Genomic DNA, 72,089 nt, shown 5'->3' with positions numbered 1-72,089 from the left:
TAATTAATTGAAGCACTTTCAGTTTATCTACTTCTCTATAAAGATATATGTTTAGGATGTTTTGTTATCATCAAGTATCTCTTAATTTATGGCTACAATTCCAGTAGACATAAATTGGGGGAGATTGTTGTGCATATGTTGTGTACTTGATGATTTCATAAACAAAACATCTAAGTAGATTTTACTTAGTGAAATTATGTAGCACTCGACGGATAAGAATTATAGTCCCGACGGATAACTCATTATAGTCCCGACGGATGATTAACTTATTATCCATTAAGTGAGTAGCTTATGTAATAATAAGTTTGTAGCACGGTTATGTATGCACCTTTGTATAGAATCTGTAGTAGCATATAAGTCATGTTGACTTTAACTAGATATGCAGAATAGGTTGATTAATTGTACATAATTGATGTCTTGTAAGTCTGTATAAGTGATATAGAGTCAAGTGCCAAAATAGCTACCGACGGATGATTAACAAAGCCATCGACGGATGATCAAATGACTATCAACGGATGTTTAATATAGCAGTCGACGGATGATCAATTAAATCATCAACGGATATTCTGAAAGTCTACAGATGATCATATGAAGATTTCAAACAGCAGTTGAACAGTGAAAGCTGACACACAGCCGTCGAGATGTATACAAACACACTGTGGAAGCCCATTAACTAGGTAATAGAGGACGAAAAGCAGCAAAGCTTAAGACTGTTAGATTTTATATTTGTTCAGTCTTTTTGACTTTGTAATCTTGGTATTATATAAACCAAGAGAGTAGCAAATAGAAAAATAATTGAGATAGCTGAGAAACACAAAAACAGAGAAATCTTTGTAAGCAGAATCATTAGCATTTCCTGTATTCTCAGTAGTTCTATTTTGTAAGCAGCTGTGAGCATTTCTGCAAACAGAGTCCTCTCGATATATTATATATATCTCTGGTGGAATTGTTTAAATCCACCAGAAAGTTTTTAAAGACTCTTGTTTTTAATTACTTATGTTTTGATTCAATTAAGTTTACATTCCACATTGTGCTAATCAAAACAAATATATCTATAATCGAGTTGAACATTTTTATTTCAAGAAAAAGGTTCAAGAATTCCATTCAACCCCCCTTCTGTAATTCTTGCTACATTGTTAAGGGACTAACACAAAGATTAGGATGAATAGTGTTTTCTAGATATAATTTTATGTTTCTTGATTTCGTTTGAAAGATCAAGGTTTTATAAGGATAGATCAAGGTTCTTTAAGGCTTCCTAGTGACTTTCCACTCTCCAAGGAAGGTATAAGGCTTCTAAACCCTTAATAATAGGCTTAGTTTATTGAGTTTTAAGGGTGTTTAGATTATGGGTTAGTGAAAAGGGTGTGTAAGCATGTTTAGATCTTTATTTAGTAAGTTGTTTTTTTAATTATGGAGATATGAATGATAGTTGTTGGATGTGAGGTTCTTGAGCATATTTTGACTTAACTTAGATATAAAAGTTGAGATATTGAGTCGTGGTTGGATTGGTGATGTATTGGTGTCGGTGGTTGAATTGGTGTATATTAGTATGGATAAATCTTGAAAATCATGCATGTATAGCGATCGTAATGCCCATGTTTCTTTAAACTATTTTGTGCATGACTTTTGTACCCGAACACCCACTGCCAAGAACTAACCACTTCCATTCTTAGATAGTTAATCATTTAAGTTTTTTTTATTTGTGGTTCGTTTGATCCGATTTATGGTTGGGAGAAACGATCATTTTAAGTAACGACATTTCGTGAACGAACCCCTACCCCTCAAGTAACTTTGATACCATGTTTAAGGCCCCGAAAAGACTTATCGAAATACGAAACAATTATGTAAAGTTGATCAGGAAATTAGTAAATTCCTTGCAAAGTATTCGCCTTAAAATTTCTAACGATCGATTTTATATAAATGGTGGAGCTGAGGGTACTCGAGCGACTAATGTAAATCCTTTAGCATATAAGCGAACGTTAGGGTATGCATAAGTAAAGTTTAGTTTCTTAAGCGACCGAGGATTAATTCTGGTTAATGTTGTTGTTCATAGGTTACCGGACCCACTCTAAGCCTAAATCAACCCCGGAACACTCAGGCAAGTTTTCTACCCGTATTATTAGTATTATTATGATGATATATATATATACACACATATATACGTTATCTTGAGATAATTGCATGATTATTGTAATAAAATCTTGCGATATATATATACCAAAAGGACGTTATAAGACCAACAAATATTAATATAAACAGTAGGGAGAGTAATATAGTAAGACTAAGACATGGTATGCATATTATATATAACTAAGTCATGGCAAAACATAAGAATTAATACAAAATATTAAAACATGATATGAACAAGAATATGATTTGAAATTACTTGGAAACGCTTTTGATTATATAACTGAAAGCAATCTGCTAGTCTTTGTGTTACAATTTGAGAAAACTTGAGAATAAACTTCGGAAATATGAACTGCTATCACTGGTACAAGATGTGTATATTATATATATATATATATATGCATGCATGTTTTGAAATCGTGATATTTCATTGTCAAATACAATTGCTTTAAATTTGAGCATATGAGCTCCATAACACCTATGCTAGAGATAAACAGTATTTGTGTAAACTCTTAGTATAAGGGACTCAAAGTTGAATATTTTTTCTAAACTGGGAGGCAATGTTCCCGAGTATATTATATATAGTTTCCTAAAACTATTAACCAAATAAGGTTTATTCAATAGTTTGAATAATAAACAAACAGTATTTTGATTATTCAAATAAAGATTTTACTTTTGTATAAGCATATCTTTTGTTAATTATTATTCGTTTCAAGTATTATTTTCAAAACTTTTTACTTCAATTATTTTATAAGAGCTATTCTTTATTGGAATATTATTTAAAGAATAATATTCAGATATTCTTCTAATATTTTGAAATTGATTTATTTTATGAAATCATTTTTACCTCAAATGTTTTCAAAATATTTTCAAATCTTCAAAATGATTTTAAAGTTAAAGCGGACCCCAAAACCGTTTTTAAATTTAAATCTTTCCTTTTAATGGGGATTTGAATTCTCGCTCAAAATATAGGGGATCCGGCTCAAGAATAAGGGGATATCTTTATCTTTGCAATGCAGTTGCTAGGTGGAAAAAAAGAGAGTCCCGATTACTTACCCAACATTCGGGAAGTAATACATGGAGTAAGTTTAATCTATTAACAAGCATCGCTTGGAAAATATTGGTGAGTTTCCCCCTTCCAACTAGATAGGACTTCTTTGTGAAGTCTGGTCAACAAGTTTCTACTTTGGGAAAGGGGAGACGAGCTTTAAGTTTCATATTCATGGATTTCATTTGAACTAGGAGTGGCGTAAGTGGCCTAGTGATGCGAGCGCAACCTTATTTTATTTTTGGTCCTAATGCTCTCGGAAGTTTGGCTACGGTGGTTCATTCCTTAGGAGTCCAAGGCCGGTAGATGCTAAATTTCGGCGGATCTCCTCTACATGTAGATATTTGTGGGTTGTTCGACATCGACTAATCATCGTTGGTCGACTTCCTGGCGTAGCAAACTCTAGTATTGGTTCATCATTCAGTTTGGATATTTTCTGTAACTTTAATCGAGAGCACCCCGATCGGAAAGCTACGGGTTGGGTGACCGATGAATGTTGGCAGGGTCAAGCATTCAAAATGATGTTTCGAAAATGAAGTATCTCGTAACTTCATCTTTTAAATGATGATATTTTATTACATATTGGAGATCATATTGTGGATCCGATGGAGTACCCCAACAAGGGACCGAATTAGATTCATATTGAGAATGTAGCGGTTGAAGATGTTATCCCAGAAGGGATTTTTGCTGAGGAGGATCCCATGGAGGATCCTGACAAGACTAAAGAGATGATCGCTGAGGAATTGATGACCGTAGTCAAGGAGACTACCAGAGCTAGGATGGCCGCAAGGGCGGTACTAGAGGATGGAGAGTTACCAAGGGCACAACCGATAGTGAGGGTAGATGGAGTGGGGCCTTTCATGACACCGATTAAACCAATATCAGACCCTCTCCGGGTTATTCCTGTAGACATCCATGAGGTTCCACCAGTTCTTGTTCCCTCCCCTATATCGATCCCAATGCCTACTAAGTAGATGCCACCTTTATCTCATACACCATTGTCACCTGATACTGTGCTTGGTTATCCTGTTGGATCTCCTGGATCTTCGCCACCTGCACCCCATGGAATGCTAAATATAACCGTTCAGGTTTCTCTTATCGCTGATTTTCATATGACTTTAGGTGGCCTGTCTGAGGCCCGTAATGTTAAGAGCGAGTTGTTGGATCGACTTACGGCACCGAGGAGTGAGGGAGAAGTACTTCCGGCAGGCTTAGTCTATAGCATGGATAGGATTGAGGCTACCACCCAAATTTTAGCTAGAGGCCATCTTGAAGGTCAGATTGATCCAGCTCTATTTGTGACTATCCTAGACCTCATCAACTATTTGAGGGAGCAGGTTAGGAATATCGTTCATGCCCGCATTCCTTGATCCAGAGTAGTGTGCAGAGTCAAAGCGATTAGACAAGGATTTTCATTGAGCACCACTTTTGGAGGATTAACCTAGTTATGAATGATTAGTCTAGATTGACTAGTTGATTATCTACAGTAGTACTTTTGGGGTAGATTAGATCTGATGATGTAATTATCTTCCCTGTTTTTAGTTGTTGTACTCTCAAACAAATGGTTATGTATATATTTGTTTCTTTCTATTCAGATCAGTTCTTTCATGATAAGATCGCAAGTTTATTCATATTGTTAATTGCACTATTAACACTTAAGAGTGTCGTGAAGTGTATAGAAACTGAAGAATTCATATTTTCCGACCATGTAAGAACTATACGAAAGAAATACTTAAGCAAAGTAAGTGAAACCAATATAAAGAGATTCTTAAAATTTTCCAAGCATTATGCCCCACAAGGAATAAGATTAGAGCGAACCCTGAGTTTGATGATCAGGGAAGTCACAGTCAAGATATAAGAAACCCAGAATATTATGAAGGGGACCCAAGACGGTACCCCTACGGGGCAATTCACGGACCTGCCTAAACAGAACTTAGACTATTATCCCCAACCACCACTCTAAGGAATCAATGCGGTGGGAAATATTTTCAGGACCCTTTTGTCGCTTAAGCTCTTAGAGTTCAACGGAACAGCTGACCCAACCAAGGAAAGAGCCTGGCTAAAGGAAATAGAGGAAATATTTTAAATTTTACATGATTGATAAAGCGCAAAAGACTGTTTTACCACTTACTTCCTAAAAAGGGAGAGGCTAACCACTGGTGGGAGGCCAAGAAAGATATAGAGAAAGATGTTTTAATAAACTGGTTAAGGTCCAGTCAATTGTTTTGAGGAAAGTACTTCCCAAGGTATAAGAGAGAAATGTGAGAACAGCTTCTAAGAACTGAAGAAAATATTGGCGACGACCCCTGTGTTGGCGTTGCCAGATGGAAAAGGAAATTTTGTGATTTATGGTGACGCCTCACACAAGGAATTAGGGAATGTGCTTATGTAGCACAACAAGGTAATCACGTACGTGTTCAGAAAATTAAAGGAATATGAAATTCGATATCCTAACCATGATCTTGAGCTCGCACCAATAGCTTTTTCCTTAAGGATTTGGAGGCACTACTCGTATGGAGAGAAGTGCGAGAATTATGCCGATCATAAGAGCCTCAAGTACATTTTCATGTGGAAGGAGCTTAACATGTGCCGGAGGAGATGGTTAGAGCTAATAAAGGATTATGATTGTGAGATTTTTTATCATCCAGGGAAGGCCAATGTGGTGGATGATGCCCTTAGTAGGAAAGAGAGGCTCAAGATGATAATGACTTTGGAAGAGCTGATAAGAGATTTTGAGAAGATAGAGAAGTGTGTCATCAGCAGGGTGATGGTGACTAATCATGAAATAAAATCGAGGTTTGAAGGCATAAGCGATACATATAATTAATCCCCTTTAAGTTGGGAGTATTCGATGAAACTTCGAGATATATCGATGGATTAATAAGGAAACACGGATGGACTAAGGAGACATGAAAGCAAGAAATTAGTAAATTGTATAAAGGAAGTGACCTTCAAGGATATAAAGTGTATATAACACATGTGACTGGATACCCAAAAGGAAGATGCCAGGTATAAAAGGTATCCCAACATTGAGATGACTGTTGAGATAAATAACAAAGGTAAATGAGTAATTAGAACTAAAAGGTTCACATTGAACACGACCAATTTCTTTCAGAACATCCCTGTTATGATTACTAAATCAAGCAAGAAAAGCGGATAATCGTTGATATCTTTCGGAGGCCATATGGATTGACCTCAGTTTGAATGAGGATGTTATTGTGAAACTAGGTATAGACTATCAAGGTGAGAATGATTGAATAAGATACCCTTATCAGGGATATGACTTGATTTATCCATGGGAAGTGTGTAAGTACCTTTTTAAAGGTAGAATTAAGGATACAACCTTGATAACTTGAGATGAACCATGAGGGAACGCGTAAAGGTTGGCATTTTACCATTAATAGGGATATTATGAGTTTTGATAGTATGAATTGGAAGGATTAAGTTAACGACAACCTTTAAAGATCAGTGTAGAAGGTTTTCGGAACTATATAGACAATGGTTCTAGTATTAGTAAATGGTATATTGATATGCCATTTGAGGATAACCTTGGAGAGGTTACAAGAAGGGAGGTAATATTTAAGTTTTCCAAATAGAAATTTTGGTAAAGGGAATATGACATAATAATAATGATGTCAGGCGGGGCACGTGTTAAACCATGAGAAAGTATGGATCGAACCAGTGAAGGTCGAAATTATTTAAGGCAAGATGGACCCAAGATAAGAGACATCATGAGTATGATCGATAGTCATCCGTGATGATGTTCACATTTAAAGATTAAGGCATTAGCTTATGGAAAAATGGTGATATTTTTTTACCAGAATTTAAAAAGAGAATTTTCACATAAGTAGTGACTGAAAATGAGGCAGAAAATTTAGTTGAAGATGTGATAGGGATAGATAAATCCTGATTGTGTAATTAAATATTACATTGATTATACAAGATGTAGGCTGTTAGGCCCAATAAGAAGATGTATGGTATTCAGACTAAAAGGTTAACGCATTGATCAGGCCTGATGGACCAGATCAGGCCTGATGGAACAAAAAAGGCCCAAAACCTTGATTATTAATTAATTTCATAATTAATTAATAAGGGAGAAAAATAGTTATTAAGATAAGTCCTAGTGGGGATATAAATCCTTGTAGATTGGCCTCCAAGGAACCTCATAGGATAAGAAATCAGCTTCCTACTTCCTGGGACTCCTAAGTCCATCCTAATTCAGAGACTTGACCACCAAGTCTCCTATACCAAGTCCAATTCAAGGACTCCCACATCTATATAAGGGGCCTCGCCCCACAGATCAGAACTACGCTTTTGGCTTGATTCTCTAATTCACAGAGATACGTAGGCATCTCGTAAAGGCAGAGTTAAGCTACGAAACACGAGAGCAGCCATTAAAGGCCTTGAGCTCACGTTCTTTAGTAATAAATACAACAAATAATAACCTTAGTTTTTTATCCATAACATTTGGCGCCGTCTGTGGGAAGGCACAACAATAACCATGGCGAGAACACGGAGAACAGTTAGAGCCCTTGAAGGAGGAACACCAACGGGGACAACCCAAGTGATTTCTTCAACTGTGGAGGTGCCTCCTCACTCAACCTATGCAACCATGCAAGGAGAAGCCCAGATAGGGGCAACTGAACTTCAGCAACAAGGGACGATCCCCTCGGCTACTCAAGGTACGAATCCTCAAGTTCAACAAGTACATGCACATGTGAATTCTCGACCTGTCGGGTATGAATATTCAACTGTTGTTACTACTAACCCCCCTTATGGGATGCCCCTTTACCCCGAGGTTGGAGGAAGCGGACATGCTGGGCGGAGTGAAGCACGAGGGCAATCGCCCCCCTACATACGAGGTTTGGCTCCTATCCCTGAGGATCGGGAATTTTCTGGTCCTTACACTGAAAGAGACTCCGAGTCTTCGGATGATGAAGTAGCCCCAAGAAGGAGGCGTGTTGGCAAAGAGTCGATGGCTGATGAAAGCCAACGTCCTCAAAGCACCCAAGGGAAGAATATCCAGGAAGTGCAGGAAAGGATTAGGGCTCACGAGGCTGAGATTCAAAGGATGAGGCACGATTTGGAGGCGCACCAGACCACCAGACCCCAAGCACCTCCTAGGGGGAGAAATCCTCCTCCTGTCATAGACCTGGATGGTCCAGTGCGGAGAAGGGTTGTTGTCCCAAGGGCTGATCCAAGCAATCTTCTTCCCCTTGGAGATCCCGATGATGGCAACTATCAAAGCTTATAATGGCACGAGAGATCCCGCTAATCATGTTAGAACATTCTCTAATACACTGCCGTTGCAGCCCGTGAATGATGCTATTAAGTGTCAGGCCTTTCCTCAAACCATGTCGGGTATGGCTCAAAGGTGGAATAGTCGCTTGCCCCCAAACTCTATTAGGTCGTTCAGAGAATTAAGTCAGGCTTTTCTTAAGCAATTCATCAGTGGGAGAGTTCATGAGAAAAGTTGTAATAACCCCAATTTTTGGAATTTTTGAAATTTTTGAAACCCTGATGAATAGTAACTTTTGCTGATGATGCTGATTAAGGAAAATTATCAGACCACACTATATAGGAGTACTGTTATGGAAATTCTAAGATCGTATTAGTATTCCATAAAGTAAATAAGAGTATGTAAAGATCGTCAGAATCCAAATTCGAACACTTTGATTTTTCCCGAAAATCTACCAGATACCGAAAGAATTGAGTATAAGGTAACATGATAAAAAGGATTTAAATTCAAGGATTTTTAGAGAGGATCATAAAAGGAATATAAAATATTGAGAAAGGTTTAAGGGAACCTAAGTAATGAGATCCCGGGTATGATCCTCAAACGATAAACGAGAACGAAAATTAAGCGAACCCTATAACAGATAAGCGGTCATTAGCCAAATAATTAGGGGTTAATCAAAGAGGTTAGTGGGTGATGATGTCATCATACCAATAAGAAGAAAACAAGTGTAAGAAAATGACATAAGAAAGATGACATATGCATGGTGACATAAGCATGACAAATAGAAAGGTTAGTTGGTTGATTGTGAGCCATGTAATTTTTACCATGGTAAATTTAATTAGCAAACAAGAGAAGCAACCAAGCCAAAAGAAATCATAACACAAAAATTGAGAAGTTGACTTTGTTTTTCCACAAGAAGCTCTCGGCCAAAACCAGAGCAGCAACTTCAAACTACCATATCTCCTTCAATAATCACTCAAATAGTATGTTCTATAGCTCTTTGGAAAGGTATTGAGATGACCTATAACTCTTGTTCACAAGTCTCGTCAAAATAAGCATGGTAAGACCCTCTTTTTGACAGTTCTTTCAATCTGACTTTTAGAAACTTCAAAACTTAACTTTGTGTTCTTGATTTCTTTGGAAAGATCAAGCTTGTAGGAGGCTCCCTAAGACTTCCTAGCTACTCTAATCACTCCAAGGAAGGTATAACACCTCCAAACCCTAACTTTACTTTGAGTATTAATATGGTTTTGATGGTTATAGTAAATGAGAAGCATGATGCTTGTGTGTTTAGAGTTTGGATTGGATTTGTAGTGATTTGGATGTTGAAATCTTATTTATAGTTAATGAAACTTAAGTATAGCTAGTAGTTCATGTGTGGGGTTGTATAAATTAGAAAATCTTGAGGTTTGGGGACTGATGTAGTAAGGTTTGGATGAGGGTTGGTTGTATTATTGGTTGTGAGTTGAATGGTGGTTGTTTGGAGTGGTTTAAAACTTGGTAATCGCGTAAACATAGCCGTCGTAATGCCCAATTTCATACAACTGCTTGTTCTTAGTGTTCGGGACAGAGAGCTAACTATTGAATCTGTGACTTTTCCATGTTTAGTTAGATTATCTCGTAAGCTTCGTTGTGATATGTGGTTCGCTTGAATCCGATGTACGGGTTAGGAGAAACGATCGTTTTAAGTAATGGCGTTTCGCGAACGAACCATTACCCCTCACCTTACTTTGAAATCTTGGTTAAGGCCCTTAAATGACTAATTGGAGTATGAATCAATTATGTAAAGTGGATTAGGCAGTTGGTAGGGTACTCACGAAAGAATTGCCTTAAAATTCTTAATGGTTAATTTATTAAAAATGGTGGAGCCGAGGGTACTCGAACGACTTATGTGATTTGTTAAGCGTAGAAATGACCATAAGCAAACGTTAGGGTTCAATTGGTTAAAGTCTAGTTTCTTAAGCGACCGTGGTTTAATTCCGGCTTATGTTGTTATTCATAGGTTACCGGACCCACTCTAAGCTTAAGTCTACCCTGGAGCACTCAGGCAAGTTTTCTACCCGTTATACTGTTGTTGTGATGTAAATATATGTATATGCATTATCTTGTGATAAGTGCATGATTGTTATTAGCAAATTTTGCGATATATTGGAGCATGCTGATATGGTATATATGCATGTCTGTTTCGTAATCTTGATATCTAATTGTTGCTTCAAATGTTTATAAGTTGCATAATACATATGCTAGAGATAAGCAGTAGTTGCGTATACCCTTAGTATAGGGGACCCAAAGGTGAACATTTTCTAAACCGGGATTCGGTGTTCCTAAGTATAATATATATATATTTATTTATATATATATATAGATATAGTTTTCAAAACTATTAATCGAATAATGTTTATTCGATACCTTTATTTTATTTAATGAATATTATTTTGAATATTCATTCGAGGACTTATGACTCCGCTTATTTTATTAAATGAATATTATTTTGAATATTCATTCGAGGACTTATGACTCCGCTTATTTTATTAAATAAATATTATTTTAAATATTCATTCGAGGACTTATGACTTCGCTTCTTTTATTAAATAATATTCTTTATTTTATTAAAGAATAATGTTTCGATAATCAAACTTATTTTCGATTATTCAAATCAAGATCGTACTTTCGTATAAGTATATCTTTGGTTATTTATTATTCATTTCAAGTATAAGTTTTAAAACTTCTACTTCAATTATTTTTATAAGGATTATCCTTGTGGGAATATTATTTAAATAATAATATTCAGATATTTTCTAATATATCGGGACTGATTTATTTTATTAAATCAGCATTACTCCAAACATTCTTAAAAATGTTTTCGAGTCTTTAAAATGATTTTAAAAGTTAGAGCGGATCCCAAAACTCGTTTTCAAATTTAAGATCTTCCTTTCGAAGGGGATTTAAATACTCGCTCAAAAATCTAAGGGATCCGGCTCCGTGATGTATTCTTATATTCGCAAAAAAGGTTGATGTTTTGATAAAAGAGTTTTTGATTACTTACCCAACACTCGGGAAGTAAAATTCTTGGAATAAGTTAATCAATTAACAGGCATCGCCTGGGAAATATCGGTGAGTTTTTCTTTCCAACTAGATGCGACTTCTTGGTGGAGTCGTATCAAGAAGTTCCTACTTGGGGAAAGGGGATACGAGCTTTACGTTTTAGAGTTATGGATTTCATCTGAACTAGGAGTGGCGTAAGTGGTCGAGTGGCGTCGGCCCAGCCTTATTATATTGGCCCAAATGGCCTGGAAGTTCCGCTAAGACGGTCCATTCCTTAGGAGTCCAGTGTTCGATTGACAAGTAAATCCGACAGGTTCTCCTCTACATGTAGAAAATGGTGGGGTTGTACTACTGCGACTGATCATCGTAAGTGGTCTTCCTGGCGCGGCAAACTCCCGTAATGAGTTCATCATCCAGTTTGGATATTTCTGCAACACTACCCGGAGCATTCGATCCAAAGGCTACGGATGGGTGATTGCTGAGGCATTGACAGGGTCAAACGGTTATAATGATGTTTCCCTCAAATGAAGTATCTCGTAACTTCATTTCTTTTAAACAACATTTCAAGGATTGAATCTATTCAAGTCTTATCTTGTAGTCTCATCTATGTGATGAACTTTTGAAACTGTTTATATCTTGAACGGTGGTGGTTCAAGTAGTATTCGGAAAAGATATAAGTATATTGGAGTATCTTGTAACTTCATCTTTTCAACTTATATCCAGTTAATGATTATCTTATGAATGACAAAGATTTTCAGAAAAAACGTTAAGAAAAGGTTAGATATATGAGATCACCTTGCAACGATATTTTTATACAGTTATAAACTGGAACTCTGTGTATATTATAGATGTCAGAGGATTTCAAAGATTGTGAAAAGTATATATGTAAATATATATATACTGAATATTTTACGACTTGGTCGCGTTAAAATATCAGCTTGGTTCATTTCTTCTTGACCAAGACTTTCATGAGTACTATGAGAATGCTCATATATTGTTAATTATTATACATATTATTTCGGTGGGCTTATTGCTCACCCTTGCTTTCTTCTTTCATCACATAACAACAGATAGAAAAGATGAACAGGACCAAGCTTCCAATTCGCAAGCGGTTAGGAAACGTTCCGCAGTTTTCTGGAAGCGTTGATGCCGCCATAGCTGAGGTAGGAACTACCAATAGGCTAGGCTTTCAACTATTGATGAACCAGACTTATGTATATTATGAATTGTAATAATGGCAAAGAATATGTAAATTATTCAGAAACCCTTTTGAGGTGAAATGGTTTATAATTGTGGAGTAAAATGACTTGTGTTATTTTTGGTATTCATCTCTGAGACTATAACTTGTGGTGTGTGTGTGTATATTATGGGGTCACAGTATGCAGCAGTTGGTTGATTGTTAAGGTTAAGTATTATTAAGGGAAATGAAACTCGTGACAACCCGAATCCCCGACCCCGGATTTGGGGGTGTTACAGAAATGGTATCGGAGCCAAGCGTTATAAACCTCAGAGATGATGTGACGTTAAGATAATAAGTTCACTAAGATAATAAGAACTCTTTCCAAGTTCATAGTCGGACTACCTAATGTAGTACTGACAGTTAAAACCCTTATGGGAACCCGTATAAATAACGTGATAGAAGTGTAGTTCGTTATCGTATATGGTAGCGGGACTCTGAACCCTGAGGTTGAGGAGCAATAACGCGATGATGTTTTATTACTTATTGGAGATCAGATTGTGGATCCAATAGAGCGTCCTAACGCGGGACCGGATAATGTTAATATTGAGGATGTAGCGTTGAGGATGTTGTCCCAAAAGGGATTGTTGCTGAGAAGGATCTCGTGGAGGATCCTAACAAGACTGAAGAGATGGTCGCTGAGGAATTGATAACCATGGTTAGAGCGACTACCAGAGGTAGGATTGGCCGGTCACTATCGGAGGTTCGTTCAAGTTTGTAAAGATAGTAGCCCCTTTAACGCGGCTTACTCGTAAGACTGAGAAGTTCGAATGGACAGAGAAATGTGAGAACAACTTTTAAGAACTGAAGCAAAGGTTGGTGACGGCCCCTATGATGGCGTTGCCGGGTGGAAAAGGAGATTTTGTGATGTGTAGTGACGCTTCGCATAAGGAATTAGGGTGCTTCTTATACAACACAACAAGGTAATCGCGTACGCGTCAAGACAATTAAGGGAATATAAAATTCGATATCCCCACCCATGAGCTTGGGCTCATGGCAATAGTTTTGCCCTAAAGATTTGAGGCACTACTTTTATGGAGAGAAGTGTGAGATTTACATAAGCCATAAGTGCTCTAGTACATTTTCACGCAGGAAGAGCTCAACATGCGCCAGAGGAGGTGATTAGAGCTAATCAAGGATTACGATTATGAGATTCTTTATCATCCAGGGAAAGCCAAAATGGTGGCGAATGCCCTTAGTATAAAGGAGAGACTCAAGATGAAAATGTCTTTGGGAGAGTTGATAAGAGATTTTGAGAAAATGGAAATAGAAGTGAAGGTAACCGGAGCCGGTACCGAAACGATGTTTGAGATTGCAATACAGCCCGAATTATCGAAAAAGATCATATTGTGCCAAGAAAAAGTGATGAATGGAGGCAGAGAACCAATGATCGGAGAAGAGATTAATACCTAGAAAGATGATGAGGGAATAATGAGGTATCCCTACAGAATTTGGGTTCCAAATGTTCAAGAGCTTAAGGACTGGATTCTAGATGAAAGTCATAGTTCGAGGAATAAGATTTAGGCAAACCCTGAATGTGATAGTCAGGGAGGATGCCATCAAGATAGAAGGAACCCATAACATAATGAAGTGGAAAATGAAAATATAAAATATGAAGGATGACCCCGATTATGGGGAGGAGGAGGGAATGTTCAGACTAAGGAAACAGAAGTCGAGTAAGGAAAGGAGATCCGAGACGGTACTCCTATACGACAATTTATGGACCTTTCTAGACAGAACTTAGACTATTATCCCCAACCACCACCCTGAGGAAACAATGCGATGAGATATTCTTTCAGGACCTTTAAGTCGCTAAGCTCTCAGAGTTCCAAGGAACAAGCTGAGCTAGCCGAGGCAAGAGCCTGGCTAAAGGAAATAGAGGAATGATTTTATATTCTAAATGATTGATGAAGCGCAAAAGACTGTTTTTGTCACTTACCCTCCTAAGAGAGAGGCCACCCGCTGGTGAAAGGCTAAGGAAGGCACGGAGCAAGAGATTATAATAAACTGATTTAAGCTTAGTCAATTGTTTTCAGGAAAGTACTTCCCAAGGTTATGGAGATAGTGTAAAAGCTTTAGAGCCAGAACAAAGGCAGACGAGTATGATGAATTATGAATCTAAGTTGTAAAAGTTGTCAAGATTCGTTCTGAGGACACGAATCCAGAATGACGGGATATTTGAAATCAATGCTTATGTTGTGTTGGTTCATGAAATAATGATAAGAGAAAGGAAAATAAAAAGAAACTGAAGTGGAAAGGAATATAAAGGCAATAGAGTTTGAGGAATGATAAGGGAGTTGGGTATGAGGAAACCCTAAAGACTCGTATCAATAGAAATAGAAAAGTATGTAATCGTCAGGATGAGGGTGATTCACCATGAGTTAAAATTGATGGTTGAAGGCATAAGAGATACGTATATTTTATCCCCTGTAAGTTGGGAGGATTCGAGGAAACCTTGAGATAGTTCGAAGGATAAATAATGAGACGCGGATAGGCCGAGGAGACAAGGAAGTAAGAAATTAGGAAAATTGGATGAAGGAAGTGACCTTCAAGAATGTGAAGTGTAAGACCGGTGGCTTGATACCCAAAAAGGGAGACGCCAGGTATGAAAGATATCCCAACATTGAGATGACTGTTGAGATAAACAACAAAAGTAAATAAGGAATTATTAAGAAGAAGTTCACGTTGAACACGACCAATATCTTCCAAAACATCCATGTTATCATTACCAAAGCAGGAAAGAAAAGCGGATAACCGTTGTTATCTTTTGGAGGCCATATGGATTGACCTCAGTTTGAATAAGGATGCTATTGTGAAATTAAGTATAGACTATCGAAGTGAGAATGATTGAATAAGGTAATCTATCAAGTATATATGACTTGATTTATCTATGGAATAGTGTAAGTATCTTTTAAAGGTGGAATTAAGGATAAAACCCTGATAACTTGAAATGAATCCTACGGGAATGCATAAAGGTTGGCATTTCACCCTTAATAGGGACAGCATGAGTTTTGACAGTATGAATTGGAAAGGATTAAGGTAACAACAACCTTTAAGGATCAGTGGAGAAATTTTTCAGAAGTATATAGACAATGATTCTGGTATTAGTAAATGGTATCTTGATATGCCCTGTGCCTAGGGTGTACCTGATGAAGGATTTAAGGATAACCTTAGAGGTTTTACAAGGAGAAAGGTAATATTCAAAGTTCTCAAGAATAGAAATTTTGATGAAGGAAATATGACGTAATTATAATAATGCCAGGTGGGGCACGTGTTGAACCATAAGAAAGTATAGATCGATCCAATGAGGGTCGAGATTGGTGAAAACAAGAAGTACCCAAGATAAGAGACGTCCTAATTATGATCGAGGGTCAGTTGTGGCAATGTTCACATCTAAAGACTAAGGCAATGACTTATGGAAAAATGGTGATTTTTTTCTCACTAGGACTTAAGAGAAGCATTCTCACATAAGCAGTGATTGAAATGAGGTAGAAAATTTAGTTGGAGGTGGTTAAAATGACATTGATTGTAAGGAAATTTTACTATCAGGAAAGGCCAAAGAGGTGGCCAACACTTTAAGTGTAAGAGGACAAATATCGGCGCTCGTGCCAGAGGAATACAGTGATAATGGTTAATTCCGTGAAGGTTGTATTATGGTGTAAAAGATTGACATTCCTTCTGATGACTGTGCGGTACTCAACCGTAATAGTATTTTGGTAAAGATTTAATTCATGTAATCACCGTGAGCGGGCTTTCTATCTTAGAAGGTCCTATCTTGAGATAAGTCAGGAGCATGTTACGAAAGGACTAAATGAACCTTTGAGCTTCATGTCTCCCAGTAAAGAAATATGGTTAATAATGGTATTAGCCTGCTATCGTTGCTTTGATTGAAACTCTTCTACAATTTTATCTGCTTCATGTCATGTATGTACGTCAGGATCAGGAATGTTCTTCACGAATCATGAATGGTGATTATGTTACCTCCTTAGAAGGATTTGATATGATATGAATGGACTCCGTATGGTTAGCTATTAAGACTTCATGGAAAACAAATGACTATAGGAGGTCAACGGTGGACCATAGTAATGCAGGAATGATTCTACGAGTAATGAGCCGATTACTTACAACCGTGAGAGTTGTATTGGAATGGATGTTAAGATTGAGTACCACTAATCGGGTCATGGTGGTGTATAAGTTATCATTGAATAGACTAATTAAGTAGATTATCTACCTATTGAATACCTATTCCTTCTTATCAATAGAGAGTCGTATTACTATACGAGGAAGGTTGCGGTGCAACCATCGAATTCTAGTAACGATGACGTCTAGAATGAAATCCCAGATTCGATTTTCGATGTCGAGGGAGTTTCAAAGGTGATTGTTTATAAGCTCGAGCAAGAGCATGGGTCCATAGAATGATGGACGGAATAGTAAATATTCAGACACGTGAAATACGATGCTATAATATTTGATGTTGATATATATACGTATATATTTTGTTCTCATATGACAAACCTCTATAGTTCAGAGGTAGATTCCAAGCCAGATATTTTGTGGCAGTATATTTTATATATATATATACAATTCTCTTCAATTCGTTATTTTCTCTCCTTTTCATTTCATATAAGCTGAGAAGAACAACCCTTCCAGAAGGGGAGGTATTTCCGAATGACTATCTATCTGTGTGATAGAAGCCTAGTAGGATACCACATGTTGTTTAATTGCTTGTCAAGTACTAAAGGCTGGCCACCTTCTGTACTAACTATGCAATAGAACAAGTGTTCATGATCATAGTGATCTCTCAACAAATTCCTTTACTTCTATATGATGGATCAAGCTTTCAAAGATAGAAGCAGCTAGAAAGGAAGTAGTATAAGTACGGTGGTATTCTGATTCTAACACGTTCGTGATACTAAGGTTGACGTGGTTATTAAAAGGTTATAGAACGCTAACGAGCAAAAGTGTAACCAGTATAGTATTATGTACGGAAGATAGTAACGACTACGAACTGGAAAAGAATGGGTATTGAGAAGCAAAAGCTATAATGCTAGAAGCTATGATGAGAGTCTGTGCAATAGACTTGAAAGAATTTGAAATGGTCACTTAGCACGGATTGAGTTTTCTTACGACAATAGCTCATATGTCAGTATCGGGATATCGCCTTATGAGATCCTTGAGGGAAGACAATGTCGATCTCCCTTATGTTAGAATGATGTTGCAGAGCGCAAGATGCTCGGACCAGCAGTGGTCCAAAGGACCAAGGATATAATAGATCTAATCAGAGGACGGCTGGTAGTAGCCCAAGATGGACATAAGAAGTATGTTGATTTGACACGAAAGGACAAAGAATAGGAAGTAGGGGACCTAGTGCGGTTATAGGTATTCCCTTGGAAAGGATGGATGTGGTTCGGAAAGAAAAGAAAGCTAAGCCCACGAATTGTTGGACCTTTGGATATATTAAGTCGTATTGGGAAGTTAACATATGAGCTAGCCTTACCCCGAACCTTAGCAAGTTCATAACGTGTTCCATGTATCAATGTTAAGGAAGTGTAATCCGGATGCCAGACAAATAAGGGCATATGAGTGCATAGACATGCAACCAGACGTAACCTATATGGAGCAACCAAGAAGGGTTATAGATCAAAAAGGGACAAGTGCTTAGAAGAAGGGTTATCAAACTAGTCAGAGTTGGTGGTAGAACCACAGTGTGGGAAAATTGACTTGAGAGTTAGAAAGTGCAATGCTAAGAAAGTATCCCTATTCATTTATATCTGATTCCGGGACGGAATCCTTTTAGGGAGGGGAGACTGTAATAACCCCAATTTTTGGAATTTTTGAAATTTTTGAAACCCTGATGAATAGTAACTTTTGCTGATGATGCTGATTAAGGAAAATTATCAGACCACACTATATAGGAGTACTGTTACGGAAATTCTAAGATCGTATTAGTATTCCATAAAGTAAATAAGTGTATGTAAAGATCGTCAGAATCCAAATTCGAATACTTTGATTTTTCCCGAAAATCTACCAGATACCGAAAGAATTGAGTATAAGGTAACAAGATAAAAAGGATTTAAATTCAAGGATTTTTAGAGAGGATCATAAAAGGAATATAAAATATTGAGAAAGGTTTAAGGGAACCTAAGTAATGAGATCCCGGGTATGATCCCTCAAATGATAAACGAGAACGAAAGTTAAGCGAACCGTATAACAGATAAGCGGTCATTAGCCAAGTAATTAGGGGTTAATCAAAGAGGTTAGTGGGTGATGATGTCATCATACCAATAAGAAGAAAACAAGTGTAAGAAAATGACATAAGAAAGATGATATATGCATTGTGACATAAGCATGACAAATAGAAAGGTTAGTTGGTTGATTGTGAGCCATGTAATTTTTACCATGGTAAATTTAATTAGCAAACAAGAGAAGCAACCAAGCCAAAAGAAATCATAACACAAAAATTGAGAAGTTGACTTTGTTTTTCCACAAGAAGCTCTCGGCCAAAACCAGAGCAGCAATTTCAAACTACCATATCTCCTTCAATAATCACTCAAATAGTATGTTTAATATCTCTTTGGAAAGGTATTGAGATGGCCTACGACTCTTGTTCACAAGTCTCGTCAAAATAAGCATGGTAAGACCCTCATTTTGACAGTTCTTTCAATCTGACTTTTAGAAACTTCAAAACCTAACTTTGTATTCTTGATTTCTTTGGAAAGATCAAGCTTGTAGGAGGCTCCTTAAGACTTCCTAGCTACTCTAATCACTCTAAGGAAGGTATAACACCTCCAAACCCTAACTTTACTTTGAGTATTAATATGGTTTTGATGGTTATAGTAAATGAGAAGCATGATGCTTGTGTGTTTAGAGTTTGGATTAGATTTGTAGTGATTTGGATGTTGAAATCTTGTTTATAGTTAATGAAACTTAAGTATAGCTAGTACTTCATGTGTGGGGTTGTATAAATTGGAAAATCTTGAGGTTTGGGGACTGATGTAGTAAGGTTTGGATGAGGGTTGGTTGTATTGTTGGTTGTGAGTTGAATGGTGGTTGTTTGGAGTGGTTTAAAACTTGGTAATCGCGTAAATATAGCCGTCGTAATGCCCAATTTCATACAACTGCTTGTTCTTAGTGTTCGGGACAGAGAGCTAACTATTGAATCTGTGACTTTTCCATGTTTAGTTAGCTTATGTCGTAAGCTTCGTTTTGATATGTGGTTCGCTTGAATCCGATATACGGTTTAGGAGAGACGACCGTTTTAAGTAACGGCATTACGCGAACGAACCATTACCCCTCGCCTTACTTTAAAACCTTGGTTAAGGCCCTTAAATGACTAATTGGAGTATGAATCAATTATGTAAAGTGGATTAGGCAGTTGGTAGGGTACTCACGAAAGAATTGCCATAAAATTCTTAATGGTTAATTTATTAAAAATGGTGGAGTCGAGGGTACTCGAACGACTTATGTGATTTGTTAAGCGTAGAAATGACCATAAGCAAACGTTAGGGTTCAATTGGTTAAAGTCTAGTTTCTTAAGCGACCGTGGTTTATTTTCGGCTTATGTTGTTGTTCATAGGTTACCGGACACACTCTAAGCTTAAGTCTACCCTGGAGCACTCAGGCAAGTTTTCAACCCGTTATACTGTTGTTGTGATGTAAATATATGTATATGCATTATCTTGTGATAAGTGCATGATTGTTATTAGCAAATTTTGCGATATATTGGAGCATGCTGATATGGTATATATGCATGTTTGTTTCGTAATCTTGATATCTAATTGTTGCTTCAAATGCTTATAAGTTGCATAATGCCTGTGCTAGAGATAAGCAGTAGTTGCGTATACCCTTAGTATAGGGGACCCGAAGGTGAACATTTTTTAAACCGGGAGTCGATGTTCCCAAGTATAATATATATATATTTATTTATATATATATAGATATAGTTTTCAAAACTATTAATCGAATAAGGTTTATTCGATACCTTTATTTATTTAATGAATATTATTTTGAATATTCATTCGAGGACTTATGGCTCCGCTTATTTTATTAAATGAATATTATTTTGAATATCCATTCGAGGACTTATGACTCCGCTTATTTTATTAAATGAATATTATTTTGAATATTCATTCGAGGACTTATGACTCCGCTTCTTTTAATAAATAATATTCTTTATTTTTTTAAAGAATAATGTTTCCATAATCAAACTTATTTTCGATTATTCCAATAAAGATCGTACTTTCGTATAAGTATATCTTTGGTTATTTATTATTCATTTCAAGTATAAGTTTTAAAACTTCTACTTCAATTATTTTTATAAGGATTATCCTTGTGGGAATATTATTTAAATAATAATATTCAGATATTTTCTAATATATCGGGACTGATTTATTTTATTAAATCAGCATTACTCCAAACATTCTTAAAAATGTTTTCGAGTCTTCAAAATGATTTTAAAAGTTAGTGCGGATCCCAAAACTCGTTTTCAAATTTAAGATCTTCCTTTCGAAGGAGATTTAAATACTCGCTCAAAAATCTGAGGGATCCGGCTCTGTGATGTATTCTTGTATTCGCAAAAAAGGTTTTTGTTTTGATAAAAGAGTTTTTGATTACTTACCCAACACTGGGGAAGTAAAATTCTTGGAATAAGTTAATCAATTAATAGGCATCGCCTGGGAAATATCGGTGAGTTTTTCTTTCCAACTAGATGCGACTTCTTGGTGGAGTCGTATCAAGAAGTTCCTACTTGGGGAAAGGGGATACGAGCTTTACGTTTCAGAGTCATGGATTTCATCTGAACTAGGAGTGGCGTAAGTGGTCGAGTGGCGCCTGCCCAGCCTTATTATATTGGCCCAAATGGCCTGGAAGTTTCGCTAAGACGGTCCATTCCTTAGGAGTCCAGTGTTCGGTTGACAAGTAAATCCGACAGGTTCTCCTCTACATGTAGAAAATGGTGGGGTTGTACTACTGCGACTGATCATCGTAAGTGGTCTTCCTGGCGCGGCAAACTCCCGTAATGAGTTCATCATCCAGTTTGGATATTTCTGCAACACTACCCGGAGCATTCGATCCAAAGGCTACGGATGGGTGATTGTTGAGGCATTGACAGGGTCAAACATTTATAATGATGTTTCCCTCAAATGAAGTATCTCGTAACTTCATTTCTTTTAAACAACATTTCAAGGATTGAATCTATTCAAGTCTTATCTTGTAGTCTCATCTATGTGATGAACTTTCGAAACTGTTTATACCTTGAACGGTGGTGGTTCAAGTAGTATTCGGAAAAGATATAAGTATATTGGAGTATCTTGTAACTTCATCTTTTCAACTTATATCTAGTTAATGATTATCTTATGAATGACAAAGATTTTCAGAAAAAATGTTAAGACAAGGTTAGATATATGAGATCACCTTGTAACGATATTTTTATACAGTTATAAACTGGAACTCTGTGTATATTATACATGTCAGGGGATTTTAAAGATTGGGAAAAGTATATATGTATATATATACTAAATATTTTGCGACTTGGTCGCGTTAAGATATCAGCTTGGTTCATTTCTTCTACACCAAGACTTTCATGAGTACTATGAAAATGCTCATATATTGTTAATTATTATACATATTATTTTGGTGGGCTTGTTTCTCACCCTTGCTTTCTTCTTTCATCACATAACAACAGATAGAAAAGATGAACAGGACCAAGCTTCCAATTCGCAAGCGGTTAGGAAACGTTCCGCAGTTTTCTGGAAGCGTTGATGCCGCCGTAGCTGAGGTAGGAACTACCAATAGGCTAGGCTTTCAACTATTGATGAACCAGACTTATGTATATTATGAATTGTAATAATGGCAAAGAATATGTAAATTATTCAGAAACCCTTTTGACGTGAAATGGTTTATAATTGTGGAGTAAAATGACTTGTGTTATTTTTGGTATTCATCTCTGAGACTATAACTTGTGGTGTGTGTGTGTGTGTTTTGTGGGGTCACAGTACGCAGCAGTTGGTTGATTGTTAAGGTTAAGTATTATTAAGGGAAATGAAACTCGTGACAACTCGAATCCCCGACCCCGAATTTGGGGGTGTTACAAAAGTTCAGCATCTCTTATGAGCATTGTGCAGGGAACAAAGGAATCCTTGAGAGATTACCTGAATCGTTTCACAAAGGAGGCTTTAAAAGTTCCAGACCTGGATGGTATGGTAGCCATGATAGCACTGCAACAAGGAACTAGGGATAAGTTTTTTAAGATGTCCTTGGCCAAACGTCCCCCCGAAAGCATGTTGCAGCTCCAGGATAGGGCAGGGAAGTATATCAAGGTTGAAGAAAGCATGAGGAAGACAAATCTTGATGGAAATCGAGAAAGATCGAGATATTCGTTGGCCTAAGCCCTTGAAGGTTGATCCTGCCAAGCTAGATAAAAGCAAGTATTGCAGATTTCATATAGATGTTGGTCATGACACCGATGAGTGTAGGCAACTAAAAGATAAAATTGAGTTCCTCATTCGAAAAGGAAGATTGAACAAATACACTGGAGAAGGAGGGGATAGAAGCAACAACGTGAGAAGGAATTTTGATGATCGAAGGAGAGATCAAGAAGATCAGGGGTGAAATACCCAACCTAGGGGACCGGTGATAAATACAATCTTCAGAGGACCGCGCCCCCGAGGGCCTGTGGTCAACATAATTTTTGAAGGAACAACTGCTGCTGGATTATCCAAGAACTCCAGGAAAGCATATGCTTGAGAAGTTATGCATATTGTTGGGGAAGCCCCAAAGAGGGCCAGGACAGGAGTAACAATATCTTTTGATGATTCTGATCTGGAGGGTGTGAAATTTCCCCATGATGACCCGTTGGTCATAACCCCGATAATAGGGAACAGCCCGGTAAGAAGGGTCCTTGTCAATAATGGTGCTGCCCGGCTTGCTTCCCGCCCGAAAGAACCGTGTACTCTACCATAGCTCCGACATGCTCCTCAGCCACTAGGACCTCATCCAGAACCACCTCATCTGAACTCGCAATAACCTCCGTCTCTGACTCCTCTGAGGGGTCCTCCTCCTTCATCTCAGGCTCCTCCTGATCCTCGGCATCTAGCAGTGCCTCATCATGCTCACGCTCGAACATCTCTGGGTCCTCTATCTCATGTGCCTACACATTAAACGAGCTAAGTTACTATCATGATACTTATAAGGGTTCCCGTAAGGGTTTTAACTGTCAGTGCTACTTTAAGTAGTCCAACTATGAACTTGGCAAGAGTTCTTATTATCTTTGTGAGTTTATTATTATATCGTCGCATCATCTCTGAGATTTATAACGCTTAGCTCTGATACTATTTCTGTAACACCCCCAGATCCGGGGTCGGGGATCCGGGTCGTCACGGTCTTTCTTTCCACAATATCACTTAACTTAATTAATAATAAATAACCTCATGCTGTGACCCCACACTAACACACACCACAACACGTTATAGTCTCAGAGATGAAATTGAAATAAGTACAAGTCCTTGAATCCACAATTTAAAAGTTATTACAACCCAAAATGATTACTTGATAAGTTTACAGTTAATTTCCATTATCTGTCTAAGTTATAATTATACATAATTGATTCCCAAAAGTAGAATGTCTGATCTACAAATAGATCTACCTCTGCAGCTATAGCAGCTACGATATCAACAGGAAGACGCGGGACGCTTCCCACGCGCTTGCACTGGGTCTGCTTGAGTATGGCCATCTTTCCTAACTGTTGTTGTGTGCTGAAGAAATGAAGCAAGAGTGAGCATTACAGCTCGTAAGATAATATATAGTGTAAACAATAATGCAAGTATCTAAATGGATAACTTACTAGAAACCTTTATCAAGTGTAAGGTAATTACTTACTGGATATAAGCTTAAAGGAAGATGAAGTTACCAATTACTTCACTATACTTATACCATTTTAGAAAACTACTTGAACTACCACTGTTCAAAGTATAATAAGTTTTCGAAGTTCATCACATGGGTGGGACTACCATAAAAGACTTGCATAGATTCGATCTTTGAAATATTATTGAATGAAATGAAGTTACGAGATACTTCACTAAGTCCCGATATATATACATATATCCATATATATATCTCTCATACATTTACTGAAAACACCTGTCATGTAAAGTATGAACAGAGTTTGTAATATCCAATGAATTTTGGAAAGAAAAGAATTATGGCATAAACCCGATATCTTGCTGATCAGGCAAAGATACCAATAAGTAACCTTTTCTACTAGTAGATGGATGAATCCCCCCACCGGTCATCACCCTGGCCTCATTAGGACCTTGTGCTGGACCACCACCCGACCTCTTACGCGTTGATGGGCTGCCACCCAGCCACTTATACTTTTATAGACCGTACCCCGGCCTGTCGCTTATGTCGACTCAATTAGATGGACTTACTTCCCGAACGTTGGGTAAGTAATCAATTCATTTATCAAAACAGCAACCTTGTTGCGAATATAAAATACACCACAGAGCCGGATCCCTCAGGTTTTGAGCGAGTATTTAAATCCCCTTCAAAAGGAGGATCTTAAATATATAAAAAAATGAGTTTTGGGATCCGCCCTAACTTTTAAAAATCATTTTGAAGACTCGAAAACATTTTTAAGAATGTTTGGAGTAATGCTGATTTAATAAAATAAATCAGTCCCAATATATTAGAAAATATCTTAATATTATTATTTAAATAATATTCCCATAAAGAATAATATTTATAAACATAATTGAAGTAGAAGTACTTGAAATGAATATTAAATAACCAAAGATATACTTATACGAAAGTACGATCTTTATTTGAATAATCGAAAATAAGTTTGATTATCGAAACATTATTCTTTAATAAAATAAAGAATATTATTTAGTAAATAAGCGGAGTCATAAGTCCTTGAATGAATATTCAAAATAATATTCATTAAATAGAATAAACAGAGTCATAAGTCCTCGAATAAATATTCAAGATAATATTCCTTAAATAAAATAAACCGAGTCATAAGTCCTCGAATGGATATTCAAAGTAATATTCATTAATAAAAATAAATTTATCGAATAAACCTTATTCGATTAATAGTTTTGAAACCTATATCTATATATATATATATATAAATATATAATATACTCGGGAACATCGACTCCCGGTTTTAGAAAATGTTTGCGTTTGGGTCCCCTATACTAAGGGTATTCGCAACTACTGCTTATCTCTAGCATAGGTATTATGCAATTATAAGCATTGGAATCAACAGATAGATATCAAGATTATGAAACAGACATGCATATATACCATATCAGCATGCTCCAATATATCGCAAGATTTGCTAACAACAATCATTCACTTATCACAAGATAATGCATATACATATATTTACATCACAACAACAGTATAACGGGTAGAAAACTTGCCTGAGCGACTGGGGGTGATAAAAGGCTTGGGACGAGTCTGGTAACCTATAAAAAACATATTAGTTGGAATTAAACCAAAGTCGCTTAAGAATCTATACTTTAACCAATTAGACCCTAATGTTCGCTTTCGCGCTTAACGATTCACTTAAGTCGCTCGAGTACCCTCGGGTCCACCATTTTTAATAAATTAACCATTAAGAATTTTAAGGAGATTCTTTCACGAGTACCCTACCAACTACCTAATCCACTTTACATAATTGTTTCATATTCCAATTAGTCATTTAAGGTCCTTAACCAAGGTTTCGAAGTAAGGCGAGGGGTAATGGTTCGGTCGCGAAACGCCGTTACTTAAAACGGTCGTTTCTCCTAAACCGTACATCGGATTCAAGCGAACCACATATCAAAACGAACCTCGTAAAATGAACTATCTAATAATGGCAATGGTCAAAACCTAACAGTGAGTTCACGGGTCCTGATGTGAAGAACAAAAGCAGTCTAAGGTAAATCGGGCATTACGACGGCTATGTTTACGCGATTACCAAATTTATACTACTCCAAATCAATCCACAATCAACCCACAATCATTACTACAACCAAACTCCATCCATATTCTACTACAACAGCCCCAACATCTCAATTTCTCCAATTTATACTACTCTAAATCATGAACTAAAAGCTTATACTTAAGTTCATTAACTAATAATCAAGATTTACAACTCCAAAAACATTACAAAACCAACCAATCTCTAAATATTCAATAACCATGCTTCTCATGAACTATACTACTCATAACAAGCTCTTAACATTCAATAATAATGCTAGGTTAAGAGATTATACCTTCCTTGAGAGTAGGAGTAACTAATGAGCTTGAAACAATCTTGGAAAATCCTTACTAAAGCTTTATCTAAACAAAAACACAAGATCAAAATTTCAAGTTCTTGAAAAACACTATTCACTCTCTTCCTCCATGAATTATTGGAAGAGATTGTGAAGGAATTGGAAGCTTAGATTCATAGGATATCTATATATATGTACAAGGAACCTTGGATAATTACCTCACTAATTAACAAGGCTTGGAACTTGAATTTGAATTTTTTCTTCTTTGAAAAAGAGATGAAGCCGAGAGCTTCTTGGCTTGAAAAATGAAAGTCAACTTTGTGTTTTGTGTTTTTGATTTGTTTTGGCTTGGTTGCTTTGTTTTTGTTGTTAATTGAATTATTACCATGGTAAATTTTGTGTGACTTATAATCAACCAACAATTTCTTCCCTTTTGGTCATGCTTATGTCATCTTCCCACACTTGTCTTCTTCTTGTTGGTGTGATGACATCATCATCACTAACCTCTTTGATTAACTCCTAATTACTTGGCTAATGATCGCTAATCTGTTATACGGTTCGCTTAACTTTCGTTTTCATTTATCGTTTGAGGGATCATACCCGGGATCTTATTACTTGGGTTCCCTTAACCTTTCTCAATACATTATATTCCTTTTATGATCCTCTCTTATAATCCTTGAATTTAAATCCTTTTTATCCTGTTACCTTATACTCAATTCTTTCGGTATCTGGTGGATTTTCAGGAAAAATCAAAGTGTTCGAATTTGGATTCCGACGATCTTTACATACACTTATATACCACGTAGAGTACTAATAAGATCTCAGAATAACAATAAAAGAACCTCTACAAAGTGTGGCATGAAAAGTTTTGTTATTCAGCATAATCAGCAAAATCACTATTCATAAGGGTTACAAAAAGTTCAAAATTTTGGGGTTATTATAGTCTCCCCTCCTTAAAAGGATTCCGTCCCGGAATCAAATAGAAAACAAATGGGGGTACTTTTCTAGCATTGCGCTCTCTAGTTCCCAAGTTGATTCTTCCACATTATGATTCTGCCATAGCACTCTGACTAGCTTGATCACTTTGTTCCGAAGCACCTGCTCCTTCTTATCCATAATCTTTACTCGTTTCTCCACGTAGGTCAGATCTGGTTGCATATCCACCTGCTCGTACTCCACTATGTGTCTGGAATCCCGATGATACTTCCTTAGCATTGACACATGGAACACATTATGAACTTGTTGGAGGTTCGGGGCTAAGGTTAGCTCGTAAGCCAACTTCCCAATCCGTCTTAGTATCTCAAAAGGTCCAATGTATCTTGGGCTTAGTTTCCCTTTCTTTCCGAACCTCATTAATCCCTTCCAAGGGGATACTTTTAGCAGTACTAAGTCCCCTACTTCATACTCCTTGTTCTTTCAGGCTAGGTCTGCATATTTCTTTTGTCTGTCTTGGGCTGCTATTAGCCGTCCTCTGATGAGATCTACTATGTCTTTGGTCCTTTGGACCACTTCGGGTCCGAGCATCTTCCGCTCTCCTACTTCATCCCAGTATAAGGGAGATCGACACCTTCTTCTGTACAGGGCCTCATAAGGCAGTATTCCGATGCTGGCATGAAAGCTATTGTTATAAGAAAACTCGATCAACGACAAGTGATCATCCCAACTCCCTTTAAAGTCTATTGCACAGACTCTCAACATATCCTCTAGTGTCTGGATGGTCCTTTCACTTTGCCCATCCGTTTGGGGATGGTAAGTGATACTCATATTTAATTTGGTCCCCGCACATTCTTGAAAGCTCCTCCAAAATCTGGAGTTGAACCTGGGGTCTCGGTCTGAGACAATGGACGCTGGGACTCCATGTCGCGTCACTATTTCCTTAAGGTAAATGTCCACCAGTCTATCGACCGTGTATCTCTCATTGATAGGAATGAAATGAGCTGACTTTGTCAGTCGGTCTATAATTACCCATATGGCATCATGATTGGCTTTCGTCCTTGGTAAGCCGACAACAAAATCCATGGCTATCTGTTCCCATTTCCATTCGGTAATCTTTAGGGGTCGTAAAAGTCCACTGGGTCTCTGGTGCTCTGCCTTTACTCTTTGGCAAGTCAAACATTTGCTTACCCATTATGCTACGTTCCTCTTCATGTTGGGCCACCAGTAATACTCCTTCAAATCCCTATACATCTTGGTGCTTCCCGGGTGAATGGAATACCTTGAACTATGGCTTTCATCCAAAATCTCGTCTTTAAGCTCTTGAACATTCGGAACCCAAATCCGGTAGGAATACCTCATTATCCCTTTATCATCTCTCTCAGTATGGATCTCTTCTCCAGTCATCGACTCTCTGCCTTCATTCATTACTTTCTCTTGGCACAATCTAATCTTTTCCAATAACTCTGGTTGTATCGAGATCTCAAACAGCTTTTCAGTTCCGGCTCTGGTTACCTTTACTTCTATTTCCATTCTCTCGAAATCCCTTATCAATTCCTCCGAAGTCATCATCATTTTGAGTTTTTCCTTCCTGCTAAGGGCGTCAGCCACCACATTGGCTTTCCCTGGATGATAGAGAATCTCACAATCATAGTCCTTGATTAGTTCTAACCATCTCCTCTAGCGCATGTTGAGCTCTTTCTGCGTAAATATGTACTTGAGGCTCTTATGGTCGGTGAAAATTTCGCACTTCTCTCCATACAAGTAGTGCCTCCAAATTTTTAAGGCAAAAACTATTGCCGCGAGCTCAAGGTCATGAGTAGGATACCTTGTTTGTCTTGTGGACAGGCTGGTCATTGGAGTAAAGAATGTCCTGTGAAGAAAGCGAAGAAAGCTGGAGTGGTAGCTCAAGCAAACACTGTGCTTGGACTTGCAACAACTAGTGGGCCTGTGGCTAACATGGTTGTTGGTGAGGTTGTTGCCTCTGACGCCAACGACGGGTATGTTAACTACAACCCTCAAATACTTTCCACTTATCTTTCTAATGAATGGTTGATTGATACTGGAGCTAATGTGCATATTTGTGCTGATATTACTCTGTTTGTATCTTATCAATAGACTCATGGAGTGACAGTGATGATGAGGGATGCTAGTGTTGCTCAAGTGCTTGGAATAGAAGACTTGGACCTGAAGTTTGCTTCTAGGCGGATTCTATCTCTCACTAGAGTGCATCACGTTCTCTCTATTCGTAGAAACATTATTAGTGGAAGCAGTTTAGTTAAGAATGGCTTTGAACTTTCTCTCAAATGTAATAAAGTAGTTATTACACATTCTGGTCCTTTTTATGGCAAGGGTTACTTGTCTGACGGTTTATTTTTAATAAATGTGAAGCCTGTTTTGGGCAGTTTTATTAATGATAGTGTTGCACCTTCTGTTAATTGTGTAGAATCGTTTGATTTGTGGCACTTACGACTTGGTCATTTAAATTTTGGTGCTCTAAAGAATATGATGAATTTAGAGTTGATTTCAAAGCATGCCATTGATAAGAAAACTAAATGTCAAGTATGTGTGACTGCTAAATTAACAAGGAAACCATTTCATAATGTTGTTAGGGATTCTGACTTGTTAGATTTAGTACACACAGACATATGTGAATTTGATGGTGTGTTGACTAAGGAACATTGTAGATATTTCATTACCTTTATAAATGATTATAGTAGATATTGTTATGTTTATTTGCTTAAATATAAAGATGAAGCACTAGATAAATTCATTATGTTTAAAAATGAAGTTGAAACACAAACTGGCAAAGTACTTAAAAGGTTGAGGTCGGATAGAGGTGGTGAGTGCACGAGTACCTCGTTTAATGAATTTTGCGCAAGCAATGGTATAGTTCATGAGGTGACTCCTCCATACACACCTGAGTCTAATGGGGTGACAGAGCGAAAGAACAGAACTTTTAAAGATATGATTAACAGTATGCTGATTAATTCGGGGTTGCCTAAGTACATGTGGGGAGAGGCTCTGAATACGGCTTGCCATATTCTGAACAGAGTCCCTCTGAAACACATGGATAAGACTCCTTATGAATTATGGAGAAAACATAAAACTAGTTTGAGTTATCTTTGTGTGTGGGGGTGCCTTGCCAAGGTACTTGTCCCTGAACACAAGAGAAAGAAACTAGGACCGAAACCTGTTGATTGTGTCTTTCTGGGCTATATTAAAACCACAATTGCTATGAGATTTTTGGTTTTAAAATCTGACATAGATGGTATTGTGGCGAATACGATAGTTGAGTTTCGTGATGCAACATTCTTTGAGGATGTATTCCCTATGAAGACTGGTATACCTCAAGGTACTTCTGATGATGATCCCACTCGCACATCGAGTTTCATTCCCGATCATGTGGAAAGGATGACAAATATGGGGGCGGATCCTGGTAGTAACTCTACTTCTAATGAAGTAGAGGAACCTAGAAGGAGTAAGCGTGCAAGGCTAGTCAAGGACTTTGGAAGTGATTACATCACTTACAATATCGAGGACGAACCTTTAACTTTTCGCCAGGCCATGGATTCTTCGGAATCAAGGAACTAGAAAGGCGCTGTGAAGAGTGAGATGGACTCCATTATTTCTAACGGAACATGGGAGTTAGTCGATCTCCATCATGGGTGTTCTACTATAAGATGTAAGTGGATTTTCAAGAGGAAGTTAAACCCTGATGGTTCAATAGATAAGTACAAGGTTAGGCTAGTTGCTAAGGGCTTTAGGCAAAGAGAAGGAATTGACTATTTTGATACATATCTCCTGTTGCTAGAATGACAACAATCAGATTGCTTATTGCATTGGCTTCCATACATGGTCTTATCATCCATCAGATTGATGTAAAGACAACTTTTCATCATGGTGACCTTGAAGAAGAGATTTATATGGATCAACCTGAGGGATTTGTTGCTTCTGGTAATGAGAGGAAAGTATGTAAGTTAGTAAAATCTATTTATGGCCTAAAACAAGCTCCTATAGACTGGCATAAGAAGTTTGATGAATCTGTTTTAGGCTTTGAGTTTTTAGTTAATGAAAGTGACAAGTGCGTCTACTATAAGGTTAGAGGAAATGAAAGTGTGATTGTGTGCTTATATGTGGATGATATTTTGTTGTTTGGAACCAATATTGAGATTATTAACGAGACAAAGAGTTTCTTAAAAAGGTACTTTGAGATGAACGATATGGATGAAGCTAGTGTGATTCTTGGGATCAAGTTGACGCGGTCAACCGATGGAATAACCTTATCACGGTCTCATTATATAGAGAAATCTATACTTGAGAAGTATGGTTATTCAAATTGTAGAATCGCTAGTACTCCATTCGATCCTAAAGTTGGCCCTATCAAGAATAGTTCAGGTGTTCCTGTGTCTCAGTTAAGGTATTCTCAGATTATTGGGAGTTTGCAATATCTTGTAAATGTGACTAGACCAGATATTTCTTATTCTGTGTCTAAGTTAGCTAGATATACAAGTTGTCCGAACAAGACTCATTGGGAGGCACTGGATAGAGTTCTTAGATATCTCAAGGGAACAATTTCTCTTGCTTTGCATTACCGGAGATTTTCGGGGGTACTCGAGGGGTACAGTGATGCAAGTTGGATAGCTAAGAAATCTGGTTCCAATGGAGTGACTGAATATGTGTTTACCCTTGCGAGTGGAGCAGTATCCTGGAAGTCTTCTAGACAGACTTTAATTACTTGGTCTACTTTTGAGGCTGAGTTGTGTGCACTTTGAAGGGTTTTTAGCACATTACCGCAGCGAAAACGTAAATTTAATCTTAAAAAAAACCGAAACCCTCCGCAGGATCCATGCGAAAAAATAATATTTAATTCGTAGTTCAGTGTGTTTACCTTAAGAAGTTTTACGTTAATGGAAAGATGGAGGTCTTTAATAGCGATCCAAGAACGATGAACGAAGATCCTTAGCAGCTGCTCCTCAAATGTGAAGCACTCCACCGGTATCCACCAAAAAAACGATGTAATGAAGGAGGAGGAGATGGAGAGAATTAAGGTTTTGTAAATCTTTTTGGTTGAGGCAAAAATAGGGTTTATAATAGTATATTTATAGGCAAAATTTTTAGCTTAAAATATTATTATTATTAACCCTTTATTATTCTCACTAATAATTAAAACACCTTTTAATTATTAATCATTTTTCTAAACTCTTTAGAAATAATTCTCTCATTTGATTTAATTTCCAAAAATTAAATTCTTAATTAATAATATTAAGAACCTTTTCTTAATTAATTTATAATCAATTAAATCTCATTTAATCAATTATTACATTTGTTAATTAATTATTTATTTCATAAATAAATAATTATCAGCCATTATTAATTAATTCCTCCACCATTAAATGATTATCTTTTATGGTGTGACCCTGTAGGTTCAATATTAAGCCGATAGTAGAAATAAATAATAATAAAACTATTTTATCATTATTTATATAAATTCTCTAATTCATTAAATATGATTAATTAATTAATCATATTTATTCTACATCATGAGGGATACTTCTCAGCATATCGCCACTATCCGGATAATACGAATTCACTGCTTAGAATACCAAAAACATATTCAGTGAGTAGTTACCGTACAATTAATTCCTTCTGCCCTGCAATGTCATGATTAAATACAAGGCAGGGAACTTGTGTCAAGCCTATCTTATTTAATCACTTGCTTTCCCATTCACTATGCTTAGTTCTATTTAATGTAAATTAGAAACTCCTTTCTAATTTCATTCACTCTGGCCAGAGATTCCTGAACTAACATAAGTGGATCAGCATTGAACATTCTCTTCCTACACTGGAAGGGGTAGATCCTTTATTGATCATACACTATCTTCGTGTACAAATTCCTATACCCAGTAGAGCCCTTATAATTATCCCTTGAGACTAAGAACTAAACCAAAGCATAGTTCAGTGTACACAAGATGACTATGATGATCTCAAGTCTAAGGATATTTGTACAACTATCACTATGTGAACAACTGCTGACACGTGAGTGAACTCCATCAGTTGTTCAGCTGTGTGCATCATGTTCAGTGAACTTATTCTATAACAAGCACCTACATACTAGCTATAGTGTCACCACACAAATGTCTATGAGAACAGACATCCTTCATAATGAAGCAAGCATAGTATGTACCGATTTTTGCGGATTATTAATTACCAGTTAGTAATCCTATGACCAGGAACTATTTAAGTTTAGAGTTATCATCTTTTAGGTCTCATTATTATGATCTCATCACAATCCATAAAATGCTTTACTCTAAACTGTAGTATATCTTATTTAAACATTTAAATAGATAGAGCCCGCAATAAAAACAAACCAAGCCTTTTATTAATATCAATAAAATCAAAACAGATTACATAAAAGTTATTCCTAAATCCTCATACATGATTGGACTTAGGACATATCTCTTTCAATCTCTCACTTGTACTAAAGCCAATCACTCTGGTATCTAATACCCATCTTGTCTTTATGACGATCAAAGTGACTCTGAGAAAGTGGCTTTGTGAGTGGGTCTGCTACATTGTTATGTGTGTCAACTCTCTCGACATTGACATCTCCTCTTTCAACAATCTGAATTGCACCACCATTCAGAGTAAACATGTACCCTGACATGGATTTGCTATCACTTTCTGATTAAAAACTAGAGTCAGTATAACCCTCTATTTTCAACTCAGATTCACCACCAAAAACAAGAAAAATGTCTTGAGTCCTTCGCAAGTACTTAAGGATGTTTTTCACTACTTTCCAGTGGTCTTCACCTGGATTGGACTAATATCTGCTCGTCACACTAATTGAATAAGCAACATCAGGCCTTGTACACAACATCGCGTACATGATAGATCCTATTGCTGAAGCATAAGGAATCTTACTCATACGCTCTCTTTCCTCAGGTGTCTTATGAGACATTTTTTCGGAAAGGGACACTCCATGGCTCATCGGTATAAGACCACTTTTGGAGTTTTCCATGCTAAACCTTTTAAGCACTTTCTGGATGTATGTACCCTGGGTAAGACCTATCATTCTTCTAGATCTATCTCTATAGATCTTCATACCGAGAATGTAGGATGCTTCTCCCAAGTCCTTCATGGTGAAGTTCTTTGATAGCCATACTTTGACTGATTGTAGCATCGGTATATCATTTCCTATAAGAAGTATATCATCCACATACAATACAATAAATATTACCGCGCTCCCACTAACCTTCTTGTAGACACATAGTTCATCTATATTTTTGATAAAACCAAACTCTTTGATTGTCTCATCAAAACGGATGTTCCATCTACGAGAAGCTTGCCTTAAACCATATATGGTTCGCAGCAGCTTACACATAGGTGTTCATTTCCCTTGGAAAGAAAACCCTCTGGCTGTGTCATATACACTTCCTCCTCAAGTTCCCCATTGAGGAAGGTCGTTTTCATGTCCATTTGCCAGATCTCATAGTCGTAGTAAGCAGCAATCGCAAGCAAAATCCGAATTGATTTTAACAGGGCTACAGGCAAAAAAGTTTCATCAAAGTCAATCCCTTGCCTTTGTTTGAATACTTTTGCCACGAGCCTGGCCTTATAGGTCTCCACCTGGCCATCTGCTCCAATATTTATTTTGTATACCCACTTGCACCCAATAGGCTTAACACCTTCAAGCGCCTCAACCAGAGTCCATACTTGGTTGGTATACATAGATTTCATTTCGGATTTCATGGCACTTTGCCATTTCTATGAGTCAACACTACTCAAAACCTCATTATAGGTCACAGGGTTGTCATCATCAATGATTGATAACTCATTGTCATTCTCAATGACAAGGCCATAATACCTCTCAGTTTGGCGAGACACTCTCCCTGTCCTACGAATGGGCTGTTCCACAGAAGGTTGTTCAGTCTGAACAGGTGTTTCCACTTGATCCGTAGTAGTTTGTGCTTCTTGAACTTCATCAAGTTCAATTTTGCTCCCACTGTTTCCTTCAAGGATAAACTCCTTTTCCAAGAAGGTAGCATGTCTGGAGACAAACACCCAATGATCGGTGTAAAAGTAATACCCCAAAGTCTCTTTAGGATATCCCATAAAATTACATTTTACGGATCGAGATTCCAGCTTATCTGGGTCAACTTTCTTGACATAAGCTGGACATCCCCAAATCTTAACGTGTTTAAGACTCGGTTTCCTTTCTTTCCATATCTCATATGGTGTTTGAGGAACAGATTTGGAAGGCACCTTATTCAGTAAATATGCTGAGGTTTCCAATGCATAACCCCATAGGAATACTGGAAGATTCGCATAGCTCATCATGGACCGAACCTTGTCTAACAAAGTTCGATTTCTCCTTTCAGATACCCCATTTAACTGTGGAGTATATGGAGGAGTCCACTGGGAGACTATACCATTTTCTTTGAGATAATCTAGAAACTCTCCATTCAAGTATTTACCACCTCGATCTGATCGAAGAGTTATAATACTGTGTTTGGTTTGTTTCTCCACTTCATGTTTATATTCTTTGAACTTTTCAAAGGCTTCAGACTTGTGTTTCATCAAATACACATATCCGAATCTAGATCTATCATCTATGAAAGTAATGAAGCACGAAAATCCACCCATGGCTTGCGTAGACATTGGTCCACATACATCTGTGTGTACCAATCCTAGCGAATCTGCAGCCCTCTCTCCATGTCCACTAAATGGAGATTTGGTCATTTTACCCAATAGACAAGACTTGCATGTAGGATATGATTCAAAATCAAAGGGGTCAAGTAACCCTTCCTTATGCAATGTCTGCAGTCTATTTTCACTAATATGACCTAGCCTACAGTGCCATAAATAGGTCAGATTTTCATCATCTCATTTTCTTTTATTAGTTTGTTCAATTTGAAGTAAATCATGCTCTACGTCACATATATACAGACCATTATTTAAAATGCCACGTCCAAAAAGAACATTATCTCTAAGGATATAACATTCATTATTCTTAATAATAAATGAAAAACCATCCACATCCAACATAGGAATAGAAACAATATTCCTCACAATAGAAGGAACATAATAACAATTATTCAAAAATAATAGTCTTGCCCGTAGGCATATGTAAACTAAATGATCCTACAGATATGGCCGCAACCCTTGCTTCATTGCCCATACGTAGAATCACCTCATCTTTTTCAAGAGTCCTACTTCCCTTTAGTCCTTGCAACGAATTGCAAATATGAGAACCACAGGCGGTATCTAATACCCAAGTAGAAATTTGACCTAGTGACATATTAACTTTGATCATGAACATGCCTGAATCAGAAGCGGTAGTCTTACTACCCTTCTTCTTCTTCAATTCTGCAAGGTAAACCTTGCAGTTCCTCTTCCAATGCCCCAACTTGTTATAGTGAAAACAAACAGCTAAATTAGGACCAGTCAACTTGTGAGCATCTAGTATGCTCCGGAGTGATAGTGTAGAAGACATGACGAATATAGTAAATCTGTAAATGATAAACACATAACTAACACTTAGCAAATATTCAATTTTATTTCAAAACACTATATGAATCGGGTCTTTATTCATAAGTGTCTCCCACTAGTTTATCTAATTTTTTTCAACCCCCTAAGTGAAAATTAAGCATTCATAATGCTAGTGGGAATAGGGATCCTACATTCCATCACACAACCTCGGCTGTGGCACGAAACGTCATGTGATGTTCAATAGGCTGACAACTCTTGTCAATTACATCTTATGTTATTCCTTAATATAAGTTTAGCCTGTTGAATAATTGAGTCACGGCTGTGGCACAACAAACTCAATATTCTAAGTCAAGTCTAACCCAACATTTCGTACAATTGAATCAGTCTCCAACGGCCCACGGCTGTAGCACGTACCGACCTTTAGATTCTAATTCAATGTACACATCTCTATGTAATAGAAAAGTATTTCTTATTTCGAAATCAAAGCCCTCGGCTTAGCACGAAATGACAATGATTTAAAAATAAGAACCACTTTCTACCATGTTGGAAGGCTATGACCGACACAAGCCCGTTGTGTCATTGGCCAATTACTACTTGATATTATTTAATTTTAGAGGGATTATATTACGTTACAATCATAATCATATTATGAAGAGATTCTTCCTTTTAAATTAAATATTTCAAATCAATAATCGATAATCAGATGATTCCCAGATCGGGTGGAGCATTGTCAAGAGGCGTCACTTAATAACCCTTTCTTACAGATAGAAATCTGTTGTTGACAGAATCATCCTTTCTCTCAATATTGAAAATTCATATTCAATTACGTGTTTCATAAACACAAGAATCTCATGATCGTATTCATAATATTTATTGTTAAGGCAAGAAATGATTCCTATTCTAGATTTTCTAGAGCACGCCTTATATTGATTTAAGTTCACCTAAATCTATCATCGCATGGTAAACATAGGCATATATCTCATATATAAAATTAAATAAACAAGTAAATGTAAAGTGCAATAAAGTAAATGTGTTTGGTTATGGCCCCATCCTATGTGATCTTTATCAAGCTCATGATAAAGATCAAGGTCAATCTAATATGGTGATGGAAATAAATACCACTACTTATTACATAAGTCTTCTTCTTTGTTTAGACTTCTTGTATGCCTCGTCTTCTTCTTTGTATCACCTCCATTGGATAGCCTTCTCGAGTCTTCAATTACATTACATGATTGAAAGTAAAACTAATCTAATGAACTTACAAGAATAACTCGAGTTACATTCGAGATTTATGATTACAAAGATTGACGACATGCAAGTCGTATTTAAAACCAAAACCAAAACCAAAACCATTACACTAAGGTCGAAAAGCCATAACCATCCACCATGCTCATACAACACATAAAAGCATGTTAAAACACATAATCTGATCTTAACATATCATATTATTCATGATCTAATCATAAAAAGAAAATATGACCAAAATCAGAAAAATCAAAATCAAATCAGAAAAACAAGAATCACTGTTTACGGGCAGTAAACGACGTCAAACACCTTACAGACGAGTCGTTGATAGCTTTTGCTATCAGTTTTGTTCAGACGCTCGTTAACTTATGGAATAGGGTATTCGTTTGCGTAAATCGGACACCAGACCCAGATTTCAGCAAATCTGCAGCAGCCAATTCAGAATCCGTATCTAATATGATTCTCATAATTAGAACAAATATAAATCATGTATATATCAGTATATATACAGATTACATAATCATCTTATGATTATACAACTCACATGAATATCATATATTCAAAACCATACATATATAAACATATTATATCAACATCAAATCATGGTGAATCACGTACATACTCATATATCGAAAATAGTTAAACACATAAACGAATTAAAAACTTTTCGCAAGTAGCTCTAATGTCATTGAAGGGTTTTTAGCACATAAACGCAGCGAAAACGTAAATTTAATCTTAAAAAAAACTGAAACCCTCCGCAGGATCCATGCGAAAAAATAATATTTAATTCGTAGTTCAGTGTGTTTACCTTAAGAAGCTTTACGTTAATGGAAAAATGGAGGTCTTTAATAGCGATCCAAGAACGATGAACGGAGATCCTTAGCAGCTGCTCCTCAAGTGTGAAGCACTCCACCGGTATCCACCAAGAAAATGATGTAATGAAGGAGGAGGAGATAGAGAGAATTAGGGTTTTGTAAATCTTTTTGGTTGAGGCAAAAATAGGGTTTATAATAGTATATTTATAGGCAAAATTTTCAGTTGAAAATTTTCCCATAAAATATTATTATTATTAACCCTTTATTATTCTCACTAATAATTAAAACACCTTTTAATTATTAATCCTCTTTCTAAACTCTTTAGAAATAATTCTCTCACTTGATTTAATTTCCAAAAATTAAATTCTTAATTAAAAATATTAAGAACCTTTTCTTAATTAATTTATAATCAATTAAATCTCATTTAATCAATTATTAAATTTGCCAATTAATTATTTATTTCATAAATAAATAATTATAAGCCATTATTAATTAATTCCTCCACCATTAAATCATTCTCTTTTATGGTGTGACCCTGTAGGTTCAATATTAAGCCGATAGTAGAAATAAATAATAATAAAATTATTATATCATTATTTATATAAATTCTCTAATTCATTAAATATGATTAATTAATTAATCATATTTATACAACATCGTGAGGGATACTTCTCAGCATATCGCGACTATCCGGATAATACGAATTCACTGCTTAGAATACCAAGAACCTATTCAGTGAGTAGTTACCGTACAATTAATTCCTTCTGCCCTGTAATGTCACGATTAAATACAAGGCATGGAACTTGTGTCAAGCCTATCTTATTTAATCACTTGCTTTCCCATTCACTATGCTTAGTTCTATTTAATGTAAATTAGAAACTCCTTTCTAATTTCATTCACTCTGGCCAGAGATTCCTGAACTAACATAAGTGGATCAGCATTGAACATTCTCTTCCTACACTGGAAGGGGTAGATCCTTTATTGATCATACACTATCTTCGTGTACAAATTCCTATACCCAGTAGAGCCCTTATAATTGTCCCTTGAGACTAAGAACTAAACCAAAGCATAGTTCAGTGTACACAAGATGACTATGATGATCTCAAGTCTAAGGATACTTGTACAACTATCACTATGTAAACAACTGCTGACACGTGAATGAACTCCATCAGTTGTTCAGCTGTGTGGGTCATGTTCAGTGAACTTATTCTATAATAAGCACCTATATACTAGCTATAGTGTCACCACACAAATGTCTATGAGAACAGACATCCTTCATAATGAAGCAAACATAGTATGTACCGATCTTTGCGGATTATTAATTACCAGTTAGTAATCCTACGACCAGAAACTATTTAAGTTTAGAGTTATCATCTTTTAGGTCTCATTATTATGATCTCATCACAATCCATAGAAAGCTTTGCTCTAAACTGTGGTATATCTTATTTAAACATTTAAATAGATAGAGCCCGCAATAAAAACAAAACAAGCCTTTTATTAATATCAATGAAATCAAAACAGATTACATAAAAGTTATTCCTAAATCCTCATACATGATTGGACTTAGGACATATCTCTTTCACACTTGATGTCACGGGGACGGAGGCTGAATGGTTACATGGACTCATGAGTATGTTAACTGTAGTAAGCAAGCCGCTTCCTACCATTTTTGTTCATTGTGATAGTCATACAACTATCGACAAAGTCAGAAGTGTTAAGTATAATGCTAAAACAAAGAGACACATCCAAGTTAGACTTAAGTCTATAAGGGGTCTTGTGCTTGATAGGATTATTGTTATAGAGTTCATAGGAACTCAGGATAATATAGTTGATCCTTTGACTAAGGGGCTTGAGCATGCTGTGGTCCTTAAGTCGAGGTTGGGGATGAGACTGATAACCCATCATGGTTCATCTACAGCGGAAACCCAATACACCTGAGAGGAGATCCTTTGAAGTGTATTCAATGTGGTAATAACAAGTTGTAAGGATGAATCGGTAGTACCTTTATTATATATAGACCGATACTTACGTATCTGAGTCTATCCCCTGGAAACCTCAAAAGGTACTAAAACTGCAAGTATAACAAGAGTTTTATAACTCTGAATGGGGTCAAGTCGTAAGACGAGATGTAAGCAGTACATCTTTGGAGATGCCCAGTTAAGTGAATGTTATTGTGAGGTCGCAACTAGAGGAAAGGGTTATTCCTCAAAATATTCGACAAACAGGATCGAGACACGACCATAACGTCTCAAAGCCGTAGATCTGACCATAGCCTTTGACTTGTCGTCGTCTATGGAGTTTGGTTACACTTCACGGATAAAGATTTAAGGTGAAATATTCCATTTATATCTGATAGCCATCGAAGTAGAGGACTTAGGAGGGTTCAAACCCGGAAGGGTACCAACTCTGAAAAGTAAGTCATGATAAAATATTATATGCATTTCTGTATGGATTTGTGGGGGATTGTTAGAAAATGGAAAGTTTGAGGCATGTTTTCGACATGTTCTTAATGTAATTTCCTAAATCTAATTGTTGGAGGTTGTTCCTTTTAATGAGGACTTAAACTTTCATGTTTGGATCTAAGTCATTTTCTTAGAGTAATCCATAAAGAAATTGAGTTGAAGTTAGTAGCTTGAAAAGGGTTGTGTGGGTTTGTCCCACATTGATTAAGCGAGGAATTTTACTTTCTATTTAATTATAATATTTATGGACTTATTATATTATTTTAATATGAATATTGAATCTGAATATCAGGATTTGGTGTAATGCACTGAACTGATTATCCACCGGGGTACAAAGTGTGCATTATCCACCGGGGTACAAAGTGTGCATTATCCATCGGGGTACAAAATGTACATTAATTATCCGTCGGGGTATAAAGTGCGCATTATCCACCGGGGTACAAAGTGTACATTATCTGTCGGGGTACTAAGTGAGCATTATACATCGGTGTACAATATATGGATTATCCATTGGTTTACTAAGCATTATCCACCGGGGATGGGTTGTTTCTGATTCTGAAAATATTCATTAAATGCATTTAAGTCAAAAAATTTATTTTAATTAATATAACATATTCAGTTATGTTTTGGGATGTAATATATATACTGAACAAAACGTTTTGGAATAGATATGTTCAAATATACATACGTAAAACCCTAGCTATCATCTTCCCCTTTTTCTCTCTTCCAAAATTATACAGATTAGCATAGGTTTTGGCGACTGAGGACTGATCGCTGTTTGTACATCGAGTTGCTGTGAACCAGTGTGTTGTTGTTATTTTAACCTGAGAAGGTTATTGCAATCTCTGAATATAGTAAGTGAGGGCAATAAACTTTTCAAGAACAGCCTCTTCCTCTCGAGGGATTGATGACTCAGCTGTGATTGAAAGCTTCATTACGCTAAGCTTTCTTTCTCTTCTTATTTTTCTTTTACAGTTATTGATTATATATAATTTACGACCTTCGTGTTTTGTTTTCGTTATTGGTGCTATTGCCTTGTTCTTGTTATTGGTTATATAACTGCCTTATCGTGTTAGTATAGTAGTAATTCACTATTGTTGCTTTCCCAACATTTTTAACACTCGAATAATTTTTAATAATATATTTTACATTAAAATTATTAATATATTAATATAAATTTGCAATAGTTGAAAAATAAATTGAGAAACATAATAAATTATAATAATACTCCCTTAGTCCCTTCCAATTGTTTACATTTTTGCAGAAGTGTCTGACACGCATTTTAAGGTGCATAAAAAGTATAGTTATTTAACTTATTTTTACAATTTTCTTTTTCTGAATAAAAGTTGAATGTTTTAATTTTTATTCAGAAAAACAAAATTATAAAAAAAATTACAGAACTATACTTTATATGCACCTTAAAATGCGTGTCGGAAACTCTCTAAAAAATGTAAACACTTTAAAGGGACGGAGGGAGGATATGTTTTATAATAATTTGAGACTTGACTAAAAAAATAATGTAATATGTTCATGGGACTCGAAACTTGAACCTCTAAAAATTGTTAAAAATGAAGAATATAAAAATTTAAATATAACACGCTGTTGACGGAATTCGAATCCTGAATTTATGAAAACAGTTTATATATTAATATAATAAAATTTAAATCATGGATCCGCCCCTGCCTACCAAACAAATTTTTAATAATTTTTTTATTAAACTTAGTTTTATAATTGTTTTCGGTATAAATTTAATTTTATATTAATTAGGATTAGAATAATAAAATAAAGATAATTAAATAAATTTAATATGTGAGCTAGATAAACTCATAGATCCGACGAACTCGGTGCTTTGGTGCGAGCGAAGGGGAGGCAGAAGTCAATAATTACAGAGTTTATTTCAGGGAAGTGTTTCCCGGGGTAGAAATTAGTATGGTGTTGAATGTTGATGACTTTAGGCTTGCAAAGATCCTGCTTTGATTCATTGAATTGAAGTAAGAATAATATATTTCAATATTTAGTGGTTTAATAAAAAATAGTAAGGATAATTAAATAATTTCAGCAAGTACCAACCGAACGATTACCAAACTTTTAATGTTTCATTTATTATAATATAGTATAAACTTAGAACCCGTGTGATGAACGAATTATTTTTTAATATTACATAATTTTTTTGAATTTAATTGAATTAAAAATTTGAAGTTATGAAATTTAATTATTCGAAATGTTAATAATATCATTTGATAATACTTATTAATATACACATAGTATAAGTTAGTGATATTACAGTTTTAAAAAATAATGTAATGATTGAGATTTATATTTTTATTGATATTTATAGGTGTGTTTATGAAAATTATTATATTTAATTAAAAGGTAAATTTTAGCTGAATTGTCATTAGTTTGTTAACCAACAAAATCCAACTAAGTATATTCAGATTTATGTTAGTTTAATATGTTTAAACCCAAATTAATGGTAAAATTTTATGTGTCCCGGCAAAAAAAGTTATGTTAGCTTAAGACCCGTTATATCAACCAAATCCAACTAATTATACTTATTATTTTGTTTAATTTTATTTAAGCCCGGGGTGATTATTATTTTATTTTAAACTGAATGGATAATATATATTATTTTATTTTAGTATTATGACATTATATCGACCCCACGAATTTACTTTCAAATTTTTATTTTGTTATAGTCTGGTCCAATAGTATAATATTTTTAGCGAAATCAATAATATTTATTATTTTATTTTAGTCCAATTCTTCAAATACAACTAACTATATGTAGTTTTTAAAAAAAAATTATTTAAAATTGGATCAATAGTATAATTTTGTTTAACCCGGTCAATAGTTTGATGATATTATATCTACCCTACAAATTTCCTTTCAAATTTTTATTTTATTATAGTTCGGTCTATTAATATAATATTTTTAGAGAGATCAATAATATTTATTATTTTATTTTAGCCCGATTCTTTAAATTCAACTAACTAAATGTAGTTTTTTTAATTTTTTATTTAAAATTGGATCAATTGTATAATTTTGTTTAGCCCGGCCGTGTGAATTTTATATATTATTATTTTAAAGAAAACCACTAGACTTATTATTATTATGTTATGAATATTTATCTATTTACAAGAGTGCTTTATTTTAAATATTACTATAATTACGGTGATCAGACCGACTACCAACCAAACTTTCATTACTTCGTCTTTAAAATCCGTGCGATGCAAGGTGATATTATTTTTTCATAAAATTTTATTTTATTTCGATTAAATATTATATTAATTTAACTCAGATGAATGTTATAGGCTATTTAATTTTAACCCGATGTCATTATATCGATCAACGATTTATATTTCGCTTTAAATTTTGTAATTGGCCAATTTAATATATAATTTTTTAGCGAGATCAATTGTATTTATTATTATTTTTAGCCCGAGTCCAATTATAATATTCCGACCAACTCCCACTAATTATTTAGTTTCTTTGAATTTTGTTTAACTCGGATCAATAGTATAATTTTGTTTTAGGCGAATGGACAGTGTATATTATTTTGCTATATCACGGGACCATTATACCGACCAGCGAATTATATTTTAATTATAATTTTATTTTATCCTGGTTTAATAGTATAATTTTTTAGCGCGAACGAATAATATATATTATATTGTTGCTCGAGATGTTGTTAACATAAATTTCACTAATAAAATCATTCCAAATTGTCAAGTTATCGATGTCACGTCATTTGGGAACAATTTTTGGTACTAAATTTGATATCTTTAGCCCTACTCAATTAAATGATTAAATAAGGAAAAACTAAAAGGTAACAAAATAAGCCAATCAAAAAAATAAAAAAGGGTAATTGAATAAAAACAAGTAAATTAGAAAGAAAATTGGATATTCGAAGAGTTCTCCTTACGTGTGGCAAGAGAAAGAGTCTGACAATGAAGAGGAATTGTTATTGCAGAATGTTGTTGCTTAGTGCGTGTTTGAGATCGAATGGTACGTGAATTTTTAAATCGTGTTTTTTGATAATTCATATTTATATTAGAAAAGATGAATATTATTTCATAAAAATTTAAATAAGAAGGGTAATTTGATAAATCAATATGTAAAAAAAATAGGCATTGTACCAAAATTTTCAAAATTTCTAAATATCTAAATAATTAGTATTGTTAAACTAATTTTATAAAAAATATAATTAGGGATAATTCGGTAAAATAATTAGTATTGTTAAACTAATTTTGGGTTAATACTAATTTTATAAAAAATAAATAGGGGTAATTCGGTAAATCAGCGAGTAACAAAAAATAAGTACCGTACCAAAATTTTCAATATTTCCTATAAATAATACTACATTTTGGCATCATGCCATATAAATATGAATACTACATTTTGGCATCATGTGAATACTACGTATACTATATTTTGGCATCATGCGGTATAAATATGAATACTAAATTTTGTGTCATTCGGTATCATGTATTAAATTACGAGCTCTGGTTATTTCTTAGGTTACTAACCGAAAATAAGACTTTGGCCAAGTACTGACCGCATCTAAAATACTAATGGTAAAATATGTATAGTTATTGGTATAATATGAAATTAAAAATAACCCGTAAGAGTTGGCTCAGTTCAAAGAGAGGATAACTACCCGAATTTATGATTATGCCTCCTGACCGCACCGAATGATAACGGATGCGGGTTCCTACGATGAAAAAAATAAATAAATAAATAAATATATATGAAATTAAAAATAATTTTTTCATATTAAAAATATGTACTATAAATTATGCATTACAGTTCAAAGAAGAATACGAAGCGAGAGACTCAAAAACACAAATAAACTGAATTGGAAGTCTAACTTATACACTTGTTCTCGCAAGAAGAATGTTACTTCCGGATCAAAACTCACGGCATGCATTGCTCTCCAGTCTCCAGTCTATATAACTTCAGGAACTAAGAGTTTTAATATGTTTAGGTATCACACAACGCTGCCGGTCTATTTTTTATGTATTTGCATCTGTACAATTTAGTGTAGAATATAGTTAATAATTCAATTTTTTGATAATTTATTATGTACGTTAATTCCCACTAATTGGGTTGGATTGCTAAAATAAGCATACTATCAAGTGTAATGTGAGTGGAGCAAAAAGATTTTAGCATTTACAATGTATCATTCTCGTAAACAAAATAACCAAGCGAAATGTGTGTTTTGAAAAGAAAAATACGACTTATTTCTATATAATCCATTCCAAATTCACAGCCACTGTTACACTATATTACACATTCAAAGGTCCCATCAATGAAATGGGGTTGGTTTTTCAGGCCTGGTGTTATTGTATACTGTTTGAAAATCCATCTTTCAGCCAAAGGTTGTCTTGCTTCTCTATCCCTGCTTTGTCATCGGACCTGAATAAAATTTTTAAATTATCAAAAAGCACAACCATTAGGCTCAGGTTTACAATGTCTTTGAAGCACTACATAGATAAGACATGTTTGCAACTAGTTTTGTTTCATACTCTGTACGCACAAACTGTCCTCTTATGCGAGGCCTCTGTTCAGCCAACTTCTTCCTACTATGATACCGCACCTAAACAAAACAGCACAAACAAAAGGATCAACTCTGCACAAATTATTCTTGGCCGAGTTGATTACAAGAAGTACTTAAAAGTATACACAAAAAATAGAAATAGTTGGGGAGATAATTGACCATAACTACTGTGCAAAAAATAGACAAGACAGCAAGTGGCAGAACAGGTGTACTTTATATAAACGAAGAGAAAACTGTGCATGAAGGTGTCCTCAGTACCTGAGGTTAAGACATTTTACCATTAAAATGTTGATAGTTGACTGAACTTTTAATTAGAATTGATAGGGTTTTGTTTCAATTTCTAACATGTAAAATCCACAGTTGAGTTCAGTTTTAAGCATAGTCTACATTTTTAAATTCTTGGCAAGCGTAAAAACTGTAACCAAACAAAGATAAATAATCTTTACTTTGAAACAACTCATCTACTTCAAATTGTCACTGGGTCATCTACTTAAAAAATTTAGGGAGTTGGTCTTCCATATAGCTACATGAATATCTTTAAGCATTAGGTCTTCAATTGTAACTTACAGGTATGTCTGTGATCGTTATTGTATAAGTGTCTACTATGTTATCCATAAAAGCTGACAAATATAATCAATGTGCTTGAGAAAAAGAATTACACTAATGACTTGTATGTGCAATTCCTATGCTACAGCACTAAATGATAACTTAATTTAATGTTATCTGGCGGACAGCTAAACAACTACTCAGTAGTCGGGATCACTTCAGTGCTCAGATATAGTTCCAGTTGAAGAACCAGAGCCATGCCACCACTTATTTGTTGTAATTTATTTCCAATTCTAAGCTTATCAGATTCCACGTGCACATACACGAGGGCAGCAGAAAGTATCTACCAAGACTAGTATTCACTTTTGTTTCTGTATTTTCTTTTAACTGGTTCCAAATTGTATTTAATATATTTGACTTCCCTCAGGTGTGTCTATTCACAAAGTTGTTCCTGTCAGAGTTTTGCTTTTGAGCTAGCAAAGTAAAGCTGGTAAATACCTTCTTTTCAAAGCATCTTTCCTTCCGTTTCTGGCGAAATTTTTTGAGTGCAGCCTCTCTTTGAGATGAACAGTCTTTATTAGCCCCGTCCTCATTAGCTCCTTGATTTATTGAATTTACTCCATTGTTTACCTTTTCACCATTATCTCTTTCCAGATTTGTTACTCCAACATTTGATTCATTGCTACTACCATCCCGGCCACTACTCCCACGATTATTGTCGCTGCCAACCAAATTCTGGAATGTAGCATTACCTCCAACATGTCCGTCAAGCATATTTGAGGATCCACATCGAGAAGCATCTACCATCAGGTTCATCATTAAGTGATCTTCATGGTCCTCCTTGGACTGAGGGTGCAGTCCCTGGACATGGTGATGATAATGATGGTAGTGGTGATGATGGTGCTGGACAAACTGCTGATCTGAGTCTTTTGCATGTGCCTCTTCTTTGCCAGGTGTCGTGCCTTTTGTGCTCTGCAGAGGAGGAAGACAAGTATGCTCTACCTGTTGAGCTGCTGAAGCCTGAAAGCATTTAAATGCTGAGACAGACTGGGAGTTGGGCATCATTCCTGTCTTCAAAGCATATGAGCTGTTATCTGGGGGAGAACAACTACCAACTTTACCTGTCGGAGCCTGTTAAAAGTAAACATATTAAGTCTGCACGACTACATATTTTTCTTCTTACTGTCTAGCAGCAATTAAATGCAATGCCCAACGTTCACCAAACAACGTGCATCAACGCATTATAGAAAAATTTCAGTTTCGGATTAAAATGGAAAACCAATCTAGACAAGTTTTAGAAAGAATTTATATTAGCAACATATAATATCCAAGTACAAAGTCGTGCACAATATATTAGAAGAGGTTTGCAATTGCTTAAAATCTGAAATGTATCAGACATTACCTGAGAATCAGAAGAAGCACAGTTGTATCTGCAAAGCATTAAGCACCGAAATATATATTAAAATAAGCAACTGTTCACATGAGGGTTTTGAAACCCCTAAATTTGTAACATGTTATTTAACTTCTACAGAACTATTACTCTTACTTTGAGAATGCAGACAGGTCTGAATGTCTCAAAATATTTGTTCCATCAAGTGTGGCTGTTTTGACATTTTCTGCACTTTGCTCTTTCAAACAAAAATCAAGTGACGGTAATTCTATAGAGCCAGAGCTAGCAGCAATCTTGTTTCGCGAGACATTAGACATGTCAGTCGGGGGTTTAATAGTTTGACTCTCTATTGATTTGTTCCCATCATTGGCTAATAAAGTGATTAAATTTTCCACATGATCCAATTTTCCGTCTTTAGTACAGTGTACACGTCTGTCTAGCATTGACACTTTATCCTGCCTGTCAGAATTTGCATGGCTCGAACATAAACCATGTTGCCCATGATGTGTATCTGGAAATTTAGATATGCACAATTCCAAGTCTTTTGTTGTTTCACCAGTGTCACACAGATAACATGCACAAAGAAGTCTCATAAGTTTATGGCCTGGATACAAAATAAGAATGTCAAGTCATCCATAATACTTATCAAGGGAATTACCTAGTCCTTTGTCTTGTTCTTTGAATCCCTTGGTTTCAGTATTTTTTTCAATACAATTGCTACGATCTTCAGGCTTTGTGTAAATCACCTGGGCGCAAGTGCTATCAGGAGTATCAGTTGATTGGTGCTGATCCTGAAGTGACACTTGTTTTGGGCTATCAACGTCAGCAACTCTTTTTGTCCAAGAACCCTACAGAAGGTAGATTGATTATTTTTTTGTCATGTTGTTGTCTCAGGTTTCTCAAGCTATGGTAAAAAATGCATGATAAAATTATTAAGAGGATTTAACCATAAGACTTTATAGTATAAGTGCAAAGAGTATTGGATGATAAATTTTTATACCGAAACAAAATCTGGACAAGAGGATGCTTTGGTTTTAAATTCTGCTGTTTTCCTACCTTTCTTAAATTCTGGTACCGGGATTTCTTCAGATTCTACTCAGCAGTTATCAGTAAAAAGTTTAAATGTATGAATACAGATTATCGTCACCTCAAGAAATAAGAGTTGAACCAATCCAATGCTTACTTTCACTTCTGCACCGTGTAATTTTTTACAGAAATAAAATTATGGATCGGCTGATCTAGGTCTGCCAAATTTTCTAAGAAAAACTCCGAAGGTTACTGGATCTGATGCAGATTAGTCACACATCCTTTTTCTGCGGGTATGGTTAGTTATCGTATTTTAAATGCAGACACAAACACATCACATGCCTCCACCGAGGCTTAAACCCCTTGACTCTTGTTAGCGAGAGAAGAGGCTACAATGCTAGGGATAGGTCTCAAATCCTGTGCTTGATGAATATGACAACTCAAAACTAATGTGAAGTGGGGGACTGTAATAATTCACAATTAGATAATTAGTTGATCTTGCATATAATTATTTGTAATATTTAATGACATAAATAATAATTATCAAATATAAAATTAAATGAAGAAAGAATCATGACTTGGTGGTTTAAGGTGGTATTAACTTAATCCTATTCGTAGGTCGCAAACACTAACCTTAGAGATAGTATAGCCTAGCCAAGATTTTTTTTTAATTCAAGTAGCTTTATCTTAAAATGTAATATTACCTGAGTACCACTTCCATCGTCACTTCCATCCTGACTACTCAAAGCAATGTCACGATTTTTAGATTCCTCACTACTCTCCATATGGTTTCCATACTCAGCATTGTTTTTTGACTGTGCACATGTTTTAGTCTGAGTGCCACTTCCGCTCCTACTACCACTGGACTGAAACAGCACAAAAAATTAATCTGCTGCAGTGTATAGAAATATAATATGCATTGGTCTAGACATGATAAAATAAAAACAAAATCCTCAAGCAACATATATAAATCACTAACATACATAAATTTGATTTAACTCATATCAACTACTGGTATATGATATTTTGGCAAGGAAACCTTGCACTGAAATTCTTAAGTGAAATCTTAAAATTAGTACAGAGCAACAGTACTGGATGAACTCACACTATGGCATCTCCTCCAAACGTGCTGCCAAAGATTTTTTAGTTCATTTTTTCGAATAGGTTTCACAAGAAAATCGACAGCACCCTTGGAAAGACACCTAAATACTAACCCCATCGAATCATGGGATGACATCACTGCAAAAGAAATTATAACAATCATAATAAGCATGTGAGCATATAAGAGTTAAGAAGCGTCTAACAAAAAAAAGGCATCAGAAATAATAATTAGACTCCTATTAGAATAATTACACGAAGGAAATACTCACTAATCACGGGAACATTCTTGAAAGTTTTGTGGTTCATTATCTTGCATAAAAGACCAATTCCAGATAGAATAGGCATGGAAACCTCAGTTAAGATGATATCAATATGATTAGTCATATCTTCCAAAATCTTCCACGCTTGAAGACCATTTGCAACAGCAATAACTGCAAGCATCAGAAACAAATTTAGTAGCATGAGAGATAAATAAGAGTAAGTATGTGTTGCCAAATTTGAGTAAAGAGTGCGTTTACACAGCTGTTTTTGGCTACTTTTGATCCCTCTGAAGTAAAAGAATGAGGGCATAACGAAAGCCCATTTATTAAAAAAGAAAATGTTTTTCCTAACAAAGAGAAAAATATATAAACAAATTACTCACGAAATTTACCTTTTTCTTTTTGGTTAAGAAACAATGTTCCCAATTGTCAATGTAAGAATTCATCATTTGCCTATGCTAAAACCTTCTTATCACATTGTTAAGCTTATAAACAGATGTTTGATATAATACATACAAAGTCCAACATAACTGTAAACCTCTTACATACCACCCGTTTATAGTTTGTTCATTGTTTCCCAGTATATAATGGGAAAGTCAACCTCAATTACTACATTAGAACTTTGGCAACTTACATATACTAATCTCCACTTCAGTTTTATCATCAATTACCTTTGAGGCTCAGTTGCTTCTTAGTTGAATCGGATAAATAGCACAAGGTTTACAATTTCTTTCTAGTTTTCCAATCAACAATACATATACATAGAGACCACACTGAGTGTCTCAGTATTAAACACCTAGACTTAAATTGTGAATTCTGAGCCACTAGAAACATTGATTTTTTTTTATTATTATTATAATTTTTATTATCTTTGCAACCTTTGCAAACATTTGGGTGAGAATTTCAGATATGTTGAAGTAACAGAAGAACAGAATTTAACTACAAGATTGCTAGCAATTGTAAGATTCATAGTTTCACAAGTACTTGTAGTGATACTAATGACTGCTAATAGTAGTCAGACAAGATATCTTATGGAACATTTACAGCTACTAACCTTCATAGCTGCAATTTCGTAACAAAGCACTAACAACATGACGTGTTGAATCATCATCTTCGACGAGCATGACCTTCAGGGATCTTTTAGGAAGAAAATCTTCCCATTGTATCACTGATCCTTGAAGTTGATGTTTCTCTGGTGCAGCAGAAGCACCGTATTCCCTATCAGATCCACCAACTATTTGTGTTGAAACCATCTTAACTTCCGAATCCCCTTCCGTGTATGATCATGAACCTCCAATCTTACCTAGAACTATGTTTCTTACTCCTTACTCTGTACCCCGTGGACAGGTTTTTGGTTTAAACAACCCTTTGTCACAGGGACTGTCATTGATCACTGAATTTTTCCCATCAACTAGTTTTCAAAAAGCTTTCCTTGAGACAATGCCAGATGGTTCATGACATGTTTATCACCCAAATTGAGAATCAGAATTCTGAAATATAAACATTTGTTGAATTAAAAGGAAAGATTTTGAATACATACCAAACATAGCAATATAACACATGCAGGTAAGAATAAATACATATGACACATCACATGTTAAAATCGATCCATTAAAATCTTCTTGAGAAAATCCTGGGAAGTTAGTCAGCAAAACAAAATTTGAATCTGTAACAAGTTAAGAAGTAATTGCGGCATACTTGTTAAGACGTAAAGACGAGGCTAGACGACACTCTACCTCCTAACCGCCTACACAGCTAGGCGCTCGCCTAGACGATCATTAGGGGGATTATATGGTTACTATATAAATTGGATATATTTTATATGTACATACATTTTATATGTTATAATAAAATAGAGTAACAATAATTATATTTTAGAAGTGAAATCTTATAGAGTAGGTAAAAGAAAACAAGCCTGATGCATACAAATCAAGCAACTACTTTAGCTAAACTATATAAAATCATCGAGGTCAGGGAGGTTTTTTATTTCCAGGCTGTCTTTGTCTTGAACTTGGTATTTCATCATAATCATCTTCAGTTAATTCATCATCGTTATAAAAGAGTAATAGAAAAGAAAAGAAAAGAACAGAAGAACATACATATATACATTTATGTATGTATGATAAGGGTTAAGTAGTGACAGCTATAGTAAGTGAGTCATCTTATAACCTAAATATGAAACTGGGTTGGACTAGGCCTAAAATAGAATGGGCTGGACTAGGTCAAAATCAGCTTAGGTCAAAATAAGACCGCCTAGGCGGAGGCGGATCTGGACGGATTAGGCGGTCGCCTAGCCGCCTAGACGACCCTAGGCATCGCCTACCCACTAAAAAGGAAGACGGGTCGGACGTCTGCCCGTTTTTTACCGCCTAGTCGCCTAGGCGACGCCTTAACAACTATAAATTGCCTCTTACTGAGTTTCCAAAGCTTGAAGTACAAAGTGGTAGTAGATAAATTGAAATTTAGAAAAGGTAAAATAGAGCTAGCCTAGCAATATAACACATGCAGGTAAAACCAAATACAGATTATACTACATTAAATGTTAAATCGATCCATTAAAATTTTCTTGAGGAAAGTTATTCCGCAAAACAAAATTTGAATCTGTAACAACTTTACAAGTAATTGCCTCTTATTAAGTTTGTAAAGCTTTAAGTATACACAACTAGTAGATAAATTGACATAGAAAAGGAAAAATAAAGCCAGCATTTATACTATCTCTACTGTCCCTATCCATGCAGGATAACTTGGAATGAAGTGTTGGGGTTTTTTGGCACAACATGAAGGCAGTAAGGGCCTAAGGGGTATAAGTCTCTATATTTATGAATAAATTAATTAATCATAATTAAATAGAGGTATCTAGAATGCGCTTTGTAAAGACAGAGCTGCGAGATCTTATATTAATACTGTTGCATTAAAAATTGACGTTAAAATGATTTTTAGATCATTAGATGTGGACATTAAGAGATAGATAATATCCAAAATTTTCAAAAAAGGAAAAACTCACCGTGAAATTTTTAATATTTTATCAAATACAGTGACACCTTTTGTTAGAAGTTCAAATGGTTCTCTCAGAGGATTTAAATCCAGGCTCCACCACTAATTAAACAGTCTAACGTTTCTATTTTGGACTTATACAACATGATATAATTAAGAGAATTTAATTCCAAAGTAAATGGTTGCAAATAATCTCACTAAATTAGATAAGCTCATTTGTTTATATATTTTGGAAAAGGCCAGTTAAAGTAGTGCTAGAGCCTAGAGGTACTAAATTGGATACCAAAATTTGGTCCCAATTGACATGACATTGCTGACTTGACAAATTGGAATGATGTTATTGGTGAGATTAATGTGAATGTAGGGATCCACTATTATTATTTGATTTGTAACCGATGAATACATAACATAGGGCATTTGGGATCTATTTTGGGTAACAATTTGGTACCTCTAACGTTATTCTTAAAGAAATTTACATGGGACAAGGGTGGTAACTACTAACTAGGGACGAGGTCATCCGCTAGACAGCCTTCCAAATTAAAATTGCTTATTACGATTAAATATGAGTATATGGAATGCGTTTTTTTAACACCAATCTGCGAGATCATATACTCGTGTTGCGGGCAGATGGTTACAACTATCGATAGTTAAGGGACCATTACCCATAAAATTAAATATTAAATACAATAATATTTAATTTTCAAAGTTAAAAATGACAAGCATCCTTCTTACCTAAGAATTCAGCCGATAAATTCAAATAACACTAATGTTTGCCATCTAAACTAATATGTAAGCTGTAATTAACACTTTTACAAACTATATAAAAGTTGGGATTAGCAGAATAATTAACCTAGGCTATGGATACAGGGACGTAAAATGTATAATTGTAACTGAATTTTTTCAATATAAAAAAAGTGATGAGAAATTTATGAAAATACCCGGCGGGGTGATAAGAAGCAGCTCCATTGAGAGATGTAATCAAGGATTAAAAGCTGCCTGCCCTTTCAATTTTCAGTTGAAACATTTAAATAAGGAGTGGATTAGTTGCTGAGACGAGAGGTTGAAGAGAAAAAAGAAAGAGACAAAAAGGGGGAGTGAAGATATTTTTGTGGTGAGGTGGATTGAGTGGGTGTTGTGGGACCTGGTATCATTCGAGGTGGAGGGAGGGATGTTTTATGTGTGGGGTGATACTAAATGTACAGAAATCCATGCATTAAATGTAGTGTTTAGTAGTTGTTGATTGCGATACAACATAGCACTCTTGTAACTCGTGAGATTAAAGTGTACTTATTTTAATTTAAATTCAAGAGTGTGATTTATTTTATTTAAATAAATTTTAAATAAAATAAGATTAATGAATTACAATTAAGTAATAGAATTTATTTTTTATTACATTCAATGTTGTAAGTGATTTAATCATTTCAATTTGTTAAACAATGTTTTATACGAAAAAAGATGATTATAATTACTTGATTTTAAAATTATATTTATACTTAATTTCAGTTTTTAATTTGACCGTAAAATTGTAAATCGTATTTTTGTAAAATATTTTTAAGGAAAGATGATATTTTTTATAATTTTATTTTAAAAATCGTAATTTTACCTAATATCATAAAAAAGATGGGATAGAATGAAAATTAGGAAAATACATAATTGTATTGAAAATATTTAAATAAAATAAAATATAAGTAACAAAATAATAAATAACTAATATTTTTTAACATGAAATGTGAATAATAATATAAATAAAATACAAGCAAAAAGTTTTAAAGCATACATTATGTTTTTCGTGCAGAGCATTTAAGGGAGAGCATTTAAGAGAAGAAAGAGGATGTCTAGCACTACGGAAAATTAGGTGCATTTAACAAAGATGGCAGGGACATTATTGTAATTACTCATTATTGCACGGAGTAAAATTTTACTGTATTTAGCAACCATGGATGTGTAGACTTGAATTTGGGGGATCTGGACAATATCTAAAGTTGCGAGGGGTGAGTTAGTTAGGTTGGGGTTTATGTAGGTGCGTCGTGCCATTTTTATTTGAGCAATGCAATACTGGGCTCTTAAAATATATTTTAAATTTATTTTTACTAGAGCAATGCTAGGATCTTAAACTAGATTTTAAACTTATTTTTATTTAACCAATGTTAGATCTCAGAATAAATTTTAAATTTATTTCTAAATTATACTTAATGATAATTCCGATTCACGGTTTGATCTTTCCGACACCGGGCCTTGACCCTTCTTGCGTTGTAGCTGCAGTTGAGTTTCTGCAAAATAACACCGAGGGGGTTTGAGCCCCGCAGTGTCTGCGATGTGAGAGTAAGAACTCGCTTTTGGATGATGAAGGTAGAAACGTAAGGTGGTTGTGTGGGCGTATAATAGTGTGTGTGTGTATAATAGAGTAATTAACCCCCAAAACTCTCTTCCTTGGACTATTTATAGCCCAAGGGTTGGGTTTGGGGATTTACACCTTTCAATCATAGTCGTTCGTTCATGGGAGCGGAGGACGTCTGACTAGAATGGAAGTCTTACACGTGTATAGGTGGGGATTGCTGAGGAATGTTCCAAGGATTCTCTGACATGTATATTGATTATTCTCATGACTGATCATTGATAGTTGTCATTGTCACGTATCTGGTCTCGTGCCTCACGTGTTGTGTTTTAGTTGGGCCTTCTAGGATATAGGGTGTGGGGATGCTCGGCCCCGGGGCACATATGAGTTGGGCCTATTTGGTCCCGGACTAGGCTAGGTCCATCGAGCTGGACCTAACTGGTTTTGGACTGAGTGCCCTAGAATCGGGTTGGTGTACTTGAGCCAGACCCAGTTGGTTTGGGACTAAGTGGTCTAGTCCCGGGTTCAGTAAGGGTCTTATATCATATCATTTGCCCCCACTCCTTATGCAGATTTTCTAGAGGGGAGAGTAGAGTGAGAAGTCTTTATGGGGAAAATTTTGAGCTTTCTTGCCCCCAGTCCGGGTTGTAATGAAGTAGACCAATCCAGACTCAATGAACCTCAACCGGGTTTTAGAGAGAATTTTGAGCTTTCTTGCCCCCCGGTCCGGGTTTTATGAAGTAGACCAATCCGGACTCTGGGAAGAACATTAGCTAGATTGTAAAGAACAAATTTTGAGCTTTCTTATCCCCAGTCCGGGTTGTTTTGTGACGTGGACTCGGGTCTGGGTTAAAACTCTTAAGTGGTGAAAGTTGAAACGTTTTTGGCCATGTTTTCCCTCCTTAAATTCAAATTTTGACAACTGTTTTACCTTTAAAAGATGTGCGTAGTTATTGCTGTAAATAATGGCAGTTGATATATGCACGCATATGTGCATATATTTGCATTAAAAGTTATTTTTCCCGTCCAATTGTATCATGCAATGTGGGGTGAACGGTTCATTTTCCACTGTGGCTATAAAAGGTCTCCTCTCCATTCACTTTTCTTTGTTACCCGAAATTATCGTCTCCTTCACAAATAAGAGCTCAGAGAATCGTTGAAGTATCTACAATTTTAGCAATGTAGGACTGAAAGAGGGATACATATCTCTCTCCCCGAATTCGTCTCAATCGTAAATTCTCTTGCCTCTCATCCTCTTGCTTCTCTTCGGTCAATTTTGCTATCTCTTACTATTTGCTATTTTCTTTTTGAATGTATTTTTTTTACATCCCGTAATTTGCTATTATCAGGCTTGCTTATTGTTGATTCTTCTACATAACCTTTTTTTACTGCTATTATGTGTAATACTTGCGAAGTAGTGATATATCGAATGGTTTTTGGTGAGTTTTTGGGTTTGCGTTTTTTAGGTTTTTGATTTTTTTCGTGGTGTTCATGTGAGGAATAGTCATATGCATAAGTGATTTGATCTTATTTTGGCTTGTGATTATCGATGTGGGGTGTTTTTGTGTTTAAGGTTTTGTCAAGTGTCCGGACCTGTAAGAGAGGTTCGGATCAGTTCTTCACACGCAGGAAGACAAGATTTGATAATATCTCAAATATGGTGCATATACTTGTCTACTCTATGGCATATGATAAGCACATTGATGTGGGAAGCCTCATACTAGGAGAGCTCAACACAAGGCTCACACTGCCTTTGGTAAGTATAGGTAAAGAGATCTTATTTCCTAGGTTTATTATGCATGCTTTAAATTATAAAGTGCATGGCATATATTTATTTGAAGGGATAGATGTCAGATAAATATGCATTTGTAAACAGGTATCCAAAATTTTATTTGGATCACTTACTACAAAGAATCAGGTAAAGGTAAGTTAAATGTCACTAACTTTATGTTGGAGAAATTCAATAATTACCCTTACCCAATTTCTGACATGAGAAGCACTTCAAGTTCTAGTTCAGCTATGGCTCGTGGTCCTGTAGCAGTACAAATAAAGGAACACCCGCAATATCCCACCACAGCTACAACCATTTCTTCACAACCTCTATTGAGTAGTAAACCAACTGCTTCATCCTCTCAAAAGGATGGAGTTAGTAAAAAGAAAAGAAAGCAAGTTTCAACTAACTATGATCAATGAGAGTAAGGAAACATATAGTAAGGAAGTGTCTAATTTGGTCAAGAAACCAAAGAAGAAGTAGAAGATAGAGCTGACCACTTAATTAACCACCTATGTACCTTCTCAATAAGATACAGTTGTAAACAAGGAACTAAAACAGACCCTAGTGGCACCTTCTCAACAAGGTGTCACTATTGAACAAAACAATCTCCCTAATGCACTTTATAATGAGTCTGCACCCACTCTTAAGAACTCTCAAGAGGGTAAAAGAAGTAATGTGGTTGACACACATATTGAGGGCACATCTCTTGAGACTCCATCATCTACTCAGGGGGAGTTGCCAACACTCACATCGGAACTCACAACTCTAATATCTCAAATTTCTTCTTCATTTAATGAAGGACTTGAATCAACTTCTCAAGTCCTGGCAACATCAAATGACACGGTTCTTGAAACTGTGGTCACCACTCAGAACCAATCTTTAGATGATGAGAGGCTACATGCTGAGATATACATTGATGACACCATCATAAATACAGGGTTTTCATCAGTTTTTACTGAAGACTATATGCCTAGAGTTTCCCATGTACCTTCATATGCACAACAGTCTTCACATACAGCTAGGTTTGAGGGTAGTACTCTTGAGAGGGAGCTACTCAAATCCTCTCCAATTCAATTGGAAGTTTCTCATGCAGAAACAACTCACCTTAAAACCCTAGCTAAATTGCCCTGACAATTGAAGCCATGAGTTCAATTACCAATGATCCATCTATTTGGGGGAAGTACAATAGCACATTCAAGTGCCAGTTCTCTACAAGAAGAACAATGGTTTGAGATCATGGTACATGACAGTAACCTGGTCAACTCCTGTAATACCCCAAAAATTTTGGACTTTTTGTAACCCTTATGAATAATGATTTTGCTGATTATGTTGATTAAGAAAACTTTTCATGCCACACTATGTAGGAATTATTTTATTGATATTATGATATCTTATTAGTACTCCATATGGTATATAAGTGTATGTAAAGATCGTTAGAATCCAAATTCGAATACTTTGATTTTTCCCGAAAATTCACCAGATACCGAAAGAATTGAGTATAAGGTAACATGATTAAAAGGATTTTAATTCAAGGATTATAAGAGAGGATCATAAAAGAAATATAAAATATTGAGAAAGTTTTAGGGGAACCCAAGTAATAAGATCCCGGATATGATCCCTCAAACGACAAACTAGGATCCCAAAATGATTTAAAACTCATTTTCAGATTTAAGATCTTCCTTTCGAAGGGGATTTAAATACTCGCTCAAAATCTAAGGGATCCGGCTCCGTGGTGTATTTTTGGAGCAACGAAGTTGCTAACTTGATAAAAGAGTTTGACTACTTGCCCAACATTCGGGAAGTAAGCCCAATCAAAACGCGTCGGCATAAGCAACATGGGCTCAGTAAGGGTCCATTAAAGTGTAAGTGGCTCAGTGGGAGTCCATCAATGCGTAAGTGGCTGAGTGACAGTCCAGCATAAGGTCCTAATGCGGCCAGGGTGATGACCAGTGGGGGATTCATCCATCTACTAGTAGAAAAGGTGACTTAATTGGTATCTTTGCCTGATCATTAAGATATTAGGTTTATGCCAAAGTTTCTTCTTTCCAAAATTCTTGGGAATGACAACTCTGCTTATACTTTCATAGCAGAAGAGTGTATGAAATATATATATATAGGTGTATATATATATCAGGACTTAATGAAATATCTCGTAACTTCATTCTTTATATTGATATTTCAAAGATTGAATCTATTCAAGTCTTATCTTTTAGTCTCATCTATGTGCTGAACTTTTGAAACTGATTATACCTTGAACGGTGGTAGTTCAAGTAGTATTCGGAAAATATATAAGTATATTGGAGTATCTTGTAGCTTCATCTTTTCAACTTATATCTGGTTAATGATTATCTTATGCATGACAAAGATTTTCAGAAAAACGTTGAGACAAGGTTAGATATACGAGATCACCTTGCAACGATATTTTTATACAGTTATAAACTGGAACTCTGTGTATATTATGCATGGAAGAGGACTTCCAAGATTTTGAAAAGTATATATACATATATACTGAATATTTTGCGACTTGGTCGCGTTAATATATCAAACTTGGTTCATTTCTTCTTGACCAAGACTTTCATGAGTATTATGAGGAGAATGCTCATATATTGTTAATCATTATACATATTATTTTGGTGGGCTTGTTGCTCACCCTTGCTTTCTTCTTTCATCACACAACAACAGATAAACAAGATGAACATGACCAAACTCCCAATTCTCAAGCAGATAGGAAACGTTCTGCAGTTTCCTGTAGGCGTTGATGCCGCTATAGCTGAGGTAGGAACTACCAATAGGCTAGGTTTTTACCTGTTAATGTACCAGACTTATGTATATTATGAATTGTACTAATGGCAAAGAATATGTAAATTTATTCAGAAACCCTTTTAAGGTGAATGGTTTATAATTGTGGAATAAAATGATTTGTGTTATTTTTGGTATTCATCTCTTAACCTATAACTTGTGGTGTGTGTGTGTGTGTGTATTGTGGGGTCACTGTGCGCATTAGTTGGCTGTTTATTAAGATTAAGTGTTATCAAGGAAGATAGAACTCGTGACAACCCGGATCCCCAATCCTAAATTTGGGGTGTTACGGAAATGGTATCAGAGCCCAGAGTTATAAACCTCAGAGATGATGCATCGTTAAAATGATAAGTTCACTAAGATAATAAGAACTCTTTCCAAGTTCATAGTAGGGCTACCTAACGTAGTACTAACAGTTAAAACCCTTATGGGAACTCTTATAAATACCATGATAGTAACATAGTTCGTTATCATATAGGGCAGCGGGCCACCGAACCCTGAGGATCAGGAGCATCAGCATGAGGATGTTTTATTACATGTTGGAGATCAGATTGTGAATCTGGTAGAGTACCCTAACGAGGAACCGGATGAGATTCATATTGAGAATGTTGCGGTTGAGGATGTTATCCCAGAAGGGATTGTTGCTGAGGAAGATCTCGTGGAGGATCCTGACGAGAATAAAGAGAGGACCGCTGAGGAATTGATGACCGTAGTCAGGGCGACTACCAGAGCTAGGATGGCCACGAGGGTGCCACTAGAGAATGAGGAGTTAACAAGGGCACAGAGGATAATAAGGGCAGAAGAAGTGGGGCCTTCCACAACACCAATTATACCAGTATCAGACCCTCTCCCAGATGTTCCTGTAGACATCCATGAGGTTCCATCAATTCATGTTCCCTCCCCTGTACAGAGCCCAGCACCTACTGAGGAAATGCCACCTTTATCCCCTGCACCATTGTTACCTGATGCCATGCTTGTTTATCCATTTGGATCTCCTGGGTCTGCACCACCTGCACCCCATGGACTACTAGATGCTACCACTCAAGCTTCTCTTATCGCCGATTATCATATGACTTTGGGTGGCCTGTCTGAGGCAGGTAATGTTAGAAGTGATCTATTGTACCAACTTACTGCATCAAGAATCGAGGGCGGGGTACTTCCGGCAGGACTAGCTTATAGCATGGACAGGATTGAGGCTACCACTCGAATTACAGCTAGAGGCCATCTTGAGGGTCAGATTAATCCGGCTCTACTTGTGACTATCTTAGACCTCATCACCTCTTTGATGGAGCAGGTTAGAGATGTCGTGCGTACCCACATTTCTTGAATCATATTAGTGTGCAGAGTCAGGGTGATCAGACAAGGATTTTCATGCAGCACCGTTTTTGGGGGATTAGCCTAAGTTATGAATGCTTAGTTTTTAATGACTAGATGATTATCTGTGGTAGTACTTTTGGGATAGAAGCGATCAGATCAAATGATGTAGTTCTCTTTCACGTGTTTAATTGATGTACCCTCGAACGAATGGTTATGTATATATTCGTTCCTTTCAGTTCAGATCAGTTTGTTGGTGATAAGTTCATACTGTTAATTACACTAATAACACTTAAGAATGTCATGAAGTTATAGAACTTGAGAATTCAAAATTTATGATCATGTAAGGACTGTACGAGGGAAAGACTTAAGCAAAGTAAGTAAGACAAATATAAAGAGATTCTCAAAAAAAATTCTTTTCTCCAAGCATTATGCCCCCACGAGGAATAAGATTTGGGGCAAACCCTGAATGTGATAATCAAGGAGGTTGCAATCAAGATGTAAGGAACCCATCACATAAGGAAGTGGAAAACAAGGATTTTAACGTATAAGATAGCCCCAATTATGGGAGAAGGATGAAATATTTCATACTGAGAAAATAGAAGTCGAGCAAGTTAGGGAGAACCAGGACGGTACTCCTATAGGGAAATTCATGGACCTGCCTAAACAAAACTTATACTTTTACCCCAACCACCACCCTGAGGAAACAATACGGTGGGAAATTCTTTCAGGACCTTTAAGTCGCTAAGCTCTCAAAGTTCCAAGGAACAAGTTAACCCAGTCAAGGCAAGAGCCTGGCTAAAGCAAATAGAGGAATCAATTGATATTCTAAATGATGGACGAAGTGCGAAATACCATTTTTGTCGCTTACCTTCCTAAGAGAGAGGCCACATGTTGGTGAAAGGCCAAGAAAGAAACGGCGCCAGAGGTTATAATAAACTGATTAAAGTTTAGTCAATTGTTTTCAGGAAAGTACTTCCCAAGGTTATAGAGATAGTGTAAAAGCCTTAGAGCCAGAACAAAAGCGGACGAGTATGATGAATTATAAATCTAAGTTGTAAAAGTTGTCATGATTCGTTCTGAGGACACGAATCCGAGAATGACGTGATGTTTGAAGTCAATGAGTAGTGGGTTCATGAAATGATTGTAATAGAAAGGAAAATAAAAAGAAACTGAAGTGGAAAGGAAAATAAGGCAATAAAATTTGAGGAATGATAAGGAAGTTGGGTATGAGGAAACCATAAAGACTCGTAGTAATAGAAATAGAAAAGTATGTGATTATCAGGATGAGGGTGATTCACCATGAGTTAAAGTTGATGGTTGAAGGCATAAATGATATATATATATATATATATTATCCCCCTTAAGTTGGGAGTATTCGAAGACACTTTGACATAGATCGATGGATTAATAAGGAAACACGGATGGACTGAGGAGACATGATAACAAGATATTAGGAAAATGGGATGAAGGAAGTGACCTTCAAGAATGTGAAGTGTATGTAAGACTGGTGGCTTGATACCCAGAAAGGGAGACGCCGGGTATAAAAAATATCCTAACATTGAGATGACGGTTGAGATAAATAATGGAGATAAATGAATAGTTAGAACTAAAAAGTTCACATTGAACACGACCAGTATCTTCCAGAACATCCCTATTATCATTACCAAATCAGGATAAAAAAGCGGATAACCATTGTTATCTTTTGGAGGCCATATGGATTGACCTCAACTTGAATAAGGATGCTATTGTGAAATTTGGTATAGACTATCGAGGTGGGAATGATTGAATAAGAGAATCTATCAAGGATATATGACTTGATTTATCCATAGAAGAATGCAAGTACCTTTTTAAAGGTGAAATTAAGGATAGAACCTCGATAACTTGAGATGAACCCTAGGGGAATGCATAAAGGTTGGCATTTCACCCTTAATAGGGACAATATGAGTTTTGATAGTATGAATTGGAAATGATTAAGGTAACAACAACCTTTAAGGATCAGTGGAGAAATTTTTTCAGAAGTATATAGACAATGGTTCTAGTATTAGTAAATGGTATTTTGGTATGCCCTGTATCTAGGGAATACAGGAGGAACAATTCAAGAATAACCTTAAAGGTTTTACAAGGAGAAAGGTAACATTCAAAGTTCTGAAGGATAGAAATTTTGATAAAGGAAATATGACGTAATTATAATAATGCCAGGTGGGCACGTGTTAAACCATAAGAAAGTATAGGTCGGCCCGATGAAGGTCGAGATTGGTGAAAACAAGAAGGACACAAGATAAGAGACATCCTAAGTATGATCAAGAGTCAGTCGTGACAATGTTAACCTCTAAAGACCGAGGCAATAACTTATGGAAAAATGGTGATATTTTTGTTTTCTCTTCTCAACAAAGCTTAAGGAAGAGCATTTTCACACAAGCAGTGATTTGAAATAAGGTAGAAAATTTAGTTGGAGATCATTCAAAGGACATTGATTATAAGGAACTATTACTATCAGGAAAGGCCAATGAGGTGGCCGACACTCTAAGTGTAAGAGAGCAGTTATAGGCGCTCGTGCCAGAGGGATACGGTGATGATGGTTAAAGCCGTGAAGGTTGTATTATGGCTTGAAAGATTGACATTCCTTCTGATGATTGTGTGATACTCAACTGTAATAGTAGTTTGGTAAAGATTTAATTCATGTAATCGCCGTGAGCGGGCTATCTATCTTAGAAGGTCCTATCTTGAGATAAGCCAGGACCATGTTACGAAAGGACTAAATGGACCTTTGAGCTTCATATCTCCAAATAAAGACATATGGTTAATAATGGTATTAACCTGCTATCGTTGCTTTTGTTGAAACTCTTGTGCAATTTTATTTGCTTCATGTCATATGTATGTCAAGTTCAGGAGTGTTCTTCATGAATCATGAATGGTGATTATGTTACCTCCTTAGAATAATTCGATAAGGTAGGTATGGACTCTGTATGGTTAGATATTAAGATTTCATGGAAAATGAATGACTACCGTAGGTCCGTGGTGGACTATAGTAATGCATCAACGATTCTTTGAATAATGAGACGATAAAAACCGTGAAAGTTGTATTGTAATGGATGTTAAGATTGAGTACACCTAATCGGGTCGTGGTGATGCATAAGTTATCATTGATAGACTAATTAAGTCGATTATCTACCTATTGAATATTTATTCCTTCTTATCAATAGAGAGTCGTATTACTATACGAGGAAGGTTGCGGTACAAGCATAGAATTCTAGTAACGATGATGTCTAGAATGAAATCCCAGATTCGATTTTCGATGTCGGGGGAGTTTCAAAGGTGATTGTGTATAAGCTCGAGCAAGAGCATGGGTCCGTAGAATGATGGACAGAATAGCAAAAATATTTAGGCATGTGAAATGCGATGCTATAATACTTGATGTTGATATATATACGTATATGTTTTGTTCTCCTATGACAAACCTCTATAGTTCAGAGGTAGATTCCAAGCCAGATATTTTGTGGCAGTATTTTTTATATATATACAATTCTCTTCAATTCGTTCTTTTCTCTCCTTTTCATTTCATGTAAGCTGAGAAGAACAACCCTTCCAGAAGGGGAGGTATTGCCGAATGACTATCTATCTGTGTGATAGAAGCCTAGTAGGATACCATATTTTGTTTAATTGCTTGTCAAGTACTAAAGGCTGGCCACCTTCTATACTAACTATGCGATGTAACAAGTGTTCATCATCATATTTATCTCTCAATAAATTCTTTTACTTCTATATGATGGATCAAGCTTTCAAAGATAGAAGTAGCTACAAAGGAAGTAGTATCAGTACGGTGGTATTCCGAATCTAACGGGTTCATGATACTAAGGCTGACGCGGTTATTAAAAGGTTATAAAACGCTAACGAGCAAAAGTGTAACCAGTATAATATTAGGTATGGAGGATACCAACGATTACGAACTAGAAAAGAGTAGGTATTGAGAAGCAAAAGCTATAGAGCTAGATGATATAATGAGAGTATGTGTGATAGACTTGAAAGGAATTTGGAATGATCACTTAGCACGGATTGAGTCTTCTAACAACGATAGATGATATGCCAGTATCGAGATGTCGCCTTATGAGATCCTTGAGGGAAGAGACTGTCGATCTCCCTTGTGTTAGAATGAAGTTGTAGTGCACAAGGTGCTCAGACCAGCAGTGGTCCAAAGGACCAAGGATATAATAGATCTAATCAGAGGACGGCTGGTAGTAGCCCAAGATGGACATAAGAAGTATGCTGATTTGACAATGAAAGGACAAAGAGTATGAAGTAGGGAACCTAGTATTGTTAAAGGTATTCCCTTGGAGATGATTGATGAGGTTCAGAAAGAAAGGAAAGCTAAGTCCACAATTTGTTGGACCCTTGGATATATTAAGATGTATTGGGAAGTTATCAAATAAACTAGCCCTACCCCGAACCTGCAACAAGTTCATAACATGTTCCACGTATCAATATTAAGAAAGCATAATATTGAGCAACCAGTAAGGGTTATGGATTTAAAGGAGCAAGTGCGTAGGAACAGGGTTATCAAACTAGTTAGAGTTTTGAGGTAAAACCACAATGTGGGAAAATTGACTTGAGAGTTAGAAAACCCAATGCTAGAAAAAGCATCCCCAACTGTTTTCTATCTGATTCCGGGATGGAATCCTTTTAAGGAGGGGAGACTGTAATACCCAAAAAAATTTGGACTTTTTGTAACCCTTATGAATAGTGATTTTGCTGATTATGCTGATTAAGAAAACTTTTCATGTCACACTATGTAGAAATTCTTTTATTGATATTCTTAGATCTTATTAGTACTCCATATGGTATATAAGTGTATGTAAGGATCGTCAGAATCCAAATTCAAACACTTTGATTTTTCCCAAAAATTCACCAGATACCGAAAGAATTGAGTATAAGGTAACATGATTAAAAAGATTTTAATTCAAGGATTATAAGAGATGATCATAAAAGGAATATAAAATATTGAGAAAGGTTTAGGGGAACCCAAGTAATAAGATCCCAGATATGATCCCTCAAACGACAAACGAGAACGAAAGTTAAGCGAACCGTATAACAGATAAGCGGTCATTAGCCAAGTAATTAAGGGTTAATCAAAGAGGTTAGTGGATGATGATTTCATCACACCACAAAGGGAAGACAAGTGTTAAAAAGATGACACAAACATGATGACATAAGCATGACAAGGGGTTTCGCTTTGTTGGTTGATTATGGGCCATGTGAAAGTTACCATGGTAAAAGATCAAAAATTTCCAAGACAAAAAGGAAATCAACCAAGCAAAATATCATAAAACCAAAATTAAAAAGTTGACTTGCTTTCAAGAAGAGAAGCTCTCTGCTTTTCTTGTTTTAAGAAAGAAGAAATCCAAAAATTCAAGATCCAAGCTTTGTTAAATTGCAAGGTAATTATCCAAGGTTCCTTATGATTAGTTATGGCTACCCTAGGAGTTTAAGCTCCCAACTCCTTCACAATATTTTTCAATAAATCATTGAAGAAGAGAGTGAATAGTGTTTTCAAGAATTTTAAATTGTTTGATCTTGTGTTTTTGGTTAGATTAAGCTTTGGTAAGGACTTTCAAGGGCTATTTCAAGCTTCTTAGTTACTACTACTCACCAAGGAAGGTAAAAACTCATACCCTAAGCTTTACTTTGAATGTTTAGGAGTGGTTTTGATTAATATAGTTCATTAGAAGCATGATTCTTGTATGTTTAAAGTTTGGTTGGGTTTGTAGTGATTTTGATGATTGAATCTTGGTTATTGGTTAATGAATCTTAAGTATAGTTAGTAGCTCTTGTTTGTGATTGAATGAGTTAGAAAATTCTTGAGGTTTGGGACTGATGTAGTAAGGTTTAGATGAAGTTTGGTTTTATTGATGGTTATGAGTTGGTTTGTGGTGGATTAAAGTAGTTTAAACATTTGTAATCGCGTAAACATAGCCGCCGTAATGCCCCTTTTTATTCAACTGCTTGTTCTTAGTTTTCAGGATAGAAAACTCAACAACCAATCTGTAGCATTGCCATTTTTAGCTAGAGCGTGTTGTAAACTTCATTTTGATATGTGGTTCGCTTGGTTCCGATGTGCGGTTTAGGAGAAATGACCGTTTTAAGTAACGGCATTTCTCGAACAAACCTTTACCCCTCGCTTTACTTTGAGACCTTGTTTAAGGACCTTAAAAGACTAATTGGATTACGAAACAATTATGTAAGGTGGGTTAGGCAGTTGGTAGAGTATTCGCGAAAGAGTCTCATTAAAATTCGTAACGGTTACTGTATTAAAATTGGTAGAGCCGAGGGTACGCAAGCGATTAACGCAAATCGTTAAGCGTATAAGCGACCGTTAGGGTATGGGTAAGTTTTGACTAGTTTCTTAAGTGACCTTGATCTAATTCCGGATTATGTTGTTGTTCATACATTACCAGACCCACTCTAAGCTTAAGTCTATCCCGGAACACTCAGGCAAGTTTTCTACCCGTATAACTGTTGTTGTGATGTATATGCGTATATGCATTATCTTGTGATAAGTGCATGATTGTTATTAGCAAATCTTGCGATATATTGGAGTATGTTGATATGATATATATGCATGCCTATTTCTTAATCTTGATATTCTGTTATCAATTCAAATGCTAATAAACTGCATAATACCTACGCTAAAGATAAGCAGTAGTTGCGTATACCCTTAGTATAGGGGACCCGAAGGTGAACGTTTTTCTAAACTGGGAGTCGATGTTCCCGAGTATAATATATATATATATATTTATTTTTTTATATATATAGTTTCTATAACTACTAATCAGATAAGGCTCAGTGGGCTCAGTTGGGGTCCATGAAAGTGTAAGTGGCTCAGTGGGAGTCCATCAATGCGTAAGTGGCTGAGTGGCAGTCCAACATAAGGTCCTAATGCGGCCAGGGTGATGACCAGTGGGGGATTCATCCATCTACTAGTAGTAAAGGTGACTTAATTGGTATCTTTGCCTGATCAGCAATATATCAGGTTTATGCCAAAGTTTCTTCTTTCCAAAATTCTTGGGAATGAACACTCTGCTTATACTTCCATAGCAGAAGAGTGTATGAAATATATATATATAGGTGTATATATATATCGGGACTTATTGAAATATCTCATAACTTCATTCTTTATAATGATATTTCAAAGATTGAATCTATTCAAGTCTTATCTTGTAGTCTCATCTATGTGATGAACTTTTGAAACTGATTATACCTTGAACGGTGGTAGTTCAAGCAGTATTCGGAAAATATATTAGTATATTGGAGTATCTTGTAACTTCATCTTTTCAACTTATATCTGGTTAATGATTATCTTATGCATGACAAAGATTTTCAGAAAAACATTGAGACAAGGTTAGATATATGAGATTACCTTGCAATGATATTTGTATACAGTTATAAACTGGAACTCTGTGTATATTATGCATGGAAGAGGACTTCCAAGATTTTGAAAAGTATATATACATATATACTGAATATTTTGCGACTTGGTCGCGTTAAGATATCAAACTTGGTTCATTTCTTCTTGACCAAGACTTTCATGAGTATTATGAGGAGAATGCTCATATATTGTTAATCATTATACATATTATTTTGGTGGGCTTCTTGCTCACCCTTGCTTTCTTCTTTCATCACACAACAACATATAGACAAGATGAACAGGACCAAGCTCCCAATTCGCAAGCAGATAGGAAACGTTCCGCAGTTTCCTGTAGGCGTTGATGCCGCTATAGCTGAGGTAGGAACTACCAATATGCTAGGTTTTCACCTGTTAATGTACCAGACCTATGTATATTATGAATTGTACTAATGACAAAGAATATGTAAATTTATTCATAAACCCTTTTAAGGTGTAATGGTTTATAATTGTGGAATAAAATGATTTGTGTTATTTTTGGTATTCATCTCTGAGCCTATAACTTGTGGTGTGTGTGTATATTGTGGGGTCACAGTGCGCATTAGTTGGTTGTTTATTAAGATTAAGTGTTATTAAGGAAGATGGAACTCGTGACAACCCGGATCCCCGACCCCGGATTTGGGGGTGTTACAACTCCCCTCCAATTAAAATGGAGGTTCACTTACCAAGTGAACAACACATTGTCAAAACCACAATTTCAACTGTGACTCCAGTCATAAGTTCCACCCTACAAACCATTCCATCCACATCAACCTCAACCCCAAATAGACACAAACCAACCTCCACATCCACACAACCCTCTCACTTAATCTCTCAATGGCTGCAAGATGCTCAAGCTCAACCAATCATTATGAATGATCTTATTGTAGATTAGCTTGCAGGCCTTGCCAACATTACCTACAGCTACTCACCACTGATATGTCTAATCAAGACTATCTAGCAATTATGTTTTCTTATAAAGAAGATGTTGAAGATCAATAGAAAAAAATTACAGATGAAGCTGAACAAGATGGGAATGTAGATGATTGGTTATCAGAGGACTTCAACATTGAAATGGATGAGGCTTTGGAATGATTCAGGGAAGAATATGCCACAATTTTGAGTAGCAATGCCAAAGTCCTAACTACACAAGAAGTTTATGATGCCATCACAGAGGTCTATAAAGCACAGTTAAAAGCTTTCCACTTTATTAGAAAAGCTCTTGAAGAGACTCTAGATGGTCATCAAGAGAAAATTCAAAAAATGGTGAGTGACAGAATAGATCAGCTGGTGCCATCTCAGATAGAGATCAAGAACACGTTTAAAAAAAATTGTTGAGAAAGTGGCCATCTTCAACTTGACTGGTGTTCAGACAAACATCAAAAATCTCAAAGGCTAATTTCTGGCCCTGCGTGAAGTTGTTAAAAACCAAATATCCAGCAATAATGACATTAATGTCAAGTTGAATCAACTACACAAGGCCAGATATAAACCCTCAGTTTTGGTGATGTAGGAAATCAAGTGAGTGGTGCATGATACATTTGGTCCATCCATCTCTACCACATCTACACCTGGTTCTTCCAAACCTGCGTCAAATCAAGTTCAAGCACTTCAAAGTCAAATAACTGAACTTAAAGCTTCAAATGACTCTCTC

At 35.9% G+C, this 72,089-nt stretch overlaps 1 protein-coding gene across 1 annotated transcript; it reads right to left on the bottom strand.

The window, feature by feature from the left end:
- Positions 1-47,048: 47,048 nt before the first annotated feature.
- On the bottom strand, positions 47,049-55,887 carry LOC141666861 (two-component response regulator-like PRR73). The gene is made up of 11 exons (XM_074473079.1): positions 55,714-55,887; positions 52,836-53,271; positions 51,791-51,952; positions 51,526-51,659; positions 51,125-51,286; positions 50,053-50,242; positions 49,551-49,935; positions 49,407-49,434; positions 48,503-49,135; positions 47,427-47,497; positions 47,049-47,316 (listed from the first exon to the last, which is right to left on the bottom strand). The coding sequence occupies exons 2-11, from the start codon at positions 53,032-53,034 to the stop codon at positions 47,241-47,243; spliced, it is 2,040 nt and encodes a 679-aa protein (XP_074329180.1). The 5' UTR covers positions 53,035-53,271; positions 55,714-55,887; the 3' UTR covers positions 47,049-47,240.
- Positions 55,888-72,089: the final 16,202 nt, after the last annotated feature.

This window comes from Apium graveolens, chromosome 6 (genome assembly GCF_009905375.1).
Source record: "Apium graveolens cultivar Ventura chromosome 6, ASM990537v1, whole genome shotgun sequence".
NCBI classification, from domain to species: domain Eukaryota; kingdom Viridiplantae; phylum Streptophyta; class Magnoliopsida; order Apiales; family Apiaceae; genus Apium; species Apium graveolens.
Note: the sequence above shows the minus strand (reverse complement) of the source record. Positions and strands in the feature narration are given on the sequence as shown.

Excerpts from the sequence above, each read along its gene's own strand:
- LOC141666861 (XM_074473079.1), bottom strand. The coding sequence starts at position 53,034 with ATGGTTTCAACACAAATAGTTGGTGGATCTGATAGGGAATACGGTGCT. Across the intron at positions 49,136-49,406 it reads GTGCTTCTTCTGATTCTCAG|GCTCCGACAGGTAAAGTTGG; the intron begins GTAATGTCTGAT and ends TACTTTTAACAG. Across the intron at positions 47,498-48,502 it reads AAAGATGCTTTGAAAAGAAG|GTGCGGTATCATAGTAGGAA; the intron begins GTATTTACCAGC and ends TGTTTTGTTTAG.